The sequence below is a fragment of the Suricata suricatta genome, chromosome 10 (assembly GCF_006229205.1).
Source record: "Suricata suricatta isolate VVHF042 chromosome 10, meerkat_22Aug2017_6uvM2_HiC, whole genome shotgun sequence".
Lineage (NCBI taxonomy): Eukaryota > Metazoa > Chordata > Mammalia > Carnivora > Herpestidae > Suricata > Suricata suricatta.
Genome location: NC_043709.1, coordinates 40,571,955 through 40,644,043, shown reverse-complemented (window position 1 = coordinate 40,644,043; position 72,089 = coordinate 40,571,955). Strand labels below are relative to the sequence as shown.

At 38.8% G+C, this 72,089-nt stretch overlaps 2 protein-coding genes and 1 long non-coding RNA gene across 6 annotated transcripts; 1 reads left to right on the top strand and 2 right to left on the bottom strand.

Annotated features, from left to right (window-relative positions):
• Positions 1-2,031: 2,031 nt before the first annotated feature.
• Positions 2,032-8,116, bottom strand: PHLDA1 (pleckstrin homology like domain family A member 1). The gene is made up of 2 exons (XM_029955097.1): positions 6,799-8,116; positions 2,032-6,317 (listed from the first exon to the last, which is right to left on the bottom strand). The coding sequence occupies exon 1, from the start codon at positions 7,997-7,999 to the stop codon at positions 6,824-6,826; it is 1,176 nt and encodes a 391-aa protein (XP_029810957.1). The 5' UTR covers positions 8,000-8,116; the 3' UTR covers positions 2,032-6,317; positions 6,799-6,823.
• A 13,944-nt stretch (positions 8,117-22,060) lies between these two features.
• Positions 22,061-55,315, bottom strand: NAP1L1 (nucleosome assembly protein 1 like 1). Of its 4 annotated transcripts, none has more exons than XM_029953558.1 (16): positions 55,205-55,315; positions 44,647-44,683; positions 40,061-40,146; positions 38,488-38,590; positions 32,773-32,914; positions 32,439-32,519; positions 31,385-31,513; positions 30,402-30,473; positions 28,991-29,130; positions 28,427-28,572; positions 28,314-28,333; positions 26,534-26,656; positions 25,787-25,816; positions 25,226-25,276; positions 24,243-24,314; positions 22,061-23,655 (listed from the first exon to the last, which is right to left on the bottom strand). In XM_029953558.1, the coding sequence occupies exons 2-15, from the start codon at positions 44,661-44,663 to the stop codon at positions 24,279-24,281; spliced, it is 1,176 nt and encodes a 391-aa protein (XP_029809418.1). In that variant the 5' UTR covers positions 44,664-44,683; positions 55,205-55,315; the 3' UTR covers positions 22,061-23,655; positions 24,243-24,278. The 4 variants fall into 4 exon arrangements, with proteins under 4 accessions (XP_029809418.1, XP_029809419.1, XP_029809421.1 ...); XM_029953559.1 differs by having other exon boundaries at positions 24,271-24,314; XM_029953561.1 differs by lacking the exons at positions 38,488-38,590; positions 40,061-40,146.
• A 134-nt stretch (positions 55,316-55,449) lies between these two features.
• On the top strand, positions 55,450-67,889 carry LOC115305021. The gene is made up of 2 exons (XR_003914726.1): positions 55,450-55,882; positions 67,738-67,889. It is a non-coding gene; the product is annotated as an uncharacterized LOC115305021 (long non-coding RNA).
• Positions 67,890-72,089: the final 4,200 nt, after the last annotated feature.

The window sequence follows — 72,089 nt, the reverse complement described above, 5'->3', positions numbered from 1 at the left end:
CAAATGTCTCCTGGGGAACAAAATCTCTCCAGATTGAGAGCCTGCTCTCTAAAGCATAGACTTAACCATGGTGCTATATATCTATACAGTTATAAATACATATATGTACACATGCATATATAAATACGTATATCCATAAATTCTCCCTATGAATATTCATACTCAGACATAGTCATAGATGGGATTCTCTGAGAAATAGGTTCTGAGACTCTCAGATTTGATTGCAGGAGATTTCAGTGGGAAGAGGGGGAGGAGAGTCAGGGTTCCTGGGGACTTCAGCTGTGAGGGAATAAGGGAAACAAGATGGGGCAGAGGAGGTGTTGAACTGCAATGCAAATTCACTGTTGAGAAAGGCGTCGACAATTCTACAGGGGGGTGCCCAGTGGCTCAGTCGGCTGAGCATTCAGATCTTGATTTCAGTTGAGGTCATGATCCCAGGGTCCCAGGATCGAGCCCCATGCTGAGCGTGGAGCCTGCTTAATATTCCCTCTCTCTCTCTCTCTCTCTCTCTCTCTCTCTCTCTCTCTCTCTCTCTCTCACTACTCCCCCTGCCCCTCCCACCCTGCTCCTGCACACACTCTCTCTCTAAAAAAACGAAAACAATATAACACCAAAAAACAATTTTATAGGGAGCTCTGGGAGCTGGGATGGCCCTTACACCTGTCCTGATTGACACCACAGGGCCTGGTCTTTATCTACTTTCCACAGACCCGTCCCTGGATGTGGAGGTCTGTGTCCTAGAGCAAGCCGGCTCTCCCTGAGACAGGCTGAGGGCAATTCCAGGGAAAGGACTTTGAGACCACAGCAGCCGCCAACACTCCCGTACCTGGGGACCAAATGTCCTCTCTGGGTGAACTGGCAAAGCATCTTCTACAGATTCATATATGAGTATTTTTATTGTTTAATTGTAACTCACTTAAATACATAAGCATGTGGACCAAGATTGGAAAGTAAAAAGCGAATGAAAATAGTGGCACTATAAATAATGGTTGTTTTTCTTTGTCAAAGTTAAAAACAAGGACAGTGCCATCCTACTGGTCTTCTCCTTTAAAATAAGTGCTGAGATCTCATAAAATACAATTCACAGCTTTAAAACACCATGCATTAGACATTCATACGACTCTAATGATTCCCAAGCCAGTTTATCTGCTGTATGCAGGGAGCTTCTGAGCACTTTTATGTGTGCTAACTTACTAAATCTTCTCAATAACCCTAAGGTGGGAATCTTTATTAACCGTTTAACAGAGAAGGAAATTGAGTTTCCAAGAGGCAAGACACACAAGATCTGTGTATCTGTTAAGTGATAGAACTTGGACTTGAACCCATGTAGCTAGGACTCTCAAATCCTTTCAACCCTGCTTTATCACCTACTACACATATTTATCTTACACAGTGCTCCTGACATTCCCTTGCAATGGCAATAATTTATTTTCATTTTTCATTTTGTCTTTAAAAAACAAAACAAAGACACAGCAGAGTAATAATGTAAGACTCTGCTACAGGATAACAAATTGCCTTCAAATTCCCCATTTTAAAGTCTTTTGAGATTTAACGTCTTTTAGATGCCAATGGAGATTGATAGAGGAAAGTTATACTATGTAAAGAAACAAGTCCCCCTTCTGTGCTCAACAAAAACCAGGAAGCTTGTTCTTTTAGTGTCAAGGCTGTATCCTCTCAGGATAACTTGTTCTTTTAGTGTCAAGGCTGTATCCTCTCAGGAGACCTAGGACTCGGAGTCCTTCTGGAACTCAGAGAAAAGTGCCTTCAAGCTAATCACTGGGGTCCATTTCTCATCCTCTGGGGGGCTATGGAAAATTCAACTCAAATTCATTAGCATTCTGAAAGCTAGTTGTTTCATCAGAAGATCTTAGCGAATTACTATCTTCGTCATTCAAAACTCCCAGGTAATTTTTTTAAAAGAACTCCCAACCTCAAAAACGGTCCTTTCCTTCCCAGAATGGCCATGGCCTTTACAATAGCCAAGGCCTTTAGAACTTTTCTCCCATAGGAACACATACTGTACACACCATGTGAGTAACAGAGTGGTCATCTCAATAGACACTTTATTTGAAATGGAATGCATTTTGAAAATATGAAAAATAAATCACATCTCTCCAAAATCATTTGAGACATATTTACACAAATTATGACCACACTATTGAGTTCACAAAGGTGATACTTTCTAAAGCATTTGGTACCTGGCGATGCTTGGCTTCCAGAAGCTGACAGGTGCGTATTCTGAAACTTTAAGCAGAAATCAACAGCGGAATATAACGGACCATCGTTTTTGCTTTCTTCTCAAAATAAATACAGTCATCTAGAAGAACCACCTAGTTTAAATTTCTTCCTCAAAGCCTAACTGGCCACCAACAGGTCAGCTGCAGAGCATGTTGGGAAGGTCTCCTCAGCTTTTCTTCTTTTCTGCAGTTACTTCCAGAACCCTTCCGCCGCCCTCAGTGGACAATAATGCCCTGGCAGGAAAACCCCGTTGGCTTCTCTCCTCCATTCGGCAAATGTCCTGCCAACCAAGTCACAGACCACTTTTTCATCCAATCTCCTGTAAATCTAGATTGGCTGTTCAACACCGCAGATGAAAAAGCCACCCTTCGAGTTATGTCAAGAGTTTAGAAAACAGGTCTTTAATACCCATTCACCAGAACTCCACAATGAATACATCCTACGTTGCTTTAAGTGAACAGGTATATTTCTCTCGGAAGAATTGCTGATACATTCAATACCAAGCTCTATAATTCACAAATTGAAATCTTATTCTGCCACTGAGGACAGTTTACTGGTAAAGCAAAAGCAAATTAGTTTGACCCAACGAAGAGAGAAGGGATGCTCACAGACCTGGTCCCACCTACTAAGCTCTGGGCTCCGTGGGAGTGCTGGCTTCACTCAAGCCTCAGACCCTCTTCTCAGCCTGTCACTGCACACCGCCCTGCAAACGACTGGAGCCAAGCTAAAACCAAGTCACTGTGCCTGGGGATGGAACACAAGCAGGGTGCTCCCACCCACACACTGTCAACACAGTCGCAGAGCGTCAGACTTAAAGTGAGGGGTCTGTAAGAGAAAGACAGCCTGGGTACAAAAGAGCAGGAGGGACTTAAAGCAGGGCTTTTGGTTTAAGCCAGATTTCCTCACGGTGTTTACATAGAAAGGGATCTCCTTTAAGCAATGAGTGGAGTTTTTGTTGTTACTTTTTTTTAAACCTCCGTTGGAGAAAACATGTGAAGTAAAATTATACAGTTAGTTTGATTTCTACATGATGAGAGAATCCTAACTTCCTCTATGACAAAAATGTTCATTTTGAAAGGGTCCTTCATAGCCATTTGCTCTCTGACCTCAGCTCTCCGTGAAGGGCTTACACATAGATCTAGGAGCATTTCTGCTAAGAAGGTATGTCAAAGGAGCTTCGTCATGAGGCTTGGCCTGTCCAGTGTCACTTGTCCTTGGGGAAGGACAAGAAAGCAAGTAAAGAAAGCACTGTGTGAGGCAAGAGAAACCGCCTCGTGGATACTGGGAGTTACACATTTTTTCCTTCTTTCATTATTTTGTCCCCGCGAATAGTTATTGAGCTCACTGTGTACAAGGCCTCAGTGTCAACACAAGTTCAAGGACAAAAGTTCAGCCTCCAGATGGGGACATTGCTTTCTATTTTTCCAACTTTTTACCTTGTGTTTACTTAAGGGGTGTGTCTTCTATTGGACCTGCCCTTTCCTTTTTCCTGGTCTTGGATTGAAAGAATCATTTTTACCTTTTTTTTCCATGAAGGTCATCTGTCAGGCCTCAGAATAGCTTCAGTGGCTCATGTCATTTTCTTACAGAATATGGTAAATTCTGCCACTGACACAGTAAGGAATTTGCATTTGTATTTTGTTTTGGTAAGCATGCTTTTGTTGTTGTTGTTGTTATTCTGGAAAAAATTATTCAGCCACAATCCTTTCAAAGTGTCAAACAATAACCAAAAAAAAAAAAAACCCTCCTATTCCGCTCCTTCCTAATTTCTGAGGTTTCACGGGTAAATGCTAAGAGGGGTTCAGACTAGACAGCCCCTAAGAGGGCCAACTCAGTGTAAATATCAGAGCAGACCAACGAATAGGGACTGTGGAAAGACAAGATAAAGCACCATGATTCTGGTGGCCGCATTAACAACCATACCCTTTGTGGTGGGGGAGGGGAGGGAGTGTCAGCGGACTCCAGCAGCCAGGAGGGAGCCCAGGGCATATGTTTTTCACAATACTACCTAGCCTACATGTAATCTAACAACCTAACAAATGTCTTTTAAAAGCCCACGTTGAGTCTTAATTTTTTAAATATTTGGTAAGGACGTTACTATTTGTATAGCACGAAACTTGACATAAAAAACGGCGGCTTCACTGCAGGTTCTCCGATCTGCATGTATGAGAACGACAGTACAAGGAGGCATTCTCTACCACTCGCAGCAGTAGTTTCTGGGCAGCCAAACCACACTTGACTTAAGAACTCTTCAGATTTGCCTGCAACCTGTATATATAAAATCTTTGCAGAGTATCTTCACCATGGTGCCTTAGCCACTAAAAGGGAGAGTCCACTTCAGGTTTTGCTTGCCATTTGCCTGACGTTTAGTCTTCCGCCATAACTTTTCAGATTAGGGTTGTGATTTCAAAGTTTCATCATTTCAATATTGCGCTAAAAAGGAGTTTGATCTTGAAACTCCCTTCTAGGTGGAAGGGAAATAAAGACATCTCTAGCATGAAATTCTATTTTCATTTCTGGACCACATAACTGAGCAATGGCCTAATACTGACCATTCCAATTTGGATGCTGGAAAAATACTGATTAAGACTTTGTGAAAAGGTAATGGAAAACAGAGACGGTCAGTAAAGCCAAGCAGATAGGAAGTGATTTTCAGCCCCAAGCGGATTTGCTATCAAGGATGGCTCTTTTTAAGCTCAAGTAGCATCTGCCCTTGTGAATTTTGACCATCCTTTTGATTTGACACAGAAGAGGGTTTGTTCTACCTTTAAAGCCACATCCTTCCCCCTCCACCCCACCCCTCAGGCTCCTGAGCAAGTGGCTGCTCAAACAAGACTGGGTTGTTTTCTTACTGAAAATCCAGTGTTTATCCAGTCCTTCCTTTTTCAATTTCTGAGTTTAGCTAACCTAACTACAAAACACATAACCCTCAAGTCTCTCCCAGAGCCATAAAAAACAAAACAATTGGTTTCTCTGATCAACATTTTCAGTATGAATACCAAAAAGCAATGACTCCTAGGCCTTTGAAATATTTACAAACTGTATTTTAAACTATGAGATTCTAGAGTATATTTCTAGAACACAGTTTAAAAGGGTCAGAAAACATGGTTCAAGCGGAGTGTGCGAAAAACTTGGAAAAGGGTAATCTCCAGTGTGGCTAAGGGCACAGATGTTCTCTTAAGCAAGTTGAATGGTTTTCTCTCTGCCCCCGCCCCCAGCTTGTGTTTTTTGAAATGAAACACCTAAGGCAGTCATACTCAGAAACCACAGAAATCGCCTTACTAAGCCCTTCGAACAGATGATATAAGCAAAGCTAATTCTACATCACACTCAGCCTTACCACATATTCAAGATATGCTCATCCTGCCATCAGCTGGGTTATGGTTTAAATATGTGGAATTAGATAGATATCATTACTACAAATTTCCTTTTAGAAAAGCAGTTAGATTTTCATAATTATACAATTTTGAACAGTTAGCTTTCCTAAACTTCTAATTCTACAGAAAATATGTGTCTAAAGAAAAAAAATCTGAAAAAAAAAAAAGAAATAATATCACAGAGTTTAATTTCAACCACCTGGCATAACAATGAAAGTGTCAGAACTTCTGAAAATGCCCTAGGAGTAACGAATGCCTTCTTCATGGTTTTCCCCGGCCACCCCCGACGACTACTTTTTTCTTCTCCAATATTAGAACTTACTAGGGAATAATAGGTTTTTGAAAATAAAAGTTTCTTTTTTGGAAAATGGCCCACATTCAGAAATGTCTTAAAACAAGCAATAAAAAAAACTAATAAATAATCATAAATCAAAATACATTAAAATAAAATTACAGTACATCATCGCTCCTAGAAGGTCCACCATACTGGAAGAGCCTTTCAAAGGTTCATAAATAAAGCCTTCTGGACTGAAACCGTCTCCTGCATTGTGATGAAGAGTGTGCAGAAAACTAAGAGGAATCTTAAGTCATCAGCCGGGTGATGTCCAAACTACTTGATCTGGTGCGGGGCGGGGGGACTTTTGTTTTCGATTCAAGCGAAGACAATAGAAAGGTGCTCGTCCCACTTCAAGTCCTCCAAACCTGGAAGGAAATGACAGGCAATGAAGTAGGTGGCTCAGAATCCCCCAAGACCCGGTTCTCTTCGGGCCAATCCGGGGCACCACGCGTGCTCAGAAAGACACCGGGGTCGCTCCCTCGAGTCCCCAGACCCAGCGAAGCGGCGCAGGTGGGGAGCGACGGAGGGAGGCTGCTGCGTCGCTGGGAAGCGCACCGGGCACCCCGGCGCGGGCCAGGGCGGGCGGGAGGCCGGTCCGCGAGACCTCCCAGCCTGGCCCGAGTTCCCCTTCCTCCCCTCTCTGCCCAGCCTTTCCAGGCTCCAGCTTGCTTCCCTTCTTTCCACATCTGCCGAAACTTGTAATAATCTCTCATTTCCCCCTCCAATCCAAGCGCCGAAGCCGTGAGTTAAACTTTCTACTCCTCCGAACAACCCCCTACCTTCCCCTCCACCCCGCGACCTACTCCTCGGAAAGGCCCTCCGTGGCCCGCGTCGCCGGGACCTTACCTTGCTGGCCCGGGTGCTGCCCCCTTCAGGCAGAGTTGGAGGTGCTGCGGAGAAGCCGGTGGCCGTGTGGCTGCGAGAGCGGTTGTGAGAGCGGTTGTTGGTGCGAGTGCGGTAGTGGGTGCGGGTGCGAGTGCGGATGCGGGTGCGGATGCGGATGCGGAGGCGGATATGGGTGGAGCTGCTGGGGCTGGGGCTGGGGCTGGGGCTGGGGCTTGGGTTGGGGCTGCGGCTGAGATTGTGTCTGGGGCTGGGGCTGAGGCTGGGGTTGGGGTTGGGACTGAAGCTGCGGCTGCGGGGGTTGCTGCTGCTGGGCCAGGTGCTGCTGCTTCTGCCGCGTCGACTTGACCGCCAGGATAGCCTGACGATTCTTGTACTGCACCATCTGCAGCGTGATCTCGGCGTTCCAGCCCTGGTCCTGCGGGCACCGAAAGTCGATCTCCTTGCCCTCGGCCATCACCACAGTGAAGTACATATACTTGCCCTTGCGCTCCACGCAGTCCACGGTCTTCATGTTGGAAAAGTGCAATTCCTTGAGCTTGACCGGCGGCTCGAGGCTGGCCACGGCCGGCCCTCCAGGTTGGGACGGTTCCGCCGGCCCCTGCCCAGGCTGTTGCTGCTGCTGCTGCTGGTGTTGGAGCTGCTTGGGCGGGATAAGCAGCAGCCCCTCCTCAGTGAGGATGCAGCACTTTTTCTTCCAGAGCTGCAGCAACCCGTCGCTGCGCTTCTCCAACACACCCTCCTTCAGAGCCTTGCAGCCGCTGCTCTCCAACATCCTCCCGGCATAGGGAGGGGCGCCGATCCGCTCGGCCTCTCCACTTCCAGCCGCCCGGGCCGGGGGCAGCAGCAGCAGCCGCGCGCCGTCCTCGCCCCAGCGGCTCCCGCGGCCGCCCGCCCGGAGCGCGCAGAGGAGGCTAACACGCAGGAAGCAGAGCGACGGCGGCGGAGGCGGCTCGGGGTCCGGGCAGGAGGGCAGCCGCGTCCTGGTGCGCCACAAGGTCCCGGAGCAGCGAGCCTCCGGGCCTCTGCCGTCCTCTTGCGAGCGCTCACTGAAAGGCACTGGCCGGGCCCCCTCGCGGCGCTTTTGAATGGGCCATCCCCCCCACCCCCGAGTGACACCCAGCGGAAAAGGCGGCTCCTGGCGCCCGCTCCGCGGGGGAAAGCCCAGCTCCGAAAGGCGCTCCGCCGCCGGCGCACGCCTCATTAACTTGGGGCCTCTCCAAAGCGGGCCGCGTCCACGCCCCCCGCATCCCTTGCTCCGCCTCCCGCCGCCCACTCTCCTCCGCGCTGGTTCCCTGCGCCGGCTGCAGGAACTCGAGCCCCGGAAACTCCTCTTCTCCGCCTAGGGCGACAGCCCAGGACGCCCCAGCTGCCCGGCGACAAATGCCGACGCCCAGAGGGCGCCGAGAGGCCATCGCACCGTCCAGCCTATCCCGGCCGGCGGAGCTCTGTGCTAACAGCCTCAGAAAATGAGGATAGGGCTGCGAGGGTGGGTACGGCTACCAGGCAGTGCCTGGAATGCCAAACTGTCTCGCTGCCCTCGGGAACCAACCCTGGGGATTCGCGATGAGCTCCGAGGTCCCGCAGAGGCAGTGTCATGGCCCGGGCGACCGAGGAGGCTGGGGATAAGGCTCCCGAGCCGAGGAGTCCCGCGGAAGTGTGCCTCCCCCCAATCCTACGTAAACAGCTCAGGGCACAAAGGCCGAAGACGACACGGTGTCTTCACACTCATTAACTAGCTCTTCTTGGAGGAGAGAGTGCGATCAAGGCCATAGCGCTATGTATGTCCCGTTTGGAAGGGCTAGAGAAGGGCGACCCACCTCAGAGGACGTCTGGCCTTACTTTTCTCGACCCGGGAGCTCTGAAACTAGCCTATCTTTACCCGGGACACAAGCTCCCCAGCTTCTTTCTCGACCCATCTCACATTAACTCAACTCTGGTAACAACCCCGGGGAACGTCCAGTGCTGAGACACCGCACACTTTAAGACATAGCGTAGCCCTCCAAACAGCCGGTTGGCCTCCACGGGTCTCTGTCTTTGGGAACGACTAACGGGCCAGATCTGTTTTGCAATCTCACTTATCTGTGACCTCGGGGAGGTAATGCTGTACTAGCCCGTAGCTCTCTCCTACTACGCTCAAAAAAAAAAAAAATCTATAGAAATTCTGGAAAACAAAGCAAAATGAAGAGCACAAACCGAAACCAATCCTCTTGGGGAAATTCATCCATTAAGTAAACAGGCCCAACTGCGCATCGACCCTGAGGATACAAACAAACAAAGGAAACAAAGCCGAGTGGACCACGAGTTGGCCAAAATGAGAGGCTGCTCCTTGTGCCCAAGAAAGACGGGAGGAGTTAGCTCACCTGCTAGTTTCCTCTGGCTGAAACAAAGAATTCAACAAGGGAAAAAATGAGAGATGAGCTTGGGGAGGAAGAGTCAAATCCTTTATGTCATGCTAAAAATTTCGAACTGAATCCTAAAGTAACTGAAAACACAGGATAACTTTCAAGCACGGGAGGGTCCTGAATCTTAATATAAGAAACAATGGCTTAGCAAATGGGACAATTCCAGCAGAGTCCTGAGTCTGACTGAATTGCACTTGGCAGGTTATCCGGGCCTTCAAATTGTTAATTGAGAAAGACAATTATTAAAATCATATAAAGATTTATAGTAAGAATATTTTTTTTAAATGAGCAATTCCGTGTACTAGTGACAAACCCTACGCCTAACATCTCGGTTCTCTGCCTGCCTTTGTAGGACAAGTGAACATTCCAGGGAATTTCTACATGACCAGCTGTTCATCTTTTTAACAGAATGCCATTCTTCTGCCCATTTGAAAAGATAGTGTGCAATTCACAGTCTCTGAGGGCAGATGTAGTTGAGGAAGAGATTTCATGTAGAAAAATGATACAATACAAACTTGACTGGGTAAAAAACTAAGACGTAATCTGAAGTGGCAAGCCATTTTCTTAGGAGAAGACAGGTTTGGTGTTATCTAGCCTTCTGCAGTTAATCAGGATGCAGCAAGTGCATTCTAAACTACCTCAAAATTCTGAAAGCCAGCATGATTTTCAATAGCACTTTTTAAAATTTTTTTTGTTTTTATATTTGAGAGACAGAAAGTGAGCGGGGGAGGGGCAGAGAGAGGGAGACACAGAATCCAAAGCAGGCTCCAGGCTCTGAGCTGTCAGCACAGAGCCCTATGCAGGGCTTGAACCCACAAACTGTGAGAACATGACATGAGCCGAGGTCAGACGCTCAACCGACTGAGCCATCCAGGCACCCTATCAATAGCACGTTTTAAAAACTAGATACTTTACCACTCAATTTCCAGCTGGGTATTTCACAATGATTGTTATTCTACAGGTTAGTCTACAATGTGCCTTCTCTGACCACTGCATGGATTATTAGAAATTGCAGGTGTGTAGGAATCTGTAGCTCAGTGACACCTTTGCTCTTAATTTACTTCAAAAGTCACTGCCAATTCACAGAAATGGTCACATTGTCCATTTTTTTAAAAAAGACAATGAAATAAATGCACCAAAAAAAGGAGTTACAGGAAATAACTCCTCCCCCCAAAAATACCAGTTTTAGCCATAGATATAATGAAACCCTACAAATGTCACTTACAAATTACAAAAGTTTAGAAGGCAAACTAATGAAATCACTGCTTTGGTAAACCAATTTGAAATGGCGGATTCAAATTGCATATCACAGCTGTCTACTGACACGGCTGATTATTTTCCCCTTGGATAGTTCTGCACTTGGCTTCAAGGATATGGCTCTAGTTCTTCCGCCTCTCTGGTCACTGTCTCACGATCCTCTCCAGGGTCCTCCCCTTCCCCCCATCTTTTAGTATTGGAATGCTCCAGCGCACAGCTCTGGCTTCTCTTTACCTTTACTCACTCATTGGTCTCAACCAGTCTCATCATGTGCAGTGATGTGCCAGATTCTCCAATTCATAGCCAACTACTTGTTATCAAAGAATAAAACAAAGGCCACCACACTTAAAAAAAAATAATACTAACATATCAGGTAAGGGAACAAATACTGGTGAACACACTCATGGAGCAGTTCACTAGAGGGAAGAGTCTAAGGGGACTTTTAGGCCATAGAAAGTAGGGTTCAGAGAGCTTTTGCTAATAAAAAAAAAAATTGAAGAAGATCTCTCTGGGTAGGATGGAGTCCACCATAGGCTTATATACAACTGGTTAAAACAAATTCCTGGATGGAACTGATTCAGTAAGGACGTGGGGTTAAAGCTATGGTTTGTTTTTTAATAGTTTTTTTTTGCTTTGTTTTGTCTTCAATAGCCTTTAGTTTTGGTATGTTCAGGCCAGGATAACTGTAAATTGGAAATTTTCTTTTTACTCTCCGTACAGTACCATTTGGATGTCTAGTAAAGAACTCAAGTCTATGTCCTCCCAAACTTGTCTCCTCCCCCTACCTGCAGCCCCCTTCTCAGCTGATGGCAATCCCATCCGTACAGTTGCCCAGGCCAAAACCCCTGGAGCAATATTGCCCTTAAAACAAGTCGAGACCCTTATCCAGAGCCCTGAGCTTTAGAAGAATCAAAATGGCATGCCTGTGTGGAGTTCATACTCTTTCTAGACCAACTCCATGTGCTCAGGATTCCAAATACCCTGCCTTAAAGGCCTCAACTGTCGCAGAGAATGCATTACGTCACCAGTGTGTACACCAGTGTGTAAGGGGGGGTGGCCAGATCTTGAATATGCAAGCTAGTACATCCAGACAGATGTGTAGGAGGCCCAATGCCATACACGTCAGAGACAGAGATAGGAAGAGAAGGAAGGGCTGAAGATCAGCTCTGCTCTCAAGTAACGTTCTGGCACTGGATTTTACTGCTCTGAAATTCAGACCTGGCTTCTCAGGTGCTTATGAACATAGAATTCTCAAAGTAGGTACACTGAACAGATTTTCATTCAATGAAGCTTTTGTGTCTCCATTGTATTCTTGCCCCAGGTCTGCAAAATATTTAGAAGCATACCTCCCGTGTAGAATATCCTTCACTCATTTCTTTTGATACTCCATCTACAAGCTTAGTCAGGAAATTCCATCAGCCAAACGTTCAAACTTCTTTCCGTATCTCTCCACTCTTTTCAGTACCACCCTTATCCAAATCACCATCAGTTCCCCCAAGAATTACTGCAGTGGATTCCTTCCTATCTTGTCTAATTCTACCCTTGTCTTCTAATTTTCAAAACAGCGGCCAGGGGCATCCCCTTCCTCCAAGTCTGCTCAAATATCACCTCAACGAGGCCTATCCTAAGCACTCTAAAATTGCAACCACCCTTTCCCCCTTAATTTTCTCCACAGGATGTATTACCCCCTAACATCTACTGAATAATCTATTATGCCTAAAACTTAAGTTCCCCTTCCTATAGAATGTAAGCTCTTCAATAGGGTAAGGATCATTGTTTTAATGTGTCTTAATCACCTCATACAATTAATAACACATAACAGGAGCTCAGTATATGCAGAAATTTAAACTGAATCAGAAACCCTTATCTATCATAAGAAAATCGGGGTGCCTGGGTGGTTCAGTTGGTTAAGTGTCCAACTTTGGCTGAGGTCGTGGTCTCACGGTTTGTGGGTTCGAGCCCCACATCGAGCTCTGTGCTGACAGCGCAGAACCTGGAGCCTGTTTCGAATTTTGTGTGTGTGTGTGTGTGTGTGTGTGTGTGTGTGTGTGTATCTCTCTCTCTCTAATAAATAAATAAGTAAATAAATAAATAACAAACGTTAAAAAAAGACATTTAAAAAGAAAATCAAAATCTTCAAATGCTTTTAACAGATTTTTTCATAATGCGTCCCTTCAAAAACTTTCAAACTATAACAGACTTTATGGAAAACTTTCCAAAACATGTCATACCAATATGTACTTGGTATAATCTTTTAAAATGTGTAAGTACACATGCTGGGCTTCTCTCTGGATCTTACATGCTTTTATATTCTATAGATGCTATCTAAAATAAGTCCTATGAACCTTTCTGAGCAACATGCAATTTAATATTATGAAAAGTATTTATACAAATTACTGATTTCTAGTAAGAGTAATCAAAAGGATGGAAAACCAATAATGGAACTGAGTGGGTAAGAGTTTCTCCTATTTGGCAAATAGTCAAATACTTGCTTACAAGTGCATTAATCAATACTGGCTTAAAGATATTTAACAAAACTTGGTAATTTAATAACAAGAGCTATTTACTTTTACTTACAACTTGATTACAAGATTATAAAATCTATGAACTTCCTAATTGGCTATACACAGTAGACTTCCAAAGCAATAATTACTAGAGATTTGGATCCAGCAAAGTGCAAATATCTTTCAAAAAATAGCTAAAAGCTCAATGATCTATGAAAATGTCTGGTCATTCTCACCAGCACATAAAGGTCTTATATTGTCTGTAATTTAACATTTAACCACTTGGCTCCTTTCAAAATACTTATCAGTAGAAATACTTTATTGAAGACCCTAACCTCCAAAATGCATAGGCAGAAATGTTAATTCTCAATCCAATACAGAACCATCCAGATTTCATCGGTGCATCTGCCTAGCTGCCTTTTTCAGCTTCTTAGTTGATGAACTGATGCCTCCTAGTGATCAATTTGAATAACACAGCTTAGAATAAGGGGGAATTTCTAAGTGGTGTTCGATGCCCTATTCAAGGGTTTAAAAAACTACTACAACCCTTTTCTGGGTCAAATATTGCCCATCAGCTGCCTGTCTTTTCTGCCAGTGGCCTAATTCAGGGTCTTCCTATTATCTACGCTTGTAATGCCTAACCACTTATATCTGTACTATTCCTGATGTTACATCCTACCAGTTCCATTCCTAGGATGACAGAAAACTTTTAATCGCCTCCCACTGTATAGAACATTCCAAGTCCTTACCCTGGCATGGAAAGCCCTTCTCAGACTAAGTCCTACTTGCCTTTACAATTTAGTTTCCTTCCACTCAACCCTACACTAGCTCGTCACTTATTTGTACTTCGCTTTACCAAATCTTTTCCAACCTTGTCAAACGCTTTGCTCTCCAAAGCCCAATTCAAATCCCTGGGATCTTAAATTTCTTTGGAGTAAATTGATTCCTGGCTAATCAGATCCCACTACTTCTAATCTGATCAGTAGTCGGTAGTCAACATCTTAGATGAGTATTTTTAAGTTGTACCTAGTAGCACAATGGATCATGTTAGAGGTTGGTGAAGGTGCCGTTTGACAGCACTTGCACCAAAGGACTTTAAATGTTTTAGTTGAAAACATAGTATTTGAAATGGAGAAGGCAGGCTGAAGATACTATTGAAGAAGTCTAACAAGTAACTGAGTTCAGGAGCCTGCTAGTTTACTTATTAAGATTTGAAGTGACAAATGAGAATTTGAGTGGATGAAATGGAGCAGGGATTCAGATCTCCTTTTTACCCTAAATCCAGAATTTAGGAAATATTAAATCTGAACAGAGGGAAGTAGCCTAACAAGCCTTAGAAGACTAAGAGGCTATGATAAACTTGCTTGGGTACTGTAGTGTCATAAAGCTGCTAATATATATACTACTCAAGTATTGATACTCTAGCCTTTGAGGGGGGTAGTAGGGAAGCATCAGGTACTCGAATGATTGACAGTGGGAGCATTGCTGAACTCGTTTTAAATTTACTGAGCACTGCCCCAGCGGAATAGCATTCAAGCCTTTGCCCGCCATTAAAGGCCCATGAGCACCTAGTATCCTTTCCCAAGTCAGCTTCTATCCAAAGGTGGTAAATGCTCTTGTTCACAACCCAAATATCGGATAGCCACTTGTGCAAATCTCTCCATTTAAGGGACTAGATTCCAAAGAAAACTCCTTTTGCAGTCTTCTATTACAACACAGCACAGTCTGAGAGAATACAGACTATTGAATTTGATCATGATCAATTCCCCATTAAAAAATATATTTAGCAAATGAGCAAAGGTCTGTTAGGCCTTAGAGGAAATTAGCAGTGTAGATAATGCTTTCCAAAATCTGAAGATGAAGGCAAACTGATATGATAAGCTTGATTAAGTGCTTTAAGTAGCAGGGTTACTTTAGAAGAGGAACTCAGGCTATAGGACAAGACTTGGAGGGTGGAGCTTGTCATAGATGACGGGGCTGACAGAACTGATGGAAGGCAGGTGAGTGAAAGGTAAAACAAGAACTCTGTGGGGTAGCCAGGCCCCAAAGAGTTGAGGTGCTCTTACCAGACAGAACCCAGGAAATCTTTTTATGGCAAGCTTCCACACTGCCATGAAACCTAAAAGCAAACCTCATTGAGGAAAACAAGAAAATTGCTACCCAACTCCTAACTACATGAGAAACTACATCTTGATCATTTAGCAGTTTTTGCTTCTAATGAGATCCCACTTAGGCTTCTGCTCAAGTCATGGTCTCAACCCAATTTGTGTACCCACTGTTCCAAGGAAAGCATCATGCGAGGTCAAGTGAAAAGCCTCTGGTAAAAGACAGAACTCTGGTCAGAACTCAATTCTTTGGACTATATTCCTAAATTCTAACCTTACTGGGGCCTGCTTACCTACGTAGTAGTCACGCTTCGTGTGCTCCAGCATATACCTGATCAAACTCTGGTGTGTGTGACCAATGTGGCTGTCTATATTAACCTCCCTCCTCCCAATTCCTAACAAGCTCTAGATGTCCAGGACTACCTTATTTACCAGTCTTCCTTTGGTGCTCTAAACCAGGAATCACACAGACTCTTCTTTAAAGATAACTGCCGAAAATCTTTCACCTTCTTTAGCCCCAGTGCTGCCTAAAACTTGGACATGATGAACAAGGGCCTCAGCAGCCATTTCAGCCAATAAAGCAATAAAGAATAAAAAAAAAAAAAGGAAGCCGTATGCCAAGGACAGCAAAGCAGAAACCTGAGAGCGATGAAGCTCCCACACCAGCCCCACAGTCTATGTTTACACCTAGGAGAAAATGCTCTTTAATACTTCGTGCATTTGATGTTTGGCCAACATATATATGCAAACCAGGTACATTATCTGTATGCTTAAGTCCAGATTAATCTCTAAATACATATCCTTAAATCTCCAGCTTAAAGTGCCTATTTAACCAGTAGTGCACACAGGAATATCTGCAAGGAAGCCAGTGAAGGCTTCTTAGAGTGAGTAGACAGAGGCCAAACAAGTGGACATGAATTACTAGCTCCAACACAGCCAAATGGTGAGGGCTTGTTAAAGTTACCTAACTTCTATCCTGACATATAAAGAGGGAGTAATTACCATCCTTAATCAAGTATAAAGATTAATTATATTATCTTGGTTTTGGATCTTTCAAAAATGATTGATTTATAATGCTATGGGGTGCCAGGGTGGCTCAGTCAGTTAAGCCTCAACTTCGGCTCAGGTCATAATCTCACGGTCCATGGGTTTGGGCCCCATGTCAGGCTCTGTACTGACAGCTCAAAGCCTGGAGCCGGCATCAGATTCTGCATCTCCCTCTCTCTCTGCCTCTTCTCCATTCACACTGTCTCTCTCTCAAGTAAGTAAACATTAAAAAATATTTTTAAAATATTTATAATGCTATAAAACCAAAGTCCCACCTAGTTTAAAATATAGCAATGTTTTTCTCTGAACTCCTCACAATGTATTACACCTAACCTTTAAAAAGAATTTTATGCTTAACGGTCACCTTATACTTACCATTTAAGGTTCCTTTACTAATCAACCTTGACGATTTTATGATTAAGAATGAGCTAATTATGGGGCACCTGGGTGGCTCAGTTGGTTAAGCATCTGACATTGGCTTAAGTCATGAACCCAGTTCATGAGTTTGAGCCCCACATAGGGCTCTGTGCTAACAGCTTCAAGCCTGGAGGCTGCTTCAGGTTCTCAGTGTCCCTCTCTCTCAGCCCCTCCCCCCCCCCACACACGGTCTCTCAGAATTTTAAAACATTATTTTAAAAAAAGAACGAACTAATTATGTGTACATTTGGGAACTTCAATTGTTCAGAATAAAATCAAATGATACAAGATTCTACTATGATAGAATAAAACATTATTTCTCCATTAACAGGCATACAACATATAAACTTTCTAGGTTGCTGGCCATTTTGGAAAATTGCTGTAGCCAATTCTATTTTCAAAACATTAAAAAGAAACCCATGGCCATTGTAAGACTTGTTCATTTACCCAGTATCTTATCATTCTTCCAGTAAAGTGTCGAATCCCCTTCCATAATTAAACCTGGGTGGATCTGTGGCTGACTCTACAACCAGTACAGAAATGATGACCTTCCAGAGTAGATCACAAGGATGCAACCCTTGGAACCTGGATACAGTACTATACAGCAGTGACCTGGCCACATCCCAGTGGACGGCTCCTCCAGCATCAACCACCTGCACCTGTGCATGGAGAGTGTTCAGATTCCAGTCTCTATCCTTCAAAAGCTGCCCCTAATGTTGCTCATTATAGCGGAAGTGAACTATAATAACCAAGCAGAGTCAACAAATCCCAACGTTTAAAGTTTTGAGAGTGGTTTTGTTACAGTCCTAGGTAACTGCAACTATTGGTACTCTTCAGGATCTCATAGAACCACAGCATTTACAGAATATTTACAACCCAGCTTTGTCTATTTTCTCAGTTTAAGCCACCCAGTATGTAGGAATTTCACAAGAAAGGAACTTGGAGTATCCTGATTGACTTAGGAGACTGAGAAAATGAGAATCCATCATTATCTTGCTATATGACCTCATATAATACAATGGCTTGGTATAATGGAAACAGTCCTGATAAATCTTACTTGACCTCCATGTACAAAAATTTGCTGTACATCTTCCAGGCCCAGTACTAGAAGTTAGGTAATCCAACAGGGAGCATGTATCTAAACTTCTTAAACTGGGAGAACCAGTTCAGAACCGAGGGACCACAGTAGGTATTAAATCAATGAAGAGAGACTCTATGTTGAGTAATGGCAGGAAAAAGGTGAAAGAAAAGGCAGCCAAGCAGAGCTGACAGACTGTGCAAACATAGGTTACAAAGGCTGGGTGGTTGATATCAAAGTTGTCCTAAAGGCTGCAGGCCCACTCGCCAAGCCTAGTGAGCAGCAAGAGATTACATCTAGCTTTTAGTTTTGAAACTTACATGGACTAGCCTAACTCAAGTCTAAAATCACTTCTGGAGGTGCCTGAGAGGCTCAGTCAGTTAAGCGGCCGACTTCAGCTCAGGTCATGATCTTATGGTTTGTGGTTTTGAGTCCCGCGTTGGGCTCTGTGCCGACAGCTCAGAGCCTGGAGCCTGTTTCTGATCCTGTCTCCCTCTTCTCTGACCCTCCCCTGCTCACGCTCTTGTGTCTCTCAAAAATAAACATTAAGAAAAGTTTAAAAAAGTAAAATAAAATAAAATCACACCTGATTTCAAAAAGACACCCGTCTCGTTTCCACCTTTATTTAGGTCATGCCGCAATGTCCAGAGCCCCAGGCAAATGTTAGGGCTGAGTAACAACTTGGATGTTTTGGATGGAGCATTATCTAAATACTATCAGACTTCATACATTTTACCAAAGTTTCTAGATGTAGGCCAGGGCAAAAAAAAAAGCATATGAAAACAAAAAATAGGTAATGAGATTTTTTTTAAAAAACCTAGCTGGCTTCAGAAAACAAATTCTTTTCTATTTCAATTTTTACATCAAAAACTTTAAAATGAGGCATAGGTTTATATTTATCATCCAGCTCTAGCCTCCTTGTTCTTTTGTATACCAAGTAGGGCACCTCTTAGCCAAGAGCGATTTTTCCTTTAAAAAAACAAAAATGCATCAACTGGCTCTAAAATTAACTGCCAAAATCAATTTAAAAGGTGATCCCAACTCTAAGTGCTAGATTGTCTTGTGTTTAGGAAGAAACTTCACTAAATGCTTATTACAGATTTATCTGTAATGTGTAGAAAGCTGTATGTTGAATACCCCAAACAGGAACATGTTCTCATTAGTGCTCACCACAAACTTCACAAATCAACAATGAAGTTGAATAAACAGTGACAAACCTCAAAGCCTGTTATTTAACATTCCACTACCCAATTTACAACTATTTTGTTCCTACATTTATTTTAAATGATAGCCACGTGGTTAGGGGCTTATAAGGCTGTCGTCTAAAATCAGATCTTTTCCGGGGCACCTGGGTGGCTCAGTAGGTTAAGCATCCGACTTGGGTCTTGATCTCATGGTTCGTAGGTTTGAGACCTGCATCAGGTTCTGTTCTGACAGCTCAGAACCTGGAGCCTGTTTCAGATTCTGTCTCTCTCTCTCTGTCCCTCCCTTGCTTGCACTCTACCTGTCTCAAAAGTAAATAAACATTAAAAAACATTTTTTAAAAATAAAATTAGATCTTTTCCATTTTTATCCATAGTTTCTCATTCTTACAAAGCAAGCTCACCTAAAATTCTCATTCCTAGGACCACCTATTTGGTGATGTGGTAGCTACAAATATGGACTGGGGGAAGGGTAGGAAAAAATACATTAGAAGTGTGTGTTCAAGGGAGCCTGGGTGCCTCAGTCAGTTAAGCGTCCAACTTTGGCTCAGGTCATGATCTCACAGTCTGTGGGTTACAGCCCCGGGTAGGGCTCTGTGCTGACAGCGCAGAGCGTGGAGCCTGCCTCGGATTCTGTCTCTCAATCTCTCTCTCAAAATAAAATAAAGACATAAAAAAATTAAAAAGTATGTGTTCAGTTTTTAAATCTACTTTCACAGGCCAAAACAAATTTTATTGCACAGTAACACCTGATTCTGATGACTTTTTCTGTGATTCTGAAGGTCTTCATACTGAGTTTGGAGGGTGTAAAGGACATGACGTCTGCAAACTTTGTCAAATAGTTTAGAAAAAAAATTGTGTATATGTATGCCTAAAAATATGGAGCTATGTAGGGACATAAGAATATACACAAATCCTTTCAACTATATTTTCAGAGTTAAGAGTTGCACTGCCTTACCATGTCTTAGTTTAAAAACTACCTTCATGGAAAGGTCATCCTCACTCATGGTTTTTAGTGTTTTAAAAAGGACTTCTAAAAGGCTCAGTCTTCCATGGCTTGGCCCCTTCTATGTCCTACTTCAGCACCTTCCCCTGAACTGCTCTGCTCAAAGTTTCCACCCATCTCACTGTACAAATGAAATCCCACCTAAAAGCTGTCACAGAAGTTTTGAGTCTTCTGGTAGAATCTTTACCATTCCATAAAAAATTTGTAAGAGCCACAACTGCCTAACCTCATTATGAATATCAATACCATTTAAATCTTGAAGTGAGGTCTGTCAACTTCTGGCACTTCCATTTTTTGATCATTTATCCCCATTTCCTTCCTCTTGGCTTTAAGTTTAAAATACAGGAAGAACTAAAGTCTAGTTTTATTTTAAAAAACATTTTCTCCTGAGTTTCAAAATAACATACCTTTTCAAAACAAGCAGTTAAGAAATCTACAAAAGCTACAAACTCTCAAATATCCAATATGAAAATTAAGCAAATGGATAAATGACTTATTTCCTGCTGGCAATTTATTATTTCCAGATGGTTATGCTCCATTTCTCATCTATTTTACACTTAAGATAATTAGCCAATGCCTTAATTTTTTTAATGGAAAAAATCTAAAAGTACAGAATGATGTCAAATGGAAGAAACACAAGATACAAAGTATACTGTATTTTTTAAATATAATTAATACATCAATTAAAACTTTCTCATGGATAAACACTCATCCTTAAAATAATTTCACACTCCAACAAAGATGTTTCCATTTCTCAGATGTCACATAAGTGATCCCTAAATTAGTCCAGTAACTTGGCTTTTATCCAAATTATATTCTGATATCTGAATTTTTAAACCAGTATACAAAATCACCACTATACATCTATAAGTTAGTTAATTTCACCATTATCATTTACATTTACTTTTCAGCTATGAGACTTAGTGCTTTAAGTAGTAAATTATCTAAATTATGAACACATTTTCAAAACAAAATCCAGTTCACAATTACGATGTATATATACAGTGAAGATTAAAAATAAAAAACTAAAATAGCGTAAGATTTCTCCTTCCTAAGGTTCCTATTAAGAACATATGTTTCTTCTAACCTATCCACTTATTCTGTACATTTAAAATTAACATTTGGCTTGACTTAGTCAAAAATATAAAGACTAAAATTTTTATAAGACTAACCCAAAACAATGGACTCAAATTCTAAACCAAACCCTGAAATCAAGCATTCAAAGGATACCTGAATATTACTTTAATATTTCTGCATTCAAACAATAATTCAAATTTTTATTTTTAATAATGGTAATGGCCTACAACTCAGATAAACCCACAAATTCATCCTGTCTTACAAGCAGCAGTAAGAAGAATAGGTAATTCAACGATCCTAGGGGCCTTATCATACACCAATTAGTATTCATTTACCTATTCACAGAATACTGAAAATATTTCTATCAAACCTAGTACCTCCCCCCTTTCAGGTTTGTTATTAAATGAGCTAAAAAGGAAATAGAGGTAGAATCCCATTTTTCTTAAGTACTACTCTGTAAGCCAGTTCCACACTATTAAGATATTATTATGTCACAGAAATACTAACCTGCTTCAGTAAAATAGATAAAACAATTCTGAAAAATTACATAAATTTAACTTTCAGACACCTGTGTTGATAAAACAATTCTGAAAAATTACATAAATTTAACTTTCAGACATCTGTGTTAAACTAAAAAACTAAGTGACTTATGAAACTTTTTGTTTACTTACCATATTTGAATGAACATAAAATGACAGAAAAAAAATTCAAAGTATTAGCTTTTATGTGTGTGTGTGTATATATATGTCACATATATATACACATATATATATCATATATATACATATATATACACACACACATATATATATATGAGATTTTTGCCATTTCTAGACAGAAAAAATAGAACTTCTTGGTAATCAGCGCCTGAGCTAGGGGAAACTATAAACTGAAAATGTAAAGACAAAATTCAGTGTCTCAAAAATGTCTATAGTTAACTCAGTAAAAATCTTTCCAGTCTTCCAGTAACAAACTCCATATAGCAAGGCTTGGGAGGTTGCACTTGAGATAAACAAATTCACAGGCCATCCTGGCCTAAGCACAGACTAGCATACTCTAACATCTCTACTCTCTGCTCTTCAAAAAAAAAATAATGTGTGTGTGTGTATATATATATATATAAATATATTCATATTTTTAAAAACCACCCAAAATATCACCAGTACATTTTATAAAATTAAATGCAAATTTTATTAAGGATTTCAAATTACATATTTCAAATCTAGAATGGAATAGAACCATTTTGGAACTGGAGAGATGGCATAAACACTGATATCCCTTGCAATGCTAACTTTAATAAGAAAACAATTCCTCTGCAAACCACATCCCCTTTATATAACAAGATGAAATCGTATATGCCCCTTTACTTTGGCAATAGCTATTACCTAACGGAATGAAAGAAAAAAAAATAGTGGTTTTGCTATGTAAGTTCATTAAAAATGGGATTCTATCTTTAGATTAAAATTGGTCAAGTTCAGAAAAGGCTGTGATCAGATGAGCTATGGGCACAAAAAACAAATCAGCAAAGAATGTCTAAAGCAACCAAAAGCATTTTGAAAATAAAGAGGAAAAACATAGGGTGTTTTCATGGCATTTTTTTCCCTACAAACCACTGCAACTGGTTAAGGATTTCCAGTAGTTAATTAAAATCTCAGGAGAGGAATGAATAGTAGTATACAAATATAACAAAATGTGTTCACATTCCAAGATCTTAATACTAGGTTTTCAAAAAGGAAGCTCCATCACCTCTAAAAACAAACTCAATATTGTTTTATTAAGAACAGGAACTCTAGGCCATCCTCTAGTTATAATCTGTTTATTCCACCCTTACTGTCAAAACTTTTAAACTCATCACAAAAAATTAACAGTAATTAGCCTGAGGTATTTTAAATGTGGCTCTATGAGTCTCAAATTTAATGGCATTTCCCCCCCTTAATATGGTCTTCTTTCTACTTCAGTCCCATGATGTCTGCACTACTTTACTACAATATGGTCATAAACTGAAGTATCTGAAAGCAATCCTTGGACCTTTTGATAGAGTTGCTCATCTATCCACTCAGATTAAGACAGGAGCCACACAAAGATCTGCAAGAGAGCTGCCTGACCAGATCCAGAACAGAGGTATTTACACCTCTGTTTTCCAGTTGAATTATCAAACCCTGCTATGAATAAAATGCTGAATATTATACTTGTGGTACAAACAGGTTCAAATTTTTGAGCTTTTAATGAGATCGAGAAACATTTCATAATAATTTAACTTAATATGCCTTAACGTATCTGTGAGGTAGTTAGGTAAACAGTACTACCCATTGTAATACACAGTAAACAGAAGCATGGGTAAATGACAAACTTTAAGCAATAAGAATTGGAATTAACTATAGAGGCGTGGGGCCTTCTCTCTAGTTCTAACCAAAGGTAATAAAATTTTAACCTTTGAATCTTTTTTTAATTACATCTTTTAAGATTTTGTCTTTCTCTTCTATCCTCTTATATTAGCAGATGTAGTACCTCTCCCAAAGTTGACACTCTCTTCTTCCATAATATGGTAAACTGGGTACAATGCTTAATTCAAGGTAGGCCTCTGCTTCTACCTGAATTAGTACAAAATTAAGACATTATCTTGTGAAAACTAAAATTATATGACATTTTATTTTAGGCTGCAAAAACAAAAACAAGCAAACAAACAATAACAACAAAAAAACTTGAAATAGGCTTGTCAAATGATGTAAATTCATCCTTTCCAGGGAAGCAGAAGGTAGACCCTACCATAAAGAAAAGATGCTTAGTTAATGGAAGTTAAATTTAAAAGTACAGTTAAAATAATGAGGCTTAACTTCTGAAAATAGGTTTTATTCACCTCCCCATAGTAACCAATAGCCATGCTATGAGTTAGGTTTCCTTACTAGGCATCTCTAACTATGTCACCTAAAATACAAAAATCCATTAATAATCTTTAGTTGTCAGTTGTGGTCTTACTGGAAATTCTTAACCATATATTTGTCTTGACAAGTTTTGTTTTTGTTTTTTAAATGATGAATTGTCTTCGTCTAAGTCACTGCATTTCTATAACAAAGTAATGAAAGGCACAGATAGTGCAAGCAAACATAAACCCAATTCAATTACCCAATTCACTCCAGAAGAACCAAACCATGTAGTGATGAATGAACATGCGTGAAAGAATTTGTGCAATCAATAGAGCTGGCAGAAAAACTATAGTTAAAATGCTAAGTAGAACAAATTGGTCTTTAAAATTATCAGTTCCTTTCCTTTAAAAAAAATTACTGAGTCTACCAAGAAAATACAAAAACATAAGGCTGCAAGTAAATAATAGTTGTGTTTAGGCTATTACAGTGCAGGTTATCCTCAAGGCCACATACATCCTGCTTCACTGCTGCTTGCACTCTGCTGGGTTTTGATCCTTCTGTTAAAGGAAAACAACAAGTCAATCTATCTTTTTCTATCTGCTGCTTCAGTTAATTTTCAACAGTAATTAAACTAGCTTAATTATATTATCTCACTGTTCTACCAAAATTTTTGCCAAAGTAAATAGTATAGGAATGGTGGCAAATTATCCAAATATTAGCAAGGCACAAAAATGCTAAAATAACACCCAGATTTTGCACTATGGAATGAATTCCATAAAATAAGACACACTAAGCCATAATCTTACAAAATAAAATAACCAAGCAATTTATGTTAGTCATATTACCAATTATATGTGCCTTCTTATAGATCAATTACTCATAAACCCTAATCCATTAATATAAACTGTCAAGAGTAATTCATACCTGTTAGAATATTTAATATGACTTTTAGCTACCCCCTCTCTTACCTGCTCACTAAAGTATTGTCTGGACATTTTACATAATCTAGCAAATGAATGAATGCATTTAACAGAAACCTTAAGTTTCAAATGAACCCTGGTAAGATATTATGTATTTTGGGGGAGCCAATGGGCTTTACTAGTCCTGACAGGACAAATTCTCAAGAATAATAGACTGGGACTCTCAGAAAAAGGTGGTTGGGAGAATCTTAAATGCTTCAATAATTGTGGGGAGAAAAAGAAGCCTAAGATAAAAGTGTATTGAAAGTAGAATCTTAGGATTTATTTAGCCTGAAACTATGAAGAATACAAAGCCAGAACCAAAAATAAAAGTTTCTTAGGAAAGGTGCACTGACATATCATGTACTATTGAAGTAAATACCAGTGGAGATATATATATATAAAAGACTTACTGAAAACGTTAATGGACAAAAAGAAACTTTTCATTAAGAAACAACCACTCTTAAGTTGCCTTCAATTTAATAGAAAGCAGCACTAATTTTGCTCACCTTTGAGTCATAGTCTGGATCATTTTCCTCATCTCCTTCTTCTTCCCCTTCCTATATTAAAGTTCAAAATGCATCCATGAAGTAGGTACATAGTAGGAAGAAATGGTTCATAATGTATGGAGAAATTTTAATACAAGTTACTCTATAGGTCAAAAGATTTTCATGATTACAGAGTTTCGTGACAATGCAATTTAATTTGAAAGCTTCTAATATGAAAAATTTCCCAACACAACTTGAGACATCCAGACAGCTTTTATTGAAAAGATTTACTGCAGCCAACGTTGAAAAAGTTTACTGCAGCTTTTGACTTCTTCAAAGAGCTGATAACCCTGCAGCAGAACAGAATTATTTGAAATAAAAAAAATGTTCTGAGTTTTGCAATTTATTTATTGAAACCTTATACATACATTGTTTGGCTGTAGAATTCTAAAACCATTATTTTTTTTTCCAAAAAGGTTTTATCCCATATCACAGAAGGATTATAGCAAAGGAATACATAAGTCACTCAATTCGCTTCTCAATGTGTTAAACAGAATTATTTGCTCATTTGGTAAACATTACCTCATCCGCTTCTTCACCTTCTTCATCATACTAAAAAGGGAAAAAAGGATGAAGTGTGAATGTAGCCAACAAACATTTGAGAGTAGCATTACTTACAGCCATCACTGTCTCCACTAAGATCTAAAAAGAGGAAAATACTTTCTCCCTAAGGTGACTAATCACAAATTACATAGCTGCAGAATCACTCAGTTCAGTGCCATTATCTAAATCTGACAATTTAAAAAATTAAAGAACACAGTACAATTGTGGTTGTGATCAGACCACTATTACTTTTAAGTATTACCTGCCTGTACTTATGTGAACACATTGTACATGTGTCAAAAAGGACCTAAAGCCTACTGGAATGACGCCATTTAGCAATAAATATATCCAAACTATTTGAGGGAACCTAATTCGACCTTAATAGTTGCTTAATACCCCTTTGGATTAAAAATTCTATCCTTTCTAATATTGTGATGTTAAGTAATAATATCTTAGGTATGTTTTGTTTGGTCAAAGACAAGGGCATTATAGACCTACAACAATGATCAAACACAGTAAAGTTTCACTAATTCAGAGCAGTCTGTCTAAGATCCTAAGAGGACATATTTTAAAGCATTTCAGAAAGTTATCTAGAGGACATCAGTAATTAGCCTTTGAATTATTCTATCTTTTAAAAAAAATCACATCTATTCATTAAACCTCTCATCCACTATGACAGTCACACCCTCACCCAATTATTTTACCACAGGGTTCTGATTCACTCACATCATCATCATCGTCTTCAATAGCTTCTCCAGTAAAGTATAACACTGATCTTGGGATAATACGCTCACGTAAAAAGTGACCAATTTCAAAGTCTGCAGCAAGGATAGCTTCAGCATCATCATCCTTTAAAAAAAAAAAAAAAGGCACAAAATTTAATAACTTCTATTTAATTAGGCACATGCAAGACTCTTGGGTTTAAATCCTATGAAGCCACATTCAACTTCACTTTTGTCATTTTAAAATTAGATTCTGTGTGTGACTCATTAGTCATCTACATATGCCTTAGATTACAGATTTTTAATAAAAATAAGCAAGCCAGTGTACATACTCAGAGAAATTTGGGAAATAAAAATTAGAACTGGTTATGGTTTAGTTTTTTCTGGCTTAAAATTAAAATATAAAAGCAACATTGTTATGGGACTGTAATTTTCCTTTTAAAATGTTAATTACTTAAGTCCAATGGAATAATACCAATAATCTCAGGATTTAAAGAACAAGAGGTGTGTGACACACAACGAAAGAACATGGGGGACCCCTACACACTTCCTAGAAGACAGCACCCTCCAGCAGGTGTATGATGCCAAATGGTTAAGAATCCTACTTAATAAACACAAAGTCAATCTAGGATTTCTATTTTATAACAAAGCACAACTCAAAAATGGTGCTGACATTCTTCAAAATTAAAATAATCCATTACGTTCTAGGATACCAAACAGTAAGTAAATATCCCATGAATGTTCCTTTTGATTCATCAACATAACCAACTATAATGAATACCCAAAAACACACAAAAGGGGCCAGAGGACTTTGAAGGAAAGACTTCTTTCTAATCACAGGTGGTGGTCTATCTGTAACTACTCAAAACTGTTTTGTTACCATCAATATTCAACAATAGAACTTTGAAAAAAATTACTTGAACACAAACTCCAACCCATCGCTGACATGAAAACAGCACGAAACTATCCCCATCCGTGCTCACTGGTGGGTCTTTCTACCTACACTTCAGATGGTGCCGTGCAATCCCCTTTTTTGCCCTATAAAAGGTATTGAGCCAAGCCACATACTACTCTTTTCAGGCACAAATATTTGCCTTTTACATATCTGGTCCAAGCCTTAGCTAAAACTATTCCAATTCAAAAGTATTCAAAATAAAACATACTATCTAATTCCATAAATAGTTATATAAATGTATATATATAACTATTTAAACTACCTGAGTTAATTTAAGTTCAAAATTCTGGCCAACAGAAGGGCAGATTCAAAACAGGCCTAGCCTACCCTGCCTGTATGGAAGAGGCTGTTGCTCATTCCAGGTCGTACACAAACACACTCACAGCTCTTGGCTACCTGGTCAGGGATAGACGGCCACAATATGAAACCACATTTCCACGGGAATAACACACAGAGCTCTAACCAGAGTGTGGTCAGGAGTTTAGTAAACAGTACAAATGATTTTAGTTTCAGTAAGAAAACTATTCTTAAGAAACTGAATCCCCTACACAGTATTTGCAACTCTCAAAAGAAAAGAAAGCCTTTAGCCTTTCAGCACTTTTCAATGGAAGCACTATAAGCATTTTGAATGAAATAATTTCAGATATGTTAATGGCCTTCTCCATGCACTACAAGCCTCCTCCATGCATTGCAAGCCTCAGAACAAAATTCAAGTAGCAACTATCCAACTGCCCATGTTTGAGAACCAATTCTTTTTTTTTTTTTAGAACCAATTCTTTAATTTCATATGTAATTAACAATTCAACAAATAAGTAACAATTTAACTTACCAGGTCTCCACTCTCAGGAACTGCAAAATTGAGAAAAAAATTCAAATGAGTAAGAAAATAAACAAAGCTTATAATAAAACAACCATCAATACCCAAACTAAAACACTATTTACCTTCAGGAGGGGCAAAAAAATTAAAGAAAGAGTCGTTGGAAACTGTTTTGGTCACAGTACGAACTGTGCCACGTCCCTTGTGTTTCTGCTTCTTCTTAATGGTTTTCAAAGTGACGTTCTTTCCTTTTTTCCAATCTATTTGGCACCTTGCAAAACAAAGGGAAAAAATCTATCACAATTAACGTATTTAATTGCTAGGAGAGCTAAGATTTATCTAATTAAATATATTTAGTTATAAATTATAGAGGGAAAAATTGGCTCAAATGCTTTTAAGTAGCATATAAAGAGAAAAACTGTATTTCTCAACAAATTTTTTCAATGAAATATTGACAACTGGCAGAAATTCACAACACAATAAATTTAAATCTGTAATACTGTAAGCCAAGGAGAATTCTAGGAAAACAGGTAAGCTCTTCTCAGAAAACATTTTACTGAAATGTTTAGAGATAAACTGTGTATGTCTCTATGTATCAAGCACACACTAGGAAATATCAAGTATCACAAATTCTAAGTAAGTAAAATAAAAAGATAAAAATTCTGTGAAAGTAGTAAAATTAAACTCACCCTGTACAACCCATAATTTCTGGTCCATCAAAAGAAAAGGGATCAGAATCATCTGGTTCTGACCTCATCCTATATGTCTTTGTCAACACTTCATTTGTGAAATATTCATTGGCTTCAAAGTGAAATTCTAAGACAAAACTCTTAAAAAAAATAAAAAAAAATTAATGAAATTCCTACATCATAAATGTCAGTGATTTAGTAAATCAAACTTAATCTGTTGATTTGTATAAACATAAACTTCTAGGTGATAATGCTTTTCCCACTCTGGGAAAGGGTCAGATAACCTCCAAATTCTGTTTAAAAAGCAAAACAAAGTACAAATGGATAAAACTGAGCTCAACTTACAACTTCTATTTAGTAACATGTTTACAAAATAGGTTAGAACACCTGAGTAAACTGACCAACGACTCCTTCCTCTTTCCATCCCCACAAAGAGGACTTTAAATCTTATTCTAACCTTAACTTGAAAAAGGAAAAATCCCAACTAGTACTAGACACAATAAAAGAAAACTATAGCCTGTCGGGGCACCTGGTGGTTCAGTCGGTTAAACTTCCAGCCTCAGCTCGGGTCATGATCTCACAGTTCGTGGGTTCAAGCCCCACGTCAGGCTCTGTGCTGACAGCTAGCTCAGAGCCTAGAGCTTGCTTCAGATTCTGTGTCTCTCTCTCTCTGACCCTCCCCTGCTCGCACTGTCTCTCAAAAAATAAATAAAAGACATTAAAAAACATGTTTTTAAAATTCTATAGTCTGTAGTAGCTTTGCCCATACTTCACATAATCCTGTTAGTTTTGGGGGAAGTGAGGCCCCTTTAACATCTTCTGTTTTAGAGAGAAAGCATGTGCGTGCATGAGACCAAGCAGAAGAGAGAAGCACAAGGAAGGAGAGAAAGTAGAGCTCATAGGAGAGTGGGACGGGAGGGGTAGGAGGGGAGAGGATGGGAGGTAGCGAGGGAGAGAAATAATCCCAAAGAGGCTCCATGCTGAGCCAACAAGGGGCTCAATTCTACGACCCTGGGTTCATGACTTGAGCCAAAATCAAGAGTCAGATGCTCAGCTGACTGAACCACCCAGATGTCCCCCAGACACATGCCTTTTAATACAAAGTCTTTTTTTTTTTATTCCTGGTCCCTTGCTATTATTTTTTTTTTTACCTACTTTTAATCTAGCATCAAAGGTTTACTAGATTTCAAAAAACAGTTTTATGACCAGAGGAGGAAAAGGAATACTGCATTTCAATTATCAACATCTAAATACTTATTTCCTAACAACAATTAAGAGTACCAAATATGAGTTTTAATTTCTCTCATCCCCATGTCTAAGCTTTGAGTATCACCTCTTTTTAGAAAGTTCCATAAATCTACCTATAAACATCTAATGTTACAAGACTGAAACTATTTCAAAGTTCCTTTACCATGGGCTGGCCAGCATCTGAGAACTTCACTTTAATGTCTTTTAAGTGCTTCAGAATAGGTTCATCATGTTCCTGCAAATTAAAAAAAAATATTAAATAACATGGCATTTTAGAACTAGTGTTATTACTGGACAAAAACATTTAGCTGAGACATCTATAGGGAGGTTTTACAAAACAAGTGTGAACCATAAGACCTACTCTCCAGATGATGGCTTATATTAAAGCTAGTTTACTTATAAGCTCTACTTATTTCTACTGGCATTGGTAGAAAAACGTGATTTAACAGAAAACTACATCATCATCATCAGACTGAATGGGCTGAAGAATCCAAAACCAAGTCTTAGGCATGTTTGCTTTAAAAAAACCCTTCCTTTTCTGGCTGCTGCTTGTTCCTTTCATTCTGCTAGGTCCTCTTCTACTTCGCCAAAGGAGAAATGCAATAGCAGTCATTGTTCCATTTTTTTTCTTGACATTAACTTCCAACAATCACACTATATAAGGCAACAGATACTATGATGCAGATAGTAGTGACTCAAGAAATGCTTCTGATTAGGATAGGAAAAGTTTCCCAGAGAAGGTGACATCTGTGTCAGTTTCTTAAAGTGACAATTGTAAAGATCTTTATGTTATTCTTTTAAAATTCAAGTGTTCCTTGGAATATTTGTTTCAGAGTGAGAAGGTCTTTTTGGGTAAGACAAATGAAATTATATTTCCAAGACCAAGCACCTAAACACAGAAGGCACAAGACTGTAACAAAACATTGCTCAGTGATAAACAATTGTCAAAGGGATCAATTCATTACCTAATTTTTGAAAATCAATTAAAATTTATTTGATTACATTAATCAAAGACATTTTCCTTCTACAGATAACACAGGTTTCAGAAGACCACAACCATTCAAAAAGGTCAACAATGAAGAGACTAGTGTCATCACAGTCATTTAAATTTCAAAGGTGAACTGGTGTTATTATGAGTAAAGTTACCTGAACCATATCACTGAGCAAGTCAACATTCTTAAAAACAGTCAACCAGAATTCAGGAATTCCCTTGGGGTCTTCTTTTTCTTCATCTTTTTTCTCATCTTCAATCTTGGCTTTTTCTTTCAGCTCCTCCTTGATAAATGACAACATACATTATTGAATACCTAGATCAGACCTCCTGATAAAATATTACCCATCCCCTTAACGTGCATCCAGTGGTGAAATACAGAAACCAACAAATCCTGTCACCAATTGTAACTTTCAATTAAATAAGTTCTAGTCCAGTTGTATACACACTGTTTACCCTACCAAACCAAATTTATACTCTATAAATATTGCTAACTACCATACCTCTCCAAAAAAGAGAAACACTAAGACAGAACCTTATTATAAACTATAAGGAAATAGTTTTAGAGAAAGAAATGTTAAAGCTTCAGGGGGAGAAAAAAAAATATATACACCTTACTCAATGCCCTTGGTGTTCTTGATCAAAACATTCTATTTGCTTTATCAACTAACATTAAAATAGCAACGTTGGAGAAACAGGGTCATGTAACAGAATACTGTATTTGTGTCACAATTCTGCCATTTATTAGGTGTAGCCAAGTCACTTAAAAGCCTCCATTTCAGGGCACCTGGGAGGCTAAGTTGGGTAAGTGTCCTACTCTTGATTTTAGCTCAAGTCATGATCTTGCAGTCGTGGGATCAAGCCGTGTCAGGCTCCTGCTTGTGATTCTCTCTCCCTCTTCCCCTCCCCTGCCAGCACATGTGTGCGTGCTCACTCGCGTGCTCTCTCTCTCTCTCAAAATAAATAAACTTAAAAATAAAAAAAAGTCTCCATTCATCAACTTGAAAAAGAAAAACAATCCTTTGCATGTCATCATGAAGTTCAAAAGAAAAGTTTATATGAATCGATAACACGAACACTATAAAAATGTAAGGGAAAAATGAATTTGGGTACAGAGAGTGCCACGTTTAACAGTGGCTCTTCTGCACGCACTATCCCATCTTACAACAGAATATTTTTAAGGGATAAAAACACAAAGTTGTTACCAACCGAAATTTCATCCTCCTCATCTGGTTTCCATTCACATTCCTCTTCCGTAGGTTCATAAATTGCATTAATGATTTCAAATCGCTAAAATGATTTAAGAAGAAAAGCTTGCATAAAAACACATCCAAGACAGAAACTAGCTGTTTCTCATTAAATACACTTATAGTTTTAATGATTGCATACCACAACTTGAATTGCTAGGATTTATTTCCCAAATACCTCTTTAATAACCATCTCACTGAAAGGCCTAAAGACTTAACCCCCTGCAAGTTTGTTTATATTTCCAGAGCTTTATTATGTCATATTTTAGATAAACAAAAGTAGTAGAAAGCATTACCTTATCAAATAGAGGCTGATAGAGAACAGCATACTTTCTTTCAAGATCATGAACTTCCTCATAGAATTTGGCTTCTATCTGTGCACATTTAACTTGAAGGTTTTTGAGAGCATTCACTCGTCTTTTAACTACCCTAGGCAAGCTGAAAGGTTGAACACACCAGTTACATAGCATCATAGTAAAATACAAGTCGTACTTCTATCATATTGAAAATAAAGCATAAAAGTTAGTGAATTATAGGTTTCCTATTAGAAGCAAAAGGTATACTCAAAGTAACTAAAATTCAAGAGATACAAATACACGAACTCCTTGACTCTAAAATATTTCAAAAGTGAACATTTAAACAGATACGGTAAGTTGATAAGAATCATATCAATCCTAAATCTTTCATTATAATCAAGATCAGAATTAGATTTGTCAGTGCTGGCATCTGAGCTACAAAACAGTCTATTTTTGTAAGTTAAAAAGTCATGGACTAATCACCTTAACTCTGAGAATGATAAATACCTTGATTTTTTTTTAAAAAGTATGTTTATGTCACCCATACCAGCCATTTTTAGGGAAAAGAGCATATGTATTATTAGAAGAAAGGACGGTATCCTACACTATTACTTTAGTCCCTGTATTTAATTTGAAATTTGAAATTATATTAAAAAATTGTTATATTTCATGAAGGGACTTAGTAACAGCTTTAAGATCTAATTCATATATCATACCATTTACTATGGGGTATAAGCCCCCTGAACTATGATTAAACTTATGAGTCCCCTACCACCCAAAAAATTTCACTCAAAATTTATCTAACTTCTGGGAATCTGCATAAAAAAATTCAGAACCCAGGTTAGAATTTCCTGCCATAAGTAGATTATAAACCAAATAATCCTCTTACTTAACCACTGTTTTAGTTATGATAATCAGAAGTAGAAAACATTACCTACAGATATCAATTTTTTTTTAATTAAAAATAAAATGCTTAATGTTTTGTCAAGGTGGTGAAACAGCAGGGGGTGCTGCCCACCCCTACGCCCTTAAAAATTAAAAATTAAAAAAATTCCACCCCAGGAATTTAGAACCAAGAAGGAAAAAAATATTTCAGGCAGGCACACACACACACACACACACACACACACACACACACACACCATGAGCAGCTTCTAAGTAAAAACTAACAACTGCACAAGGTGAACTGCAACCTGGAAAAGGGAGGAAATGGCCAGAATGGGTAGCAGTAACAGTGTAGAAGAAAGCCTTTTAAATTCTGCACTTTCCTTATAACAATAGTTAGTGCCTTTCCCCTTCACCCCTCACAGAGCCCAGTGCCAGCATTTTTAGGAGCTGATGAAAGCTGGACTGGGCTGAGAGCCTGCAAGCACTCATCCCTCCACCCCTCCAATCCAGGTATAATGGATTACAACCACAGGAAAATGACTCTTCCCAGAGCAGTCATAAACAACTGCCTAGAATTGACAGCAAACTTGGAGTCCACGTTAAGTGGAGCTCTCCTTAGGTTCATCCCACCCCCTCATCTTAAACTCCAAGGGACTATCACAAATCAAAGCCTGATCTTTAATAATCATTACTGAGAAGTAACTGCTATCAGCCAACGAGCCTGAGCTCTAAGTCCAAAATAACAAAACACTCAGGGAGTACAATTTCTAATGAAAGAATGAAGCATTTCTCATCTGAAGCCATATTATTAGACAGAACAATGTAAATATATTTAAAGAAATGAGTGAAGAAACAAGACCAAGAAATCTAAAAGTAGAAACATTAAATATTAAAAATATAATAGCTAAAATACATTATCAACAAATAGGATAAACTGGATAGGCTCAGCCGAAAGATGTCCATCAAAGTTGAAAAGCTCTTCCAGAAGGTAGCAGGAAAGACAGAAAAGTTATGATTTGGACGACATAGTTAGGAACAGCTAAAAGACAGAAGGGAGGTGGATATCTGAAGAAATGAATAATAAATTTTTCAGAGTCAAAGTAATATGGAAATCCTTACCTTAAACCCTAGAGTGTTTAATGAAATCTATGAATATCAGAGGCCAAAGAAAATTCTAAATGTTTTCAGTGAAAAAGCAAATAATGTACAAAGAAAAAGGAATCAGACTGATATCAGGCTTCAAAAACAACCACCATACACAGAAATGAATTTTTAAAATATTTAAGAATTCTGAACTTAGTTTTATAAGCCAAACTATTATTCAGATATAAAGCAAAATAAAAACTTTATGAGGCATACCAGGCTTCAGGAAATATGCCAGATACTCGTTACATTCATTAAAACTGATTTCTGAGAAAGTTAAAAAAACAAACTCAGGGAATACTATATAAGATATGGGCAGCCAAGTATCTTGGAAAATTTTACTGATGCCTTGATGAAAAAAAAAGAGGACTAGAGGATATATATTTATAAACAACACACATTGGTAAATTTAAGAAAACAATAGGCATATTAGATTTTGAGTCTCTTTACAATAATAACAAAAAACAGAATGTAATAACAAGCCAGAAGACAACTTGATTTATTTAATGGAAAGCAGAAGAGGAAAGCATAAGTTATAAAATAAAATAAAAGCAGTTAAGTCCAAACACAATACCACTTTCAAGAAATGCAAAGAGTTTGAAATTACTAACAATGAAGCAAACAAACTTTCATACTAGAGATAAGATACAAGGATGGAAAAAGACATGCCAGGTAAATAAAAACCAGAAAATAAGCTGGAACAGCCATCTTAACATCAGACAAAACCAAACTTATAACAACAACAACAAAAATACCACAAAATACAAAGGAGGACATTTTATTCTGGGAAACTGAAACAAAAGAACAAAATGTATACATCACAAACATATAGCTAATAATACAGCTTCAAATGTTAATCCACAACCAATAGAATTTCAGTGAGAAAAAGATTAAGTAGAAGTTTTTAACATATACTTCCCAGAAACTATTAAGCAGATAATCAATAAGCAGAAATAAAGAAAACTTGAACAACACAATTAATAAATTTGTGCTACTAATTTCAGCATGTAGATCTTCACTATCTACAGTCATAGAACATTTATTAAAACAAAATATTAAGACCATAAAAGAGATTAATTTTAAAAATTCAATTCAAGCATTCAATTCAAGAAACTGGAAAGAGGAACAGAGCAAATCCAAGTAAGAAGAGTTCTCAAATCCCCAAGGCCAAAGTCCATTTTTAGAAGAGTTCTCTCAACTGTTCAACGAACAGTTGATTCCTATCTTATACAAATTGCTTTGAAAACAGGGAAAAAGGTAAATGCAGCCTTGTTTATTTCATTAAGCAGTTGAAATCTTGACTCTAAAACCAGGGCATGGAATTACCATGCCTTTGCAAGTCTCTGTATTGTATGTACATACCTACATACTTACATATAGAATTTCATTTCACTAATGAATAAGGACCTTACATAAAATATTAAACTACTTAACTCAGTGTAAGTTTATTCCAGGAATGTAAGGTGAGTTTAGTATCTGAAATATATATTTCCAAAAATATGTATTTAATATGTACTTAATAAATTCAAAGAAAAAGTCAAAAGACCATCTGAATACAGAAAAAACGGTCATAGAAAATCCTAAGTAGACACCAGGTTTAATGGAGCAATCTTATACCCATACCAGACTAGAAATAAGACAAAGATGCTCATGTTCAATGGTAATGTTTAACACAGTCCTGGCCAACACTGTAATGAAAGAAAAACAAACTTAGCGTGGCATAATGTGAAAGATTAGAGCTAAAACTGCCATTACTTGCAGACAAGATCTTTTGCCTTTGATAGGAAAAAAAAAGAAAAAGAACAAATTACTACAGAAGTGTATCAAGATTTCTGAATACAAGATCAACAGCAAAAAATAAAAATAAATCAATAGCACTCTTCTTGACAACAGCAGCCAACATGAAATACAATAAAAAATACTATATTCACAAAAGCAACAACAGAAGTATACAGGAATTAACCAAGAATAGACTGTGCAAAAAAATTTGTAATAAAAGAGAATACGATTTCAATAAATACAAGGATATGGATGAGACAATGTAACATTAAAACGATAATTCCTTACCATGTTAGTATATATAGTCAATGTTAACTCCTATCAAAAATTTTAGTGTGTTGGGAGGGGCTGTTTCTGTTTTATTTTATGAAAACCCCTATAAACTTACTATCAACCATTTGTGGGATTAAGCCAATCTTAAGAGTGTGTTCCATAGGGAATGAGAAGGAGGGGGAAAGGTAGAAGAAAGCAAGATACTACAGGAAGAAAACAAAGAAATTACAGGGAGAAAGATTAAATTATCACACTGCTAGATATTAAGACACACTAAAAAGTTATATAAATTAAAACAGGTATTAATTAAAACAGAAGAGTGCTATTCAAAGACAAATACAGGTGTTTATAAGAAACTGATATGCAATAAAGGTGATATCACAAATAAATGGGGAGAGAATGAACTGTTTAGGTGTTATAAAAACAAGCTCATCAAAACAAAACAAAAAATAAAAAACCCTAAAGGCCTAACTAAATACAAAGGTGGACTCTAGAGGGATTATTAAAAACCTAAGGATGCAAGGTAAAACTAGTCGACAGGAAATACAGAAGAAATTAGGAAGGACTTGTTAAAACTTGAAAAGAATAAGCCACAGGTCAAAACCTTAAAATATAAAAATTAAGGATTTCTGTTTAATGGAGAATGTGATGGATGAAGTTAATAGAAATGACACGAAAGATTATTTACAGTCTAAAACTGATGAGAGATTAACACCTAGAATACACACACTCCTGTAAAGACAGTAAACCCTGATCGGAAAATGGACAAAGGGAACAACAAACGAGCAACCTAAAAGGCTCACAATCACGAAGAAAAGCTCAAAACTCATTACCAACAGAAAATACAAACAAAAAAAAAGCATGCCTGCACCTCTTAAGATTGGTAAAAACAAAAAACCCCATAAAGGTGAATGATACCAACCGCTGGCAGGGACACAAAGACAGAGCCACCTTCATGGGCTGGCTCTAGAGAGCAAGCTGGGAAGTTACTTAAAGCTTGCATATCTCATAACAATCCCAATGTGGTAAGTACACATCCCCAAAAACTTCTCACACAGTGCTTTAGGAGGGCATGCACAAAGTTGACCATTACGACAGAATTTGTGTTGATGGAGCTGGGAGGCAATCTATATATTCATCAAAGAAAAAGCTTATAATAGAACATGGTAGACACAAATCACTCTAAGTGACAACATTTAGAAGCTAGAAACTACTGACTAAAGGTAACACACAGAAAGCAATGAGGATGGATCTTAAAATCATAAAGCCAAGTAAAAAACAATTATAAACAGAATAAGATATATGTGCTATTGTTAATGACTTAATAGGACCAGTGAAATAAGAAGTCAGTATTTCTTCTAATTCTGTGCATTTCTAGCAAACCTCCAGACAAATCTCAGAAATGGTTAAGATCAGTGTATTTCCTGTGAAGAGTCAAACTTTGAAAAGACCAACTCTAAATTGGTGATACTCGGCAAAATTTTAAACTCCAAATTATCCTATGCTAGCTACTAACAAACATTAGCTTTGCACTATTACCAATGTAAGACCTAGATGGTCTTAAAAATAGGTACACCTGCAATGCCGATTACAGAAGAATAAATAAGGACTATGGAAAAGAAGAACTTGTACCTTTCAATGTATCCTGTTGGTGTTTCTACCAGACCATCAAGTCTTTCTTGAAGGGCTGCAAGAATCTGAGGATTTTGCATCATCTGAACAGTCAGCTGACGCGCTTTAAAAAACAAAAAAAAAACAAAAAAGGGGGTATCGAAAGAAGGATTTTATGAAAATGTATTATGCTAGTTTAATAGGACAATCCAATCATGAAGTTTTCCTGACTAGCCCATCATAAATCACTGGTCTGAGGAGAGATGGGCAAGCTGAGGAAAATCCACTCCAGGAAAAGGTTAGATTCCTAATGATCACTACCATTTCTCAAGGCCATTGTCACAACTACTGTAAACAATATCCTTTCTCTTCCTACTATGTTGTGTTTCACCCACCTTACACTTTTGAGAAGCTCAAAGCTTCATCCAGATGCCTGTCTATGAGTCTAAATAATGCTTTGAAGTAGACAATACACACTATTAGAAAATTGCAAATATAGTTTGAATCCTGGGACAAAGACTTTGGAGTGAGTAACCTAAACGTTTGATGCTTACAGAAGAGTGTGCTTGTGTATGTCTGAATAGAGAATGTTAACAGTTGAAACAATCAAGGTTGTAACTAAAGCCAAACAAAATGTGATTTATTAATGGTATCTAAAATCATACTTAATCCAAAAATGCTGGACTTAGGTAAAACAAATTATTCTGCTCCATCATCCCTTCTTAATAGACATTACACAAAATTGACATTAGGTTTCCCAATTGTTTTTAAAGGTCAACTCTAAATACAAATTTGATCATTGGAAGATGGTCACAGTTGTGATAACCAACATGCCTTTAGAAATGTCAATACTGGCCACTAAGGTACAGACCTATATTCCTTTTAAGAAAATGTGGTAAGATGAAAGCTGAAGCTAAAGTCCAGTGCTCTTTTCACAATTAACCTCCATTTGGCTTAACAATGAAATGTTGAGTCATCTGGTACTTTAATATTCTTGGCCCATATCTCCAGGGCATAACCTGAAATAGTACCTCACTACCATTGCTACCCCTCCCTTTTAAATTACTTGCTCAAGAAAATTGTGACTGATTATTGTTTACATTTAATAAATGTTGCTTTTTTGGTTGTTTGTTTGAAATGGGTTTAAAAAAGACTGACATACAACTACAGGTTTCCTACATATTAAGTACTGAACATTTTCAAATAACTCTGAAGTTAGTGTTGTTTAGAAGCACCACCAGAAACAACTCCCACCACCACCTGTAACATTTCTAGATTCAGCCAGAACTCCTGGGCAGCTATCTGACACAGTTATGCCATGTCACTCCAGCAGCAGAGGGTACACACAGTGGCTTCTGATGGATCAATAACTGCATCTATACCTTCCCTTCCCTTGCTTCCATTCCATCTCCACCTCTCCCTTCCCCTCCTTTCTTCCCCACCCCAACATACATGCCCAACGTACTGAACTAGAGGTATGGGTTATGTGGGTAAGGTAAACAAGTATCCAACAGGGAACAGTATTTGTTACTACCCTCTAGAAGACATGTGCCAGACAGAAATCACTGGCTCCTGAAGTAATTTAAAATAATACCTTTGATTTTTGTTTCTTCACCAGTTTCTTCTTCTTCTACTTCTTCAACATCATCCAAATCTTGGTCAAGTTCAGACTGTTCTTTGCTACAATATCATAGTATCACACCAAGGTTCAAATGTACCAATTACCAAAAAATAAAAAATTATAGAAAAACTTCAATTTATTTTCTAGGTTAATATGCCTCTTTCAAAAATATGAAATAGGAAATTCAAAAGGTAATTCAGTTCTCTTTCTAACTTCACATGTAAACAAGCACAAACTGGAAATACATAAAATTTCATTTAAAAGTACATGGTCAAATATCAAGTTTATATTTCACACATTTTTTTTAAAGATTTTACTTTTAATTAATCTCTGCACCCATCCTGGGGCTTGAACTCACAACCTTTGATCAAAAGTCACATGCTCTACCAACTGAGCCGGGGAGGCATCCCTCTATTTCAAACTTTAAAAACGTAGTTTGGTGGGTTTTGGTACAGGGAATGTGAGGTCAGGAAGTATATGTGCTCTCTACTCAATATCCACTGATTTCACTCTGAGTAACCGCACCCTGACTTTTTAGGAGATGGCAATACACCAAGCTTTAAAAATCTAAATTTCTCAGCCTACCTTTCAGCTAGGTGGGTTATATGGCTTTGTTTGGGCTAGGAGTTAAAAAGTAAACCTTAGGTAAGCCTCTTTTATAGGATGGCAGACAGCTGGGAGGCCTTTCTTATCTTGCTCCCTCCCCTAGAATAGGGATGTGATGATTAGCGGTCCAACAGCCATGTTGGACCATGAGGCATCCTAGAGAGAGAAAGTCAACAGAATGAGGGAGTTTAGAAAAACAAGGATCTGGATCCCTGAAGGCCACAGAGCAGTCACACTGACCTGTACTCACTCTCTGTGGACTTTCCTCCTTTTTCTTTACTTCAGGGTAGAGATGGACAAAGAGTTAAGAAGACCTGAGTTTACTTCATGCTTAGAGCAAAGCCAGTAGGATGGCACCATTGGAAAAAAAGGACAAAATGGAAAGATAAAATTCTCCCCATTTCATCTGAAAAATCTAGTTTTTGAACATGTAATTTCAATAGGAATTAAAAAGGGAAGTAAGGATAACTAAGTCAATATACAGGTCTTCATATAATTTCTTGTGTCATTTTACATTTTAATATCTGGTTTAGAGATTTAGTTACTTTCATGTTTAGAAACAGCATTTGAAAAATTAATTTTCATAGAGACAAATACTAATTTTCATATAGGGACAAATACAGAAAAGGTCAACTGTATTCTGTCAGCAAAATTTATGTTCCTGTAAACTAAGGGAAAGAATTTCAGCCTTCCCATCAGATATAGAGATTATTTCTAAAATTATCTTTGATTTAATGTAAACTTAAACATACTCAGATTTAAGGGCCAATAAAGATCACATGGCATTAACTATTCCTCCGGTGTGATTTTATTAGTTTACTGAACATCTATACCTTAAGGCTTTAAAACAGGGATCCACAAACATGATCAAATACAGCCCGCTATTTTATAAATAAAACATTATTGGAACACAGCTACATTAATTTGTTTATGGACGGTCTATGGTTGCTTTCACACTACAAAAGCAGAGTTGAGTAACTACAACGAGACCACATGGCCCAAGATGCCTAAATATTTACAAATTAGGTCCTTCATAGAGACAGTTTGCTGACATCTGCTCCAATTCTCCCTTCCTCCCATCCTCCTAGGGCTCATAGGCACTCTAAAATTAAATAAGGGGATGGTGGGAAATCAAGCTGTCACACCAATTTCTTCTTTTTTTTTTTTAAGTTTAAAACAAAATGAGGGTTGCAAGGTTAAGATGGCAGATTGCACAAACTCCTCTGATCATAATCCTTCCAAAATCCCTGCTACAATTATGATAAAGGGGTTTTAAAACAGACAAACATTGAAGAACAAGCAGACAAGAGCAGCAACTTCACTGAGAACTGAAATCCTTAAGTTAGCAATAGGAAAAGCTGAAAACTAGCCCAAACACAGAATCTTAAAAAGGACATTTCTGGAGCTAGGGCTGGGGGACTGAAAGTGGAGAAAATGGGGGGGGGGTGGCGCTAAACAAAAACAGATACGTAGTTAAATCCTCAGATCCTCTCCCTCTAGCTAGCAGAAGCGTGGCAGTTTCTGGAAAAGGTTGAAGAGCCCAGCCTCCAAAACCAGATACAGCTCTGAGTCTCTCAGATAAAGGACTGTATCACACTAGAATGCTGAATGTAGCGACCGTTCCCTAGCAACCTTTCCTTAATTTGGGTTCCACAACACTGAAAAACAGATCTTTACCCAGATACTCTTCACTGGGGTATCTGACCAGCCCAGAAAAAAACCATCATTCTGACAATGGGGATTCTTACAACAAGCCACTACCTAGAAGACCCACCCATACATTACAATCTAAATTAAAAGCCTCCCGCTTCCAACAGTCAAATTTTCAAAACTGTTTTTTTTAAACATCCCTCAATTACATGTTCTTCCCACCCCAATCTTAGCAGACAACCATTTATATTATCTCCTATTTAAGTAAAGCTGTGACATGGAGACAAAAACAAACGGGAAAGAAAAATTTAAGAGCAAACATACTATACAGAGGAAAAACATTCAGAGAGAAGATAGGACAATCCAGAAAAAATATATTACAATCAATGAAATAGGGACAAGATGCTATAAAAACAGGAACAGAGAGCAAAGACACTCCTGAGAACTAAAACAACAGAAATTTAGAAACTCAATACAAGAGTTGAAAGATAAAGTTTCTTCAGCTTCGTCCGGAGCCCGGAAAGAAGAGCAAAGAGATAAAGATGGAAAATAAGACAAAAGATAATTAGAAGAAGCAGTTCAACATACAACATAATAGGAGCTCCAGAAAGAGAAAACAGAAACAAGACAATCAACAAAATAAGTCAAGAATATTCCCCAGAACTGAAAGGCATCAAGTTGTCAGAATGAAAGGGTCCACCAGTGAATGCCTAACACAAGAAATTTTAAAAACAGATATAACAATGTGAAAATTTCAGAACTCTGAAGCCAGAGTAGCTTCCAGAAATAAATATATATGTATATATTTAAGACAAAAGTGTCACATTACAGTGATCAAGAATTATAATGACTTTGAACTTCAATACAGCAATACTGGAAGCAAAGTAACAATGGAGCAATGCCTTCAAATTTCTGAAGAAACAGGATTCCCAAATTATAAGCCTACACTTGTCTACACTCAAACTATCAAACATAAGGCTACACTAGTCATTTTCAGTTATGTCAGATCTCAAATAATTTATTTCCCTTGTACTTGCCCAAGAAAGTACTAAAGAACTAAAAGAAAGTAACATGGGAAACAGCAAACCCAAGAGAAGGAACTAAAGGAAAGAACAAAACCCCGGGAAGATAATAAAATAGATCCACAATGACAAGTGTATAAACCAAGGTTAAGCAATCCTAATTGGAGTAGTGCAATATAGGAGGGCACTTTGAAAGCCATTATTACTAAAATACCTGCTGCCATTCTTTTTAAGTGTGGAAGGACTGGCCAGATTCAATTCAAACGTACTTGAATTTGATGTCCTTGTATTAAGTTTTCTGCCTTCCTACCTCCATGATCTGCTGCCTACAACTTGTGGACAGTTGTAGCATGCAGCCTCCATGCCTAAGTGTACTGTTTTAATCCACTCTTAAGTTACTGGAAATCATAAACAACAAATAGTGCAGTTCACCCATTCTCCCTTACCATATTTCTCCAAGATACTCATCCACACTAGGGCCCTGCCAGAAGCCAACTTCATTAAACCCATTTCTAGAGTGCATGACCTTGCCCAATGAAGTCTAGAGGAAAATTGAAGACAGAGTATGTCCCAGATAATCTTTCTGCTTTTTCTCTCCCTACCTTAAAGACTTCCAACTAACAGTAGTAATATTGATTTTCTCTTTATGCAGCTAAGTTTGTGACTGCTATTCAGATTTTCAAAATTAAGTACTGATTAAGAAGGTGAAGGTGTTAAAAACTAAACACTGATTAAGAATGTGTAGGTGTTAAAAATCTAAAGAAAAACAAAGAAATGAATTAGACAAAAGCCAAGACAATATTTATATGTCTGGAAAGGTGGGAGGATGCAATTGAGAAGATGGATACTGGGCTTCTAATAGTAATGTTGTACTTTAAAAAACCTGAATATAAACATTATTCTTTAAACTCTGCCTATTCATTGTATACACTTCTTATCATGTATGTATGATACATTACACTGTAAAGTAGAACCTTTGGGAAATACTTGTATGGTAAAAATGAATATTGTAAGTATTTATGATTCATTATTGTGCTCAGCACTTTCCTAAAAATAAACACTGGCTAACGGTTTACTGTACTTATGACAATGATTATATATACTATATTTTGTCTTAAATATGCTGTACCCAACTTTTATAATAGCAGGTATTAAACATTAGTCATTACCACACATGTGCATAATACTATTAATACTGCTGTTAACCATATCACAGTATAAACTGAAGCCAATCTGTGGGAAAGGAAAAAAACAACAAAAAACCAGTTATCTGGCACTTACTTGTCAATGTCTGCCATGTTGTAAGAACTCCAAATATCTATGGAGAGAAAGGTCAACGTTAACAATAACAACAACAACAACAACAACAACAACAACACACACACACACACACACACACATATATGCGCCCAATTCTGCCACCTACTGTACTCATTATACCCTCCTGGAGATCAACTGTAATAGTAATTCTTGTATCAAATGTAAGCCCTTTAAACAACATAATGACTGTTATAAAGCTCTGGGTCCCAACCCATATGAAGTAAACCTTCCCCATCTCTTCGAATGCACCTCATGTTTTATTACTGATAACAACAATGCCCCCAAGCTACCCTGGATATGCTGGCATATTGTCAACAAACCGTTGGTTACCTGATGTCAATACTGTTAGAACTGATCAGAACATATCCTAAATTCTTTCTTAGGATAGATAAGTACTGTATTAACTTAGAGAATATTTGAAAAAAAATAAAACTTAAGGTAAAATGTGTTATATATATTCAGGCAGAAAAAGGACTGAATGCCACAGGTAATACACAAATTACAAAAAAAATTGATCTAAACAAGCTTAGGATCCCACATTAAAATCAAGTTTTTAATCTTTTATTATTTTTTTAAATATTTGTTTATTTTTGAAACAAAGCATGACCAGGGGAAGGGCAAAAAGGGAGGCACAGAATCCAAAGCAGTCTCCAGCCTCTGGGCTGGTGGCTTGAACTCACAGACCGTGAGATCATGACCTGAGCTGAAACGGGACACAGCCCAACTAAGCCATTCAGGTGCCCCTTTAATCTTTTAAAAATTAAAACCAACGACTTTAACTCTTAAAATATTACAAGATATGATTCCTCTTATCAGCACATTTTATATTATTACTTTTTTAATTTAATATTCATTTTTTTGAGAGAGCGAGAGAGCGAGCGAGCGCATTAACACGGGAGGGTCGGAGAGAGAGGGAGACATAGAACCCGAAGACCGGCTCCAGGCTCTGAGCTAGCTGTCAGCACAGAGCCTGACATGGGGCTCGAACCTGCGAACCGTCAGATGGTGACCTGAGCCGAAGCTGGATGCTTAACCAACTAAACCACCCAGGCGCCCCTATATGCTTATTACTTCAAGAGTTAAGAAGAGTTACAGACTTTAACAGTCAAATGGTAATATGTGGAGTACTATTACTGATCCACTACTCAAACTTCAGACAAATTATAAAGAAAATATTTCTTCATAATAATGTATCCTCCATTTTTCTAAATAAATTTCCCTAGTGATGCTGGGTAATTAGCCAACATTAACAAAATACTTCTCAAACAATAATGAAGAAACATTAATTCAAAAATAAGAATACTGAATATTAGTTAAAAAAATACAAGTGGGATTCTAGTGTGTCTATCAAATCAGCAAGAATTTTCTTTCAATGCAGGGAAAATGTTAGTGAATATACATTTTTTTAAATGTTTGTTTATTTTTGAGGGAGCGAGGAGAGACATGCCGGACTCAAACTCATGAACCACAAGTTCATGGTCTGAACTGAAAGTCAGAGGCTTACCCAACTGAGCCACCTAGGAGCCAGGTGGGGTTTTGCATTCTTAAATGCGGCTAGTGTTCTCATGAACTATTTTCTTTCTGGAGAGTAATTTCGCCATAGGAATATTTTTAAAAAACGTTAAAATGTCCATCTTTAGCCTTATTCATTTGTAAGACTCTCACATGAAAAAAATTATGAATCTAAGGGCCTGTGCTTTTCATGTTGGTCTAGGTTCTTCCACATCAATTAACACATCCTTTGGCTCTTAGCTCTAAGTTTTATTCTTCAGAGACTTCTCCAACCTGTACATTCTGGCTAAACAATTTACTGGTTGTACACACTCCTATAAACTCTATTTCTTTCCATCATAAAATGTCTCAAGTTTGTAATTACAGATTAGTGTTATTATTTGACTAAGGTCTATCTCTCTTAACCAGAGCTAAGATTCGTATTCAGAGGATTCTATGTGCCTTTGCCCATCACTGCATCCTTCAAGGTAACACACACAGCTTATACGCACAGCAGCTGCAATTACGCACCTCATCAAAAATAAACTTAGTAATAACATGGAATATGCATACGATGAAATGCTCTGCAGTCAACACTAAAGCAGATGAGTTGATATGAAAAGAATATAGGGTTTATGGCAAAATCCAACCTGGACAGGAATATACATATATATGGTGTATATATATATATACACCACACACATATATACATGTATGACACCAGCTTCATAAAAATCTAGCTCAGGCAAACAACTTCTAATCTTATTCACCATCTACAAAAAAAGAAAAGAAAAGAAAAGAAAAGAAAAGAAAAGAAAAGAAAAGAGAAAAGAAAAGAAAAGAAAAGAAAAGAAAAGAAAAGAAAAGAAAAAAGAAAAGAAATTGTTCCTCCACTGAATTGCTCTTATAAAGATGCAAACTCATAAAAGCCTTGTGTTTGGTATCTACTAAACACTCAATAAACATAAGCTACTTTTAAATTCTGTCCATTTTTAATTATCTTAGCACAGGGTCAGTATTCTGCAAAATAACTGCTGAGACGATTGTTAAAACGTACAGACTGACCAGTGAATGTACCATAGTAACGTAAAATATTAACATTAAGGAAAACTGGGTAAGGGACATATAGGAACTCTCAGGAGTATCTCTATAACTTTTCTGTAAATCTAAAATTTTAAATTAAGTTCATTTAAAAGGAAAAAGATTGATTCCCATGCCCAGATTCTGAAACAACAGGTCTGAGGCAGTGGGCCCAAATATCTGCACTGTAAACAAGAAACCCAGCTTCTGAGGCAGGTGGTTCTCAGATAATTAGATCACATTGAGAAATGCAGGTTTCAAATACCTACATTAGTTTTTTCACTGCACTCAACATTAAAAAAAAAAATCAACGAGAATTTCATTTCTCAGACATGCAATTGCTCTCTAAGAGATCTGAAGAATTTCCATTTCTAGCAGTGAGAAGCTAAATTTTGCAGACCAACTCTACCAATAAAAAATAGTTCAAAGTACAGAATAAATATCTATTAAAATCTTAAAATCAAGAATACTAGGAAGACAGTAAGGAATTGCTAACACAAAACTGAAAGTAAAATGATAATCAGAAAAAGACACAGAACAACTGCCAATCTCAAATTTGAATTTTAGTTTTAACAAATGAGAGGTGAAATCAAAAGCCTTGGACCTATCCAACATGGAAAGAAATCTTTATAGCAACCCTCTCCATCAAGCAGGAGCCCCAAAATGCTGTATTATCAGGGATAGATAATAAACCAGTTTACTTGGACAAAAGCCCAGGTTTGCTTTATCAGTGTGGTGCCAAAACCTCCAGCCATGAGCTTAAAGTGGTCTCTGTCTGATAGTGTTCCTAAGCACCTACCTATGCAAATGTAAGTGAAAGGCACCTTCATCCTAGACCTCAAATAATTCATACAAGTTTTCAAGAACAATAAAGGCAAGAGAAAAGAATACAACAGAAATCTGTCCTAAAGACTTAAATACTGTCAGTAGGACTATAAACAAACTTATAGCTATAATCATAGACAAATAACCATGCTTAGTATCTGCAAAGAATGGTAGGTAATACAGCAAATTTGGCAATGAACTAAATGGGAACTTCTAGAAATAGAAACTAAGTGAGCAGGTTTCTAATCACTTATTATCAGGGAAATACAAATCAAAACCACAATGGGTACCTCCTCACACCTGTCAGAATGGCTAAAATTAACTCAGGAAACAACAGTTGTTGTTGCACTGTTAGCAGGAATGCAAACTGGTGCAGCCACTCCGGAAACCAGTATGGAGGCTCCTCAAAAAGTTAAAAATAGAACTACCCTACCACCCAGCAACTGCACTACTAGGTATTTACCCAAAGGATACAAAAATATTGATTCAAAGCGGCACATGCACCCCAGTGTTTACAGCAGTACTATCAACAGCCAAATTATGCAAAGAGCTGAAATGTCCATTGACTGAAGAATAATAAAGGTGTATGTGTGCACACGTATACACATGCATGCACACACACACAATGGAATATTACTCAGCCATCAAAAGAATGAAATCTTGCCATTTGCAATGATGTGGAGCTAGAGTGTATTATGCTACGCAAAATAAATCAGAGAAAGACAAATACAATATGATTTCACTCGTGTGGAATTTAAGAAACAAAACAGATGAGGATGGGGAAGAGAAGGAAATATAAAACAAGATAAAAACAGAGAGGGAAGCAAACCAAAAGAAACTCTTAACTATAGAGAACAAACTGTTGCTGGTGGGAGAGTGGGCTAAATGGGTGGTGGGCATTGAGGAAGGTACTTGTGAGGAGCACTGTGTGCTACATAAAGCTGATGAATCACTAAACTCTACTCCTGAATACTACTACACTACACCATGTAAACTAACTTGAATTTAAATAAAACCTTGGGGCGGGGGGGGGGGGAAGAAAGGGGCAGGTTTATCAGTAGACTAAACACAGCTAGAAAGATAATTGAGGGAAGCACACTTAGAAGAAATCTTCTAAAATATAGCAGACACTAAAGGATGGAAAATATTGATGTTAAATGATATTTGAGAATACAATAAAGTCTAACAAATACTTAATACAAGCTCTAGGAGTAGAGAAGAGAATGCACAAAATATTTGAAAAAATTAATAGGCAAGAATTTTCCAGAACTGATTGAAGATAACCCTACAAATCCCAATGAGAATAAATAAAAAAGAAACCCACACTGATATATCAGGAAAAAGCAAGACATTAAAGACAAAGAAGTCTTTTAGTCACCTCAAAAGCACAAAGAGAAAAGATTCAGATTAATTTTAAAGCCACAAAAGACAACTGTGTTCTCTTCACAGTCACAAAAGACAACAGAATCCTCAATTTGCTGAAAACAGCCAAGGATTTTAGGCTATTATACCCAACTAAACCATTCTCTAAGAATGAAAGTGAAATAGATACTTTCTGGAAAAAAACACCTCTGGCACTTTAATACATTCTTTTAAGTATATTCTTCAGGCAGAAGGCAAGTGATCCCAAATGGAAGATGCATTTGCATGAAAAAAACAAAAGCAAAAAGGATGACTGCATTTATCTAAAAAACATTTTTAAATACCACCACTGCATAGTGTGTTAAAAATTAAGACCACCACAATACTAAGTCAGGGTGGGTGGGAGGGCTGGCTAGCGGTTGCGGTTGGGAAGTAATAAAGTATTCTTATGTTCTTAAGTAGGCATGTTGTAACTTCTAGGATGACTTGCAAAAGATTAGAAACCAAACATGAAATTTCCAAAGTAGAAGAAAAATAATTTAAATTCATATATTTTTATACCAACCCAAAAGAAAAATAGGTTGGACAAACAGCACAAAAAATAATATTTAAACCTAAACATCATAATAATTATGTTCAATGTAAATCAACTAAAGCTCCCATTAAAAAGTCAGACAGGATTTAAGAAAATCCAAATATATACACATCTATAACATAAGGATACAGAGTTGCCAAGTAAAATATAATCCTAACCAAAAGGAAGCCAATTTCATTGTACTGACACCAAGAAAAATCAACCTTAAGTAATAGCATTACGAGGGGCAGCTGGGTAGCTCAGTTGACTGAGAGTCTGAGTTTGGCTCAGTTCATGATTTCAGTTTCGACTTTGTCTCAGGTCACGATCTCATGGTTTCGTGGGTTTAAGCCCTGAGTCGGGCTCTGTGCTGACAGCTCAGATCCTAGAGCCTGCTTCAGATTCTGTGTCCCTCTCTCTCTCTGCCCCTCCCCTGCTCAGTCTCTGTCACTCTCTGTCTCTTAAAAATAAATAAATGTTAAAAAATTTTTTAAAAGGAATAGCATTACTAGAACTCAAAAGGACACTCTATTATAATAAAAAATTGAAATCACTACCCAGTATATATAATATTTGGAAGATCTCAACTGAAAGACATGGCTCATGATATTGTAACTGAAGGCAAATCTTAACCTGAGAACTTGTACACAAAAAAAATTTTCCACTGAACAAAGAGGGAAAACGAGTAAATTAGACTACAAACTAATTATTTTGTGGTCTTATAATAGCTAGATGTCCAGACATGTGTTACCAAGTAACTTGTCACCATTCCAGAAAACTGGATTCTGAGTAAGTTCTACTTACTTCCACAGTGAGGAGAGAGCTAACCTTTATGAAGCCTACTCTATAAGGGACTATCATAGACTTCTCTTTACCTGCAGATAAAATACTGAGCAACTTGTTCAGCAACACACAAAAGGTAAGTGAAACTAGTAATTAAAATGGGACTTCCAAAACCCATGCCCAGTCCAATATTCCAAAAATCAAAGGGCCTGCCTTATCAGCCTACTGTTACATAGATTATACAGGAATATACTAGTTATTCCTTTACAGAAAATTACTACTTCATGTGGAAAGAGCCAATCACTAAAAATTACAAATGTTTGAAAGCAAGAATTCAAGGGAACTGGTAATATTCCAAATATTTCCCTTTACCTGAGACCTCACATCTCCCTCCAAAAACACTTTAAACAAATCTCTATTTAAGACACTGCTCTTCTATTAATAACCTTTTCAGTGGTCCAGAGGCTCAAACTTTATTTGGCTCCAACACAACCTTATAGTTTGAGTATCATATTCTTTAGGCTCACTTTTTCAATTCTCAGATGCCAACAGCTGACTTAGAACAGACTTGTCTTTGAGACCCAAGCCAAATGGACTCCTATTTGAGAACACTACATACCTTCTGTCAAGGGAGCTCATTATCTAGAGTATCATCTGATCCAACAGCAAAGAAAAGTACCTGGGCTGGACTAAAAACTTGGTGAAAATTCACCCAGCAATAACAAAACCAATTTGTTCACATGGTGGGGGGAAATACATGCGCACGTGCGCGTGGGGGGGGGGGGGCAGCAGACAAAAAGCTTAGGAGCCATCACTGAACTATATGTAAACAAATTTCATGTTGGACGACTCCATGGGCATAAATACTGTAGCTTTGCAAGTCGAGCAGAGTGGAACTCAAGAGTGTGCTTTATGAATTCCAAGCTGATGTATAGCTAAGGGGAGTTTATATCCAGGGAACTCCCTTTAAAAACCAGTACAAAAGCCTCATAAGTCATCACTGCTCAGTTATGTAACCTTAAATAAGCTCTTTGACTGCTCTGTACTTCAGTTTCCACATTAAAATGTTGATACTACCTACCTCTATGAATATTAAATTAGTTAATAATACAGAGTTATTTGTGCTGTTACACTATTTATCCCTATTGTGTTCTTCTGTACCCTCTCTACCTTAGAAAATAAAATGTAATTAAATGTAATTAATAAGCTCTTCAAAATTGCAGCCCCCTTTCCCAATAAAAGTCAAAATGTACCAAATTTCTGAACAAGCAATATATCAAATTGTGCAGCAGTAAAAGTGCAACATTCATAACCAAAAGTACAGGGACCATTTTTTATGCCAAGTCCAACAATGTGATCTAGTGGTTTGATATCAATGTACTAAACAACTTACAAGGATGGGCAAAAGCAACACTCACCTTCTAATCCTTACTCTGCCCAACATGGAGAACTTCTAATTCATATGAAATTAGTATGAAATGGTACTTAACATTACCATTTAACAAGTCTTGTATAAAAAGAATGTTATAAGTACTGCTCTGTACCCCACTTCTTTGTAGCATTCATCACCACACAACATTATAGATCTATGATTATTTTGCTCCTGTTTTAAGATATTATGTTCATATAGATGCTAAAATATTTACTCTAGGAATCAAGTAAAAACAAATTACAGCTTTGATCAGATTTGAGAATATAAATAGACTGATCAGTTTTTAAAACTGATCTGAATTCATCCTCTCTAACCTTATTTTCATTAGCATTTCATGTTTACAACCAAAAAAACGAACAAAGTCAAACAGATTTTGATTCTTTTAGCCCCTTTTCCTACAAAAGATTTTTTTTTTATATTTTTAAGGTTAATTTTTGAGAAATTTTTGAGAAAGCATGCAAGAAGGGGAAGAGCAAAGAGAGAGAGGGACAAAGCAAGCTCCAGGCTCTGAGCTGTCAGCACAGAGCCTGACGTGGGGGGTGGAATTCGTGAACCTTTAAGATTAGGACCTGAGCAGATGCTGGACACTTAAATCAAATGAGCCACCCAGGTGACATCAAAAGAGCCGTTTGTAATGTAATTTGGGGAGTTTAGAATCCAATCAGTAACCTGGAGACAATCCTGAGCAATAGGATTTTGGATTAAATTAGTTCTGGACAAGTGCTGGGTTTGGGATTTTTTTTAATCTCTACAGGACAAGAACAGTCATGTGCCACATTTAGAATTAGTTTAATATTTTGTCAAGAAGTCCAGTATCAAAAATAGGTACTCTGCAACAGATAAAATTTATGTATTTTTCAAACTGATATTAATTTAAAATTACATTTACCAAATTAATGTAATGTTGACCTGACATGATAATCTATAAAACCAAGTTTTCATAACCAATGTTTAGTTCCATCTATCCTCCAAAGGACCAGTCTTCTTAGAAGCAAATTCCCCTTTTTAGAGTTGAACTCTTCTTAATTAAAAAAATTTTTATTTTATTAATTTGAACAACTTCAAACAAGCATGGAACTTAGTTCCAGAAGATAACTGTAAACCTATTTCCCTCCTAATAGCTTGAAACAAGTTACTCTCTATATAAGGGTTTTCCCTTATCCAAAGGTACAAAGTAAAACAAGTACAACGTATTAATATAAACTGACAAGAAAACAGGATTTAAATATTAATTTAAACAGATATTTTGGTGCTACCTATTTTCAAAAACAGCAACTTTTGTTTTACAGCTCTTCTGAAACCAGGCCAACAATATTATGGGTTTTTAAAGTGCAGTCAATACAGAACTAGTTAGTAATCATTTATCAGGCAGTGATGATCTAAAATAGGGGGTTCTTGGGCGCCTGGGGGGCTCAGTCGGTTAAGCCTCTGACCTCGGCTCAGGTCATATCTCACGTTCGTGGGTTCGAGTCCCGTGTCAGGCTCTGTCTGTGCTGACAGCTAGCTCAGAGTCTGGAGCCTGCTTCTGGTCCTGTGTCTCCTTCTCTTTCTGCCCCTCCCCCTCTCATGCTCTATCTCTGTATCAAAAATAAATAAAACATTTAAAAAAATTAAAAATAAATAAATAAATAAAATAAAATAGGGGGTTCTTGAGCCGGGTTCATTCTTTATGTACTGAAAGCCTAGTTCTCCCAGAAACGACCGCATTCTCCGCCTCCTTTCACGGGAAGTAGGGGCATAGACAAGACAGAAGGCTACAAACTTGGCCCATTTTAAATTTACATTAATGCCGCATTTCCACCCCATACTTCCTCCACCCAGCCCCCATTCATCTTAAAAACAACACAGCTAGATAAGTAACCTATTTTGGGGAACTTCAATATAGGAACTAATTTGTAAGAATGCAGAAAAATTCCTAACAGAATTTAAAAGACTGCAGGCCAAATCGTCGATTTTCATCTTAGGACGGTTTATAGGATTAGATTAACTAGGATGAGTTCTCCCCGAATACGAAACCCTGGTCAAGACACCCATCCAAAGTCTAACTGTACTGGAGGTACACAAACACACAAAATACTTTGATAACAACAGCTACCGTGACCCTTTACATGTGTTAATCCTTTAAACCCCTAGCAGCAGAAGCTCTGCTTCATCATCCATCACCTAACATCCATACTTTCCTCGGGTGTCCATAAAAAGATTAAGCCCAAAGATAAGCAGGTAGAGAAGTCTGAAAGCCAAGGGCTGGACTTATTTACTATTAATTTCGACTTCCCACTATCTCCCTCCGACTCCCAGCCCACACCGGGGTCTCCAATCAAGCCCAGGCGGCGGCCACGTGTCTAGGGAAGCCGCCCGGGGTTTCCCCTCCCAGCACAGTCACCGCCTCCAGTGGGCGGAGAGCCCGGGAGCCTCGCAGCCTCCCCGCCCCCTCCGGGCCTTGTCCCTTCACATCCCCTCCCTCCCATCGGAATTCGCAGCCTCCGCCGTTCTTTTCATCCCCCAGCGGCCGCCCTCCGGGGATTATTTTGGAGGAAGCGGGGGAGTCTAGGAGGCGGTGGGCTCGGCACTCGAACGCGGCCGGCACCTCGGACGTGTCCCTGTCCCCAGCGGCTCGGCCGCCGCCTCCTCGGAGCGCCTGAGCGGAACCGCGGCCTCGCTCCCGTCGGCGCGGAGAAGCCGGTGGGGCTCAGGGTACCTCAGCGCACACGAGCACGGCCCTCGGGCCAACCAGGCCGCACCGACTCCCGCGTCTCCCCAGCCGCTCCCGACTATAGCGCTAGGCGATCCGGAGGCCCTCGCAGGCTACGAAGACGAAACTCTGCGGACGGCTCGGGTTCCGGCCTCACTGGATATCCCGGGAGGCCCCAGAGACCAGCGGCATCCGCTGCCGGTTCCCCGTCCCTCCCCGCCGCGCAGGCCGCCTGACCAATTCTACGTTCCCCTTTCCCTTCCAGACCCCCATCCGTTACCGGTGGTTAGCACGGGGAGCCAGGCGGCCGGAGCTGCGCAGGCAGTGACTCAGGGCGGCGGCGGGAGGAGCAGGAGGCGGCGCCGCGAGCAGATGGCGCTAAAAAAGACCCGAGAGCCCGCCGCTCGCGCTCATATACAATTAGCGTCAGCACGTAGGGCCCGCTCCGCCGCCCCCCAGCCCTCGCCGTCTCCTAGCAACGCGGGCGGGAGGCGGGCCCAGGACGGGTTGCCTAGCAACAGAACTGTCCTTCATCCCAGACGACCTCCACACCCTCCGCGCCTTGGCTTGGGGTCCCCGGCTTCCCGCCTCCGCCCCCCGCCAAGCTCAGCGCCATCTCTTTTCTCCCCACTGCACTAGAAAAGAAGTCTCAACCTCTTCGGTTCCCGCGAAGGGCCGTGACCCGCACGCCGGGCCCCTGGCCCTCCTCGCTTTCCTCGGCGAGGTTGGAGCTGCCGCGCCCCCTGTCCCAGCCTAATTCTTGCCATCTCGGTCCCCGGCAACCATTTTCTCTCCCCTCTCGTTTTTTCCCCTAAGAACAAGAGTTCTTTCCCCCTGACCACCTTGGTGGCGTCTTCTGCCGGTTTTGCTTCTCGTAAATCGGTGGGTCTCAGTGGCTTCCGGGGCTGCCTCCTCATCCCTACCTCTTCATCCTTTTGATGAACGTGCCACACGTTAGGTAACTTTAGTTCTTTTGGTGGATGAACATGGCATTATTTGTTTATTGTCTGTATGCTTTATGATGAGGACACTGTTTCATCTTGTTGAAGAAGTAAATTTTATGTAAGTCTTCAGGCCTGTGAAACATCATGGCTGTTTTTCAATTGGTGCTGGATTGACTCAGGTTAACGCTTAAAACAGTGGTTCTCGAAAGTGTGGTCCCCAGACCCTTTCGAGGGGCAAGTCAAAAGTATTTCCATTATAATACGAAAGCATTACTTGCCTTTTGCATTCTCATTCTCTCCTAAGTGTATAGTGGAGTTTTCCAGAAACGACATGACATGTGATATGGAAACATTGAAAACAGCAGATTAAAAAAATCCAGTCACCTGCAGTTAAATCAGACATTAAGGAGATTTGCAAAAACGTAAAACAAGGCCACTCAATTGTTTTGTAAAGCAGTTACTTTATATTTAAAATGTTATTTTATGTTAATATTTAATTGCTTTATTGTTTTTAGATGAAATAATGAATACTTTTAAATTTTCTTCATTTCTGATATAAATATCAGTATCTAAAATGCACAGAATAGTTTTCTGGGGTCCCCAGGTTTTAGAGTATAAAGGGGTCCTGAGATCAAAATGGGTCCTTCTCTAAATGCTTCATTCCTTTCAATTTCAAACTGCCTGAAGTCCTCTATTGTCATGTTTACGTTTAGCAACTGTCTCTATTCCATTTTAGAGGATACAGGTTTTCTTCTTGGCATTCCCAACCTCATTAAAATTACTTGCCTTTCTCACTCTGTGCTACAGATGCCTCAGTTTCCCCTTTCACTTTGGTTCTTCTTATGCGATTCTTTTGCTCTTTCTCCATCTTCTTTCTTCATAAAGATCCTAGTCAACAAGGATGTAAGGTTAACAAGTATTATAGGGGTGCCTGGGTGGCTCAGTCGGTTGAACTCAGGTCATGATCTCATAGTTTGCAGGTTCTGTGCTAACAGCTAAGAGCCTGGAGCCTGCTTCCAATTCTGTGTGTCCCTCTCTCTCTGCCCCTGCCTGGCTCATGATCTGTCCCTCTCTGTCTTTCAAAAAAAAAAATGTTAAAAAAAATGAAAACAAGTATTATAATAATATCAGTAATGACGCCTCATGAAGAAGCCACAATACATAAACTAAGGTAGACCAGTGCCCAATGTGTACATATACTTGGCACTAATTTCAATGGAAGCCTCAAGAGCATTGCATTCCAATCTAAGCTATGCACAATGCAAGGTAATTAGCATGTTGAAAATGAACTAAATAACTTTCACCTCCTTTCCATAAATCTTTGTGGTGGTAGAACTTCTGAGACCAAATTGAGAAGTTAACCTTCATGATGGTTTCTGTCTCGCTCCAGAGAGCCCCACCAATTTTTGTCACTGGTCTAAGGCTTCTAATTTCTGATGTTTCAATTCACACCCCCATATTACTGCTTTATATTCTTCCCTCTTTTCTCCAGCCACCTCCCCCAGCTCTTCCTCTAGCTTTCTCCTCCCCTTCTTCCAGTGTATCTTAGCCTAAGAAATAAAACACTATTATATTGCTAATAATGCATGCCTTTTAACATGATCTTTTGAACAATTGTTTGTAAATCTAAAACTCTACCATTTAAGTCAAGGGAAGGTCAATCATTTATACATTGATTCAACAAGTATGTTAGGGACAACTTGAGACACTGGAAATACAGCATTGAATGAGAAAGACAACCTTCTTGGTTTTACTGAACTTGGGTTTGAGTGAGGTAGGGCAAGTGACAGACAAGAAATGAAATAATTTTGCATATAAGTAAGTAAAAGAGCTATGAACAAAATAAAATGAGACAAAGGGGAAGAAGGTGACCTGTAGATACCATTGAACTTTTCACATTGACTCCTCTTAGACTTCCCAAAACACATAATGGCAGTTAACTCTAATTTAATTACGATAAATGGTGGCCCGGGTCACTGATCTCGAACCATGCTAAACTTTCATTTAAAGTTCCTTTTTACTTCATTCCCCCTTGTTTTCATTTGGTGGATTTTTACAGCATCGAAGCCTAGTGGTTTAGAAGAAGTGTGGCTTTGGAGTCAAATATCCCAATTTTCATCTTGATTTTGTTGTGGACGTTTAAGCATGTTAAGTTGCTTAACATGATACTTGACAGAGTTAACACCCAATAAAGTTAACCATTATAAACTTCTTACTGAGCTTTTATTTTGTTTTTGTTTTATTAAAGTTTGAGAGAACTCCCTGAAGCTCCCTCTAATAGTATCTGACACTATTTCTGTGAAATATTTTATAAAAGCTGTCTTGTCACAAATCTTAAAACATGTTTTTCTGAACTGAAATAATCCACACCAATTACCACAAAAGTACTATACTCCAAATTTCTAGATATTGGATACAGACACTATAGAATTCAACGTTTTGAAAAATCAGTGACAAGGGCGCCTGGGTGGCTCAGTCGGTTAAGCATCTGACTTACACTCATGTCATGATCTCACGATTCGTGGGTTAAAGCCCCGCGTTGGGCTTTGTGCTGACAGCTAGCTCAGAGCCTGGAGCTTTCTTCAGATTCTGTGTCTCCCTCTCTCTCTAAGCCTCCCCTGCTCACTTGCTCTTGCTCGCTCTCTCTCTCTCTCTCTCTCAAAAATAAATAAAGACATTTAAAAATTTTAAAAAGAAAGAAAAATCGATGACAGGGATAATTTCTTAAATGTGCTTATGTCTAGATTTCAACCCCTAAATAGTGGGAAAGTGCACAGGCTTGAAAGTTAGGAGGCATAGTTATATCCCAACATTCTGTGACCCTGCAAAAGTATTTACACTCTCTGACCCCCTACGCTTTTCCATCTGTAAAATGTATTAAGAATTCTATTTCTTTAGGTTTATGTATTTTTGAAAGAGAGAGAGAACAAGCAGAGGAAGGGCAGAGAGAGAGAAGCCAGAGAATCCCAAACGGCTCTGTACCTCCAGTGCAGACCCCCATGCAGGGCTGGAACTCACAAACTGTGAGATCATGACCTGAGCCAAAATCAGGAGTCAGATGCTTAACCGACTAAGCCATCCAGGTGCCCCATAAAGTGCACTAATAACTCTAATAAAATCATCCTCCTCATTAGCATGAGACAGAAATATATGTGAGTCCCCAGAGCAACAACTTATACAATGAACATTTATTTTCACCAATTAATCAGTATGTAAAATGTCTTATGGCACCCATAATAATTAGCATGGAAAAATTGCACAAGATACATATAAATAACTTATATTAATTTTGAATCTGAGTTTTATTTTTTCCTCCCCCTGCCCAAATTATTATATAAATGCAACGTAAAATCAACTAAAATTCCAGTGGAGAATTTTGGGCAAGTTGCCTTAAATTTTTCTCTCTCCATCCAAAAAAAGATAAATAGATTTTCATTTGTAAATATTTTGCTATCATTTCTCATTGGAATTTATATAAAAATGACTGTAAATTCACATACCATTGTACAAAATAACACAAAGATTTGTGTAAACTTCACCCCGTTTACCACAACGGTAATAACAAGTCACAATCTTACTCAGATTTTCCCAGTTTCACCTGGATCCACTTGTGTGTGTTTGTGTGTTTAGTATGTGTATCTATTACCACAGGCAAGATACAGAATAGCTCAGTCACCACAAACATGCATCTCTTATGTTCCCCTTTTTTCCTAATCTACTTGAGAAATATGGTTCTACCTTCCCAGATTTTATTCCCCCTCCCACCTTCACAAACATATCAGTGGCTGCTGGGGATTCAGGAGACGTGAAGAATTGATTCTGAAGGTGCTGTGCATGAGTAGAGAACTGCTCTCTCCTCCCTCAGTCGTGAATACTTACAGACTTCACACATTTCTCAAAATCTATTTACTGTGTTCAAATTTTTAAAAATCAACCGAGATGTTGAGGGATCCTAGGATAGGATTCAGACTGACTAATCTATATTACAAAGATATATTATAACACCATTAACGGTATAGATAAAAAAAGGAACTGACTTCAGAAAACAGAATTTTGACTAAATACTATAAGACTGAAGGCAAAAACAGCTGTAGATAAACACTGTATTCTATTTGGTAAATTTCTTATTGAGGTGATTATTAGAAATTCCAAAACTAATTTATCTGTATATGAGGTGTTTGTATTCATTTGCCAGGAGTTCCATAACCAAGAACCAAACTGGGCGGCTTAAGCAACAGAAATTTACTGTCTCACCATTTTGGAGACTAGACATCTAAAACCAAGATTTTGACAGAGTTGGCCCCTTCTGAGTGCCATGAGGGAAGGATCTGATCTATTCCAGGACTTTCTCTTTGGCTTGTAGATGGCCGCCTTCTTTAAAAAAATTTTTTTTCTAATGTTTATTTATTTTTGAGAGAGAGAGCATGAGGAGGGGAGGGGCAGAGAGGGAGACAAAGACTCTGAAGCAGGCTCCAGGCTCTGAGCTGTCAGCACGGAGCCCAAACTAGGGCTCAAACCCATGAGCCCTGGAGCCATGAGATCATATCATGACCTGAGCAGACTGAGCCACCCACGCGCCTTAGATGGCCCTCTTCTACCAGGAGCTTTACATTGTCTTCCCTCTGTGCTTGTGTTTGGGTCCAAATTCTCTCCCCCTTTTTTATAAGGACGCCAGTCATATTGGATTGGGCTCATTCTAATGACCTCATTTTACCTTGCTTTCCTCTTACCTCTATAAAGACTACCTCACATTATGAGGTACTGAGGGCTAGGACTTCAACATATAAACTTTGGGAGGACACAACTCAACTTGTACTTATTAGGATCAAACAAATATGTAAATAATTGTAAATAATAGGAGCTAGGTCTCTTATTAGCAGAGAAAAATCACAAATAAGCAAGGACAGAAGGCTAATATGAGCTTTGTGGTGGTGGACTGACTGGGGCCAGAAACATCAGTATGAGTTCATGTTTATGGAGTGATAATAGATAGATAGATAGTAGATAGACAAAAAGATGTGGGCATTAATAGGTTTAGTATATATGCATGTATTTCCTAGCTGTGTCCATTGAGAGGGTCTAGAAGCAGTGACATTCTAGTAGCAATAAACATGCCCATCACCCGGATTTTGATTTCTAAATACCATTTTTCCCAGAGAAGGAGATATAGCTGATGATAGGACTAGGGAGGGAAAATACAAGATAAGTCTGGAACATCCTTATATCATTATAAGTTTGAATAAACATAAAATAAAAGTGATGGGGGCATACCAGAAGGACACAGGAGTCAATCTGAAAGAACTCCAAATGGCCAAGCTGGACAATTCAGCACCAAATTAATGATAGTATTGGATTATAACCCAAAGAATAAAATAAACATCCATGAGTCCATAATGATATATATTGGATGAAAAATAAATAGTGGAGAAGGGACAAATCTTCCTTATAGAAGAATTCCAAAGAATCCATGTAGATACTTCCCATTCCAGGAGGTGAAGATTAATTCCCTCCCCCTTGGTTGTGGATTGGATTTAATGACTCACTTCCAAAGAAGAGTAAAGAAAGGGAAAAACGTTAACTTTATAGTAGAGAAACATGACAAATATCACCTTAACTAAGATGATCAAGGTTAACATCATAAGTTATAAGTCATGTTGATATCAAGTACTCCCTTATGGGATAAAGTGGAATTAGTATTAAACAGATATATATTAAACCATTGTAGGGGGTGGGGTGGGGAAGGGTAGAAGGGAATGAGAATGAAGTATAGAAGTAAAGGGAATCAATTTCTTGATCTAGAAAGGTCTCATCAGGGACTTAGGAAAAGTTACAAGATATGTTTCAAAAAGAAAAAAAGAAGAGTGGAATGTGGTTATGCATCGTTTGCCAATACTCATTTCTCAACATTCTACCTCTGCAGAATCAAATTGTGTTTCCTATTTTGAAGAGTTAGTTCTTAAAGCTAGAAGCAGCAAAGAGCAGTAAAATTAGATTTGTCATCAGTTGTAGCAGAGTAAATTTGAGCAGTTGCAGTATACTAGAGATAAAATATCGAAATAAAGTCAACAGTAACAATAATAGCAATCACTAATATTTATGAAAGAGCTTCTTTGTATCACACACTGTCCTATAACATTTTACAAATATTAGCTCACTTAATGCTCACAACAACTCTATGAGACACTACTATAATTATCCCCGTGTTGTATGTAAGGAAATCGAGGCTGAGAGAGATCCGAGACCTGTCCCTAGCCCACACAGCCCATCAGTGGCAGAGTCTGGATTTACATTTGCAGAACCTGGCAGCAAAGCTTGAGCGTGTAATGATCTCTTTTCTAGTTAAATGAATAAAATGTCCCAGAATTTAAGGAATTTTCTCCAAGAGAAACAGACGTAAACAAGCAGTTACAACTCAATGTAAGTACTAATAATGGAGAAGTAGGTAGTAGAAAAGATGTCACAGAAGTGACACTGAAACCAAATCTTGAAGAGGAAGTGAGGATTTGCTGTGTGATAAGAGCCAGACAGCATTTCTGGCAAGAGAACAACCATATTGAAGACGTTCTGATCTACTTGTTCAAGGTCATGTGAGAAATATAGTGTGGAATACAAAACCACTCAGACAATGACTTCCACCTTTGAGCATGGGTTTCATAGACAGAAAAACTCAAGCCAAGTCTTGTAATACGTTGGTACCAAGTATTTGTCAATTCAGTTTGGTGCTTTCATCTCACATACTTCAGGTGTCAAACCGAACCTCTATTTAACTCCAGAAATGTGACATCTTAGTAATGAAGAAGGTACATTTACATAGTTTCAAACAATCAAGGTTGTATTGTTTTATTATTATTATTATTACTATTTATCTATTTGAAGAGAGAGAGAGAGAGAAAGAGCATGAGCAGGGGAGAGACAGAGAGAGAGGAAGAGAGAGGGAATTCCAAGTAGGCTCCATGCAGCCAGCACAGAGCCTGATGTGGGGCTTCTTGAACCTATGGACCATGAGATCATGACCTGAGCTGAAAACAAGAATCGGACAGTCAACTGATTGAGCCACCCAGGCACCCCAAGATTGTATTCTTTATAGGTCATGAACCAGATTAAATCTGTTTTCCAAAATCTTATAAAACAATTTCAAAAAATATGTCCCAAAAATCCAAGAGAGAGTACCAAACAGCAGGGGCTGAGGCAGCGAACACTATGACTTAGTGCGTGTTGGCGTTGTTCTCAGTTGCTTCCGTGCTTTCACTCATTTACCTCTCACAACAACCCTGTGTGGTAGCTGCTTACTATCATTATTTCATAGATGAGGTCGCTGAGATACAGAGAGGTTAAGTTACTTACACAAAGTTGCAATTAGTTTAATAACGGGTGGAGCCAGGATTCAATAAACTCAGGTAATCCCAGCCTGAACAGAAAAGAGTGATACTATTCCTGTAATTCATTTCATAATTCTACAAATGGTCTTTGATGCCGCTGCCAGGTCAGGAATGGATTGTATGAAGTCAGCCAAGTGTAGGGCAGCAAGAAGTGGTAGGGACTGTGGACAACAAGGACATTGAAGGGAGAGGGGCCAAGATGATGGAGAAATAGGGAGATCCTAACTTCCTGCCCGCATCTCTCAAAGAAGGACTGAAGCCAAAGGACTCTGAACCCCAAGAGTCTGGGAGGAAAGGAGATGGAGTCTACTAGGAAGTCAGCCTCATAGGGCTACTTCAAGAAACAAACCAAAGCACCCATGGTGGAGAGTCCAAAATATCGCTACAAGTAAGGAAATAAAATAAACCAAAGTCACAACAAGAGAGACCAAGGGACACCCTTAAAAGAACACTTCCTGAACGGCGAGGTCCTGGATAGTGTATTAGATTTCCTTAATATAGCAGTACTCGCAGGTGCAGAGCACATAACAAGCCTTTAAAACTTACAAGAGACAGAAAGCGAGGCAAAATGACGCAACGGGACTGTGGACAAGAGGAGATTATAGGGCTGGTTTAAAGCTGGCAGCTCCCCCTCAGCTCCAGCCAATCGTCACATGGCTCCGGTATTATCAGATTTTCCAGTTTTTCAAGGGAAACTGACTTTTATGTGAAATCTTCCAGTTTGGGTGGAAGACTGCATAAAGTAAGCTCAGTTCTGGATATGCTGTCTTTAAGATGATTGTGCTGGCTCTGACTGTCAGAGATCTGAATGTGCAGTTCAGGAGAACAATTTTGGGGGCAAGTCTGGATTTAGAAATCTTCAACACAAGTGGTGCAGATGCGGATAGCCATGGAAAAAGTCGGAAGAAAATAAGAGGGCCAGGAACTCCAGCATCTAAAAAAGTTGGCAAAGATGAGGCAAAGGAGACTAGTATCCAAGATGCCAAAGGAGGAAGGTGAATCAGAAGATATCTATCAGTCTAAAAGTAAGAGTCAGTGTGACTGATTTCTTTGGGGAAAAGGGATCTCAGTCATCGGTAAAAAAGAGATATGATTTCTAAGTTCAAGGAATAATTTTGTAAAGCTCTAATTAAAAAGGCAGAAGTATTTTGCTTCTGTTTTTTCCAATTTCTGTGGTATTTTATTAGCGTAATCATTCCAGTTCCGTGTCCTCAGGTGTTCTTTCTTATCTGGTTTGCCCTAAAGACATTTGGAGACTCCTGAAATACTTAACAAATTTCATCAGAGTCACCAATAAAAAACAAAAAACTGTGATTTTGCAGGACAGTGATACCCATTTAGATGTAACAATTATATCAAGCATTTTTCACACCTAACCAAGTTAAACCTTGGTTCACAGATCATATATTATTTATAACTTTGCTCAGACATAATTTTACAGTGAATTTAGGACCCCTTTGTCTATGAACAAGGAAAGTAAAGGAACCTATTAACTTTTCGGGCTTCCAGGGAGCCAGTAAATAAAACTTATTTTCCCTGCCTATAGTTCCCTTGTTACGAGTCAGTAGGCTGGAGAACATAGTTTTATGTCTGCCGTGGACAGGCTTTGCTCATACTTCACCTGGGACTAACACAAGCCTCCCTGGCCCTGAAAGCCCTTCTAAACCCTTAGCAAAGCACAACTCAGACCTGGACAGACCAGTTCTGAAGAAAAGGGAGCCCAAGAGAGCTCTGTTTGCCCAGTTCTTCCTCCCAAACTCCTCAGTCAGATACATCACTCCTGCCCTGGGGATAAACAATCCAGAGGAAAGAGTAAAACAGGTTTTTCTGATGGCATTTCTTTCACACGGAAGCCTGAGGCCAGAGAAACGGAGGCCCCTTGTAACACTCCCTACTGACTTATCTCCTTTCAAGTTCATCCTACAAGGTGTCTCCTGTTATTCTCACAGAGCTAGCAAATGACCAAACCAGGACTCAGACCCAGATCTCCTGATTTCAGAACAGTAACCTTCATATACCCTGGGAGGCTATGCCCCAGGGGTCTGTGGTTGAATATTATTCCATTTAATGATCTCATTTAAATTCTTTGGGTGGGCAATTAGGGAAGAGGCAATAACGAAATGGCCAAAAAAGTCAGTGTCCAGGGATCCAGGAGACCTCAAATATGGTTGCAACAAAGTTACCAGCTGGTTGCTTGGCCATGGTCAAGTCACTAGGTTGTTTATAGCTTAGATTCTTCATCTGTAAAACCAGTTTGGCAAGTCCTGCCTTTCTGCCAACCTAGAGGAGCAAATAAGATATTTTGTAAAAGTACTTTGAATAACATCATGCTATATTAAAAGATATAGTTATTACTTAGGATAAAGTTACTGCTTCAATAATATTAAGTAAAACAGGAAACCTGACTCTGTTTCTGAATACTTACATTTAAAAAGCAAATGCTAGGGGCACCTGAGTGGCTCAGTTGGTTAAGCATCTCACTCTTGATTTCAGCTCAGGTCATGATCTCAAGGTTGTGGGATCAAGCACAGCATCAGGATTCTCTCGCTCCCTCCCTTTCTTTTCCTCCTCCCCCCAATAAATAAATAAACTTTAAAAAAATAAAAACTTTTAAAATTTTTAAAAATTAAAAATTAAAAGCAGAAGCTATAGAGTCAGGCAGCATTAGATTTGAATCCCAGAGTTCTCCACACACAACCCTAGTAAACATGAAGAAATAAATAATTAACTCTTTCTGAATCTTGAAGGGGATCAGAATATGCTACCCAAAAATATTCCACTTTGGCATAAGGATTATTTTGAGCCAAAAGCAATAGAAAAACAACAGATACCAAAAGAATTCTCTGCCCTTCCCTTGTTGCCTAAAAACCAGGATATAAGTTTCCCTTTGAGGAAGGTGCCCCTCTTGTATCAAGGAAAGAAGAGCGACTCCTACCATCAAGGATGGGGAGTCAATACTAAGATAAGTTTGTATAAATAGACCTTACAAAAACAGCATTTGTCTTCCATTATTTCCCCCATATATTCCCTAGTTACTAACCCAAAATTTATCATCCCTTGAAATCCAAATTCTCTTTCCTTAGTTAAAGAGTGTATAAAAGTTCCCGAGTATAACTTGGTGAGTTTTGCTTATTTTCTGTAAGCTCCTGTGCATGTAGATATTGATTAAAAATTGTCTGCCTTTTCACCTGTTAATCTGTCTTTTGTTAGTTTAATTCACAGGCTACCATGCACTGAGTCTAAGAGAGCAAAGGAAAAGTTCTTCCTCCCCAACAAAAGTTTTTCCTCTTTTTCTGAATATGTGAATGCTTATATCCTTTTTACCTAATAGGGTTTTGTGCAGATTATATAAAGGGCCTGTCATACAATTTACTCAATAATTGTTAGTTTTCTTCCTTTTTCTTGTTCTAATCTAAGATTGACCTTACCTACAACAGAGTTTACCTTTTTATCAAGTGAATTTTATGTTTATAAACCATTTCACTTAACCATTAAAAAGGTAGTTTTTTGGGTAGTTTTTTGTTGTCTTTTTTTTTAATGTTGGATTGATGGACTAATTAATTAAACATGATTCCATGACTCAGCATTGTGGAAGAAATTAGCAACCAACCTTGATACTCCTTAGTAGCTGTCTTGAGTACCTGAATTTTAAAACACTAGTTCTTTTTAAAAATTTTTTTCCTGTTTATTTATTTTTGAGAGAGAGAGAAAGACAGAGCACAGCTGGGGAGGGGCAGAGAGAAGAAAGAAGACAAAGAAACCGAAGCAGGCTCCACGCTCCAAGCTGTCAGCAAAGAGCCCGATGCAGAGTTCGAACCCATGAACCATGAGATCATGACCTAAGCTGAATTCCGATGATTAACCAACTGAGCTACCCAGGCACCTCTAAAATACAAGTTCTTATCAAAATAATTTATTTATGTGTTAAGAAATCTGCTTCTGTTAGTTTCTAGCATCAGCACATAAATATATTCATCATTAATTTAGTCACTCAATTAGCAAAGTTCTATTAAGCAATTGCTGAATCTAGATGTTGTAATGCTGGGAACATGATTTTGTGATCTAGTTGGTGATATATCCCAAATAAAGATAATAAAAGGAAGAAGGTACTATAATAAGGAACAGTAACTCATGAAAGGTATATAACCTAATCCCTTAATTTTCTAATCTGTAGAATGCAAATAACAATTTTATGCCATAGGACTGTTAAAATCATTATATACGTTAAAATTAGAAAAGTGATCCTTACACTCACAGCCCAGTCAGCCTGGAAAGGAGAATTTCCTTGGTGGAGACTATTATTTACCCACTAAAATTTATTCTTCTTTCCTCCCAAGGTTGATGGCTGCCCTCCTAGACTAAATTCCTTAGGCTTCAGCACCTTGAGGTGTGACTGTGTTACCAAGTTCTTGCCAATAGAACGTAATCAAGACTAACATGTGCTTCATCCAGGCTGTGAATGATATCTCCGTGTTCTTTTTCTGCTTCAGGGTATAGAGCCTGGTTTGGTGGCTAAGGGTCTTCAAGAATGTAACTGAGGACATGCCCCAGGGGGAGACGGAAAACCTAACAGCTACCCTGCTGACTTGGACCACTTTCTTCATAAGTTACGTGCCAAAGAAATAAACTCTATATTCTCTAAGCCGCTGTAGTGTGAGGTCTCTTATTACTGCATTTTGGCTTCATCTGAACCAATACAGCCTGGTCTAAGATTTCAGCTGGGTCCTTGTAAGTTCTCAGATGTGTTTTTGTATAATTAATAGTGTGGCCATAAGAAGTAAATGGCTCAGTAACGAATCTGCTGCTTATATCTGGCAGGTCTAAGCAGATAAATTGGGAAGCTGAGAGGTAAAAAGATGCCCCAAAGAAATTAATACTACTCTTTAAGCTATCATGAAGCATTCATTCCAAAGTAAGTAAGGGAGCATTGCAAATTATGGGACAATTAAGAAAAAAAAAAGTTTCTATTCCTCCTTACAAATTTACTAGATGTATAACTAATATTTTGCTAATATTTTCCCTCATGTATGTGTGTGTGTAAATATGGGGGGCAGAGTAGCAGTATTTGTGATTTGTGTGTGTTTGTCTATGCACATGTATATGAGAGAGACAGACAGATGGAAACAGAAACATAGAGGCACAGAGACACAGTAAGAACAAGACAGAAAGAGGGGGGGAATGAAAGAGAGGAGAGACAGAGAGACAGAGGGACTCCAGATCCAATAGTTACTTTCTAGATTATCGGACAAAAAAGTAAAGAGGAGAATCTAGAATTCATTCTGGTGGGAAACCTCACAAGGTATCAGATCTGGAGCAGGCACACATATTTTGGCTGTCCTTCAGAACTTGGCCTGCTGGGTGATTCTCTGGGGATACCACTAAAGGCTGTTTGTGTCCCTTTGAAATTTATATGTTGAAACCTAACCCCTAATGTGGTGATATTTGGAGGTAGGCCCACCTATCGGGAGGTGATTAGGCCATGAAGGTGGAACTCTCAAGAAGATTAATGCTCTTATGAAAGAGACCCCAGAGAGATCCATCACCCCCTCTGCCCTGTAAGAACACAGAAATAAAATGGCAGCCTATCAATCAGGAAGCTAGTCCTCATCAGGCATTAAATCCGTTGGCACCTCATCTTGGACTTCTCAGCCTCTGGAACTGTGAGAAATGAATGTTTGTTTTTAAGTCTCATGGCATATGATATTTTTGTTACAGCAGCCCAAACAACTAAGACAGACACCAACCCCACCCTACAGACATATACACAGTTCTGTGGGAGTTGGAGTGAACAAGTTTACCACTGGCAGCCCCAAGGCAATGCATGAATGCTACTTTATAGTCAAAAACTCAAACTCAGGAGAAGGGTTCAGGATAACCCGGGGACAGGCTGTGTGAATAAAGAATGAGTATGCAGAGGAGCACCGCGGTTGTCCAGTCAGTTGAGCTGTTGAGCTTCAACTCTTGATCTTGGCTCAGTCATGATCTCATGGTTCATGAGATTGAGCCCTGAGTCTGACTCTGCACTGACAGCATAGAGCCTGCTTGGGATTCTCTTTCTCTCTTTCTCTCTGCCCTTCCCTCTTATTCTCTCTCTCCCCCTTTCTCTCTCTCTCAAAATAAATTAATAAACATTAAGAAAAAGGAGTATGCAGATAAATAAAGCTCAGAAGAAGGAATCAGATGAGGAATTAGAGATACGTGTAGTCTAGAGCAGCCCATCCAGTGCAGTAGCTACTACTTGCGTGTAGTTATTGAGCACCAAAATGCGGCTAGTCCAAATTAAGATGTGCTGTAAATGTGAAAATACACATCAGATCCCAAAGACTACACGAAGAAAGAATTGAAGATACTTATATTAATATTTTTCCATGCTAGTTACCTGTTGAAATGATAATGTTTTGGCTTTATTGGGCTGAATAACATACAGTATTAATATTAATTTATTCTGTTTCTTTTTACTTTTTTAAATGTGACTATTAGCAACTTTAAAATCCCATTTATGGTTTGCATTGCATTTCCATGGGACAGCACTGCCCTTGAATGGGGGTCAGCAAACATTAGCTCACAGGCCCAACCCAATCCAAAGCCTATATTTGTAAATAAAGTTTTATTGGAACATGGCCAAGTCATATCATTTATGGCTGTTTTCCCTGAAATAGCAGAGTGAACTGTTGTAAAAGAGACAAACAATTCAAAGCCTGAATTATTTACTACATGGCCATTTACAGAAAAAGTTCTCCAACCTCTGGTCTATACTACAGAAAAAGTTATATTCAGCATACAGTTTAAAATTATTTTCTCTTGGGGTGCCTGAGTTGCTCAGTCAATTTAGTGTCTGACTCTTGATTTCCACTTAGGTCATGATCTCACAATTCATGAGTTTGAGCCCCACATCGGGCTTTGTGCTGGCAGTGCAGAACCTGCTTGAAATTCTCTCTCCCTCTCTCTCTCTCTCTCTCTCTCTCTCTCTCTGCCCCTCCCTGTTCACTCACGCTCTCTCTCTCAAAATGAATAAGTAAGTTAAAAAAATTTTTTTTCTGTTGACTCCTATAATTTTAGTAACTCCAACTGTAAGTAAAACCTGAAAAACTATATGGGCTACAATGAGACGTGGGGAAAAAATGAAATGAAGAAAACAGAAAGTGTGATTCCCATCCCCTATTCATTCTTCTGCAGGCATGTGTACAGAGGCAGCTGTACCCTATCAAGGAATTTTAGGTAGAGACCAAGATCAAAGTGCGTGTGAGCATGTGTGTGTGTGTGTGTGTGTGTGTGTGTGTGTGTGTCCTGTTTGAACTGAAAATGATAGGGAGTGACCTCGCGCTGGCAAAGAGTTCAAAAGAGAAACCTCTAAAGCAAACTTTCTATTCTTTATGGCAGCGGGTCCAGCATGGCTGGTAATCAGGGGTGGGCGGCAGATGAGCACTGCACACGGGACAGAAGGGCATACCAAGAGCAGCACCTGTTTAAAGGGCGGAGAGATGTGGGTTTGTAACCCTCATTCTGCCGCTTCCTAGCAGTCCTGCTCAAAGGCTGGGAAGATAAATTGAAATCGTGCTTAAGTGGCATGCATAGTGCTTGGCACATATCAAGCATTTAGAAGGTTATTACTGTTTTCTTTAATAAACAAAATACAGTTCAATTTAGAGAGAAAGTAGAAATAGTCTTAATTTTAAAAAGTGAAGCGGTGCCTGGGTGGCTCAGTTGGTTAAGCATTCAACTTCAGTTCGGGTCATGATCTCAAGGTTCGTGGATTTGAGCCTGTGTCCAGCTCTGTGCTAACAGCTCAGAGCCTGGAGCCTGCTTGGGATTCTGTGTCTCCCCCTCTCTCTCTGCCCCTCCCCTGCTTGTATTCTATCTCTCTCTAAGATCAATAAACCTTAAAAAAAATGTTTTAAGTGTAAGAGTTTTAGAGAAAACTAGAAATGCAATAAGGAGAAAATACAGGTTGGTTTTTGTTCCTAAATTACATTAGGAACTTAATAAGTTAAATGAGGCTGTTTAATAATGAATGCCCTCTTTGCTAATGGCTGATGTTTTGATCCTGTCTTCCGGTCCTCTTGCCTGCAACACCTAGGTCTGCAGAAAGGACCGTCTGATGAGGACTAGCCCCACATGAAAATGAAATGCTGCTTTAGTTTTGCCAAAAGATTTCCACTCGTGAAATTCTTCCTCTCTTCCATCAGCCTGCTGTGAGAGGCTATTACATTTCTGCTGAGCCAAGTCTACCACCATCCCCCTTCTCTAGAATTATTCTAAGAGTTGAAACCATATAATTGACTCCAGAAGGTCACAGCTACATAACTTCCAAGGGGAAGAAAAGGAGGTGGCCCAGATATTTCTTTTGTTGTGTGTGTTTTGGGTTTTGGGGGGAGGTTGTTTTCCTGCTATTGGAACTTGATTTGTTTCCTGTTTCTAGTTAAATGGTTTGGAACCCTCTTCCCTGAGGCTTAGGCTATTTCTATTGCCTGTGTATGTGGGATGTGTGTGTGTGTGTGTGTGTGTCCATCGCTGTTAGAACCATGCAGGGACAGTTTGTGTCAATCTTAGCAAGCATAAAATGCAAGTCTTCTGTCCTGAGTGTGAAAGGGTGCTCAACTTTGAGATTGTTTTTCTTTCCCAGTTCATGAAAAATATTAGCCCCCAAACCCATCAGTTTCCCTGTTTATGAATTCTGAATGCTACCTCTCAGGAGCCAAAGAGAAAAGCTCTCCTAGAATCTCCTGAGATTAGGAACCACAAAAGTAATGCCTGAAGGAAGCCCTGCATTTGACAGCGGTATTCACATGGCCCTGTATCTGGTAACATTCTTTCCACCCAAAGTTCCCAATCCTGTGTCATT

What these genes read in the sequence shown, in the direction of transcription:
- NAP1L1 (XM_029953558.1), bottom strand. An exon ending in TTTTTTTGCCCCTCCTGAAG is followed by an intron (nt 28,334 to 28,426) that starts GTAAATAGTGTT and finishes TCAATTTTGCAG; the next exon opens with TTCCTGAGAGTGGAGACCTG. An exon ending in ATCCAGACTATGACTCAAAG is followed by an intron (nt 24,315 to 25,225) that starts GTGAGCAAAATT and finishes TTCCTTTAACAG; the next exon opens with AAGGATCAAAACCCAGCAGA.
- PHLDA1 (XM_029955097.1), bottom strand. Translation starts at nt 7,999, where the DNA reads ATGAGGCGTGCGCCGGCGGCGGAGCGCCTTTCGGAGCTGGGCTTTCCC.